The 72,089-nt window shown below is 44.1% G+C and overlaps 1 protein-coding gene across 1 annotated transcript; it reads right to left on the bottom strand.

Annotated features, from left to right (window-relative positions):
- Positions 1–21,285: 21,285 nt before the first annotated feature.
- On the bottom strand, positions 21,286–36,919 carry LOC149437868 (uncharacterized). Its single transcript, XM_089660551.1, has 4 exons — positions 36,513–36,919; positions 33,132–33,258; positions 30,982–31,055; positions 21,286–21,659 (listed from the first exon to the last, which is right to left on the bottom strand). Exons 1-4 carry the CDS (start codon positions 36,817–36,819, stop codon positions 21,286–21,288), a joined length of 882 nt encoding a protein of 293 aa, XP_089516677.1. The 5' UTR covers positions 36,820–36,919.
- Positions 36,920–72,089: the final 35,170 nt, after the last annotated feature.

The raw sequence follows: 72,089 nt of genomic DNA, 5'->3' as shown, positions 1-72,089 counted from the left end.
CTCATCCTTCTCCTTCTTCTCATCCTTCTTCTCATCCTTCTCCTTCTTCTCATCCTTCTCCTTCTCCTTCTTCTCATCCTTCTCCTTCTCCTTCTTCTCATCCTTCTCCTTCTCCATCTTTTCATCCTTCTCCTTCTCCATCTTCTCATCCTTCTCCTTTTCCTTCTTCTCATCCTTCTCCTTCTGCTTCTCCTTCTCCTTCTTCTCATCCTTCTCCTTCTCATCCTTCTCCTTCTTCTCATCCTTCTCCTTCTCCTTCTTCTCATCCTTCTCCTTCTTCTCATCCTTCTTCTCCTCATCCTTCTCCTTCTCCTTCTTCTCATCCTTCTCCTTCTCCTTCTTCTCATCCTTCTCCTTCTCATCCTTCTCTTTCTTCTCATCCTTCTCCTTCTTCTCATCCTTCTCCTTCTCCTTCTTCTCATCCTTCTTCTCCTCATCCTTCTCCTTCTTCTCATCCTTCTTCTCCTCATCCTTCTCCTTCTTCTCATCCTTCTCCTTCTCATCCTTCTCCTTCTCCTTCTTCTCATCCTTCTCCTTCTCATCCTTCTCCTTCTCCTTCTTCTCATCCTTCTCCTTCTTCTCATACTTCTCATCCTTCTCCTTCTTCTCATCCTTCTCCTTCTCCTTCTTCTCATCCTTCTCCTTCTTCTCATCCTTCTTCTCATCCTTCTCCTTCTCCTTCTTCTCATCCTTCTCCTTCTCCTTCTTCTCATCCTTCTCCTTCTTCTCATCCTTCTTCTCCTCATCCTTCTCCTTCTCCTTCTTCTCATCCTTCTCCTTCTCCTTCTTCTCATCCTTCTCCTTCTCATCCTTCTCTTTCTTCTCATCCTTCTCCTTCTTCTCATCCTTCTCCTTCTCCTTCTTCTCATCCTTCTCCTTCTCCTTCTTCTCATCCTTCTCCTTCTCATCCTTCTCTTTCTTCTCATCCTTCTCCTTCTTCTCATCCTTCTCCTTCTCCTTCTTCTCATCCTTCTTCTCCTCATCCTTCTCCTTCTTCTCATCCTTCTTCTCCTCATCCTTCTCCTTCTTCTCATCCTTCTCCTTCTCATCCTTCTCCTTCTCCTTCTTCTCATCCTTCTCCTTCTCATCCTTCTCCTTCTCCTTCTTCTCATCCTTCTCCTTCTTCTCATCCTTCTCCTTCTTCTCATCCTTCTCCTTCTCCTTCTCTTTCCTCATCTCCAAGGGCATTTAAATTAAAGGTACAGTGTTCTGCACTAATTTAAAGGCTCTCTGAAGCCTAGAAACCCTTTTTATAAGTCATCTTCGTAGCGAAGAAATTCGCATCGAATCGAATTTCACACTGGAATTCGCCGAATCAGCCGAATCGAATTTTTGAGAAATTCGCTCATCTCTAGCAGTCATCTCTGACTACCATATAGCTGCAATGTTGGCTCAGTTGTGGTATTGGTTCCCATACACACCTACCTCTCTATGGAAGGAGCTTGTACAAACACAAATTTCAGGTGGGAATTTATATGCGTACTTGTTAGCTTATCTCTACCTTAAAAATTAACCAAAAAATCTCTAACCAACAATCTTAGCGTTTAAGAGCTTGGAAAACACTGACCCTCTCTATTAACAATCCACTTTCATCTCCTAGAATACATTTGCCTGTTCCAGTATCCATATTCACTATTTTATTGAAGGACCTCGACTTAGCTCATTGGGTAAAACATGGTATAGAGCAGGTAACAGACTTAATGGTAGACTCTGCTCTGAAAACTTTCACTGCCTTACAGGTAGAATTCCAACTACCGGAATCAGAAAATTATACGTATCTCAGGCCTGCCTCTTTTATTCGGAAAAGCACCCCCATTGAATATGAACTCCCATGGATAATTGAACGCTTTGTTACGTCCAAATCTATAAACAAAGGTGGGATATCAATTTTTTAAAGCCATCTTAGAGATAAAATGGTATTTATTAAGACACCTTCCATATTAGCCTGGCAAAGAGACCTCAAAAGCATTTATTCAGCTGTACAATGGAAAAAGCTCTAAAGTACATTATCCACGACTATATGCGCTAATCTGTGGGAGAAAACTCATAAAATCATCTTAAGGTGGTATTTAATCTAAATTTCAATCTACACAATCTCCTTTATGCTGGAGAGGATGTCAACATTCTGGAACTTTATACCATACTCTTTGGTCATGTAGTAAATTGGATAGCTTCTGGCCTTCAGTGTTTGATATCCTCAAGCGAATTATTGGCTTGCCTATCCCACCCTCTCCATCATTAGCCATATTGAACCTAGGGATGGAGGATATTCCTCCTTCCTATAGACAATTCACAACACATTTATTCTTGGCTGCAAAACTGACACTCCTACGCATATGGAGATCCTCAATCTCCCCAAGTGTAAATGAAACTGTGCAGATACTTCATACCCACCTTACATATGAAAACATGCTTCCAGTTAATTCCGGCAAATATTCCATCTTTAATACATCTTGGCAGACTTGGAATCAGTGGTACTCCTCTTATAGGAAATCACAAATGTAAAATATATTCTAGAATATGGGGTAGCTGGGTGGGGGTCCAATCTCTTGGTCATTGTGTCACGGAACATTTCCATTATGTTATTTATATGTTTTATAATCTATCTTCGTTACAACTGTGACTTAAAGAAATAACTATATCTGAAAGTACAGGACAAAGCATGCTCATAACATGGCAATATATTTCTGAAAATGTTTCACGATCTCAAGATGATGTCTCAGTTGATTACTGTCACACCTTATTTGATTTTGATTTTGTTTCTGTTTATGTGAAATACACAATAAAGAAATATTGAAATGAAGAAATGAGTTGTAGTGTCCACTTGTCGGTGAGGAAAAAGTCTATCCTGGAGTATGAGAGTTGGGAGGGTGAGAAGTATGAGTAGTCCTTTTTGGAGCCATATTGGCATTTCCAGATATTTGTACGTTGTTTACTATGTTGAAGTCTCCCCCGATTAGTAGTTGACCTTGTTTCATTGATGATATTTTGGTAATGAGTTGTTTGTAGAATCGTAGTTGGTTTGAATTAGGGCCATATACATTTACCAGTGTGAAGAGGTTATTTTCTATCAGTCCCACTAGAATGTGGAAGCGGCCGGAAGGGTCAGCATATTCTGAATGGAGTTGAAAGTGGAGTGAGTCTTTGATTGCAGTCATGACTCCGTTTGTTTTTTTGTGGTGGGAATCTAAGAATCGTGTTGTGAAAGTTTTGAGGTGGAAGGACGGTGTCTTAGATAAGGCAAAGTGGGTCTCCTGTACAAAGATGACGTCAGTATGAAGGGCGGCTAGTTCCCCTGTTTAAGAAAGACCTTTTAAAAGGAGAGTTAAGTCCTCTGACATTCAGTGAGGCTATGTTAATCATCTTGTGACAGTGGTCTGGTTAGATGGGTCTGAGATGAATTATATCTGTGCAAAGTAGTTGAGCAGGTTGGTGAAAGATTTAGAGATGTTTGAACAGTGCTGTGTGAAATTTGCGGTGGTATTGTGAACCGGTGTTGAGATTCTATGTGAGTAAAGTTGGTACTCGAATGCTGGTCTTGTGAAGGTATTTGCCAAGGAAGTGTAGGGTGGTGACGGAGTATTGAAGACTGGATAAGGGTAGTAAGAAGAACAAGAAAAACTGCAGGTAAAAAAAAACTTGTTAACAATGCAAGAAACATGGGTGGTCTGGATGACTACTGACATAGTGGGGCATGAGGAAATATTTCAGAACAAGTAGTTGTCATTTAGAAATGTCCACAAAGAACTAAACAGAGCTGTAGTTAGAGATAGGCCTAATCCCTACAGCAGCGGATTGGGATGAATTGCTTGGGACTCCGACTTGCTTGAAGATAGCGTTCAGGTCCAGTCACCCTCCATTTGGTGGGGCTGCTTACGGTCAATTCTACGGTCTTCGACTGGGACTATATTCCATTCCTTGAGGAGATTTATGCTGTAATTTACATTTTTGATAGCGAATGATCGGCCTTGGTGTCTGACTATGAGTTTGGTTAGAAAGCCCCATTGGTAACTTATACCGTTGTTTCTGAGAGCTTTGGTGATCAAGATAAATTTTTTTCCTGTTAAGGAGGGTTTCTTTGGAGAGGTCCACATATAGTTTAATTTCTTTATGAGATGCAAGGAGGGCTGCGGGGTTTCTGGCAGACACCATTATTTTTTATTTAATTTGGTAATATGGTAGAAGTGAACCCTGATTAGTACGTCTCTTGGGGTGGATGCTGGTAAAAATGAGGGTTTTGGTATTCTATGTGCTCTGTCAACTGCGATTTCAATCATGTTGATTGAAGGGATTAGATGCTTGATCAATTGTTGGTAGATTGTTGGTCTGCTATTTTATTTTTCATTTGGAAGATTTCAGATTCATGATCTGTGTGTGTGTAAACTACTGTGTTATAGGCTGTGAACATTGCAGCCATTTTGTTTTCAATGTGGTGTATACGTTTGGAGTGATCCGTTATGGCGTTTGAGATAGGAGATATTACATTTGAAATGTCACTATGTAAGGTTTGCCTTAATGAGAACAACATATTTTTCATTGCCAGTTCTGACAAGGGTTGATCTGAAGGTGTAAATTCCTCAATTGCGGATTGTAATTGTAATGTAGGAATAGGAATGACATCTGAGGAATTTGGATCTGGAATTACAGGACCTTCTATTCTTGGTCTAGATTTGGCAGGACTTCTGTATGTGGGGGATAGAGGAGGAGAGGACTCAGCTGGATCTCCATCATACAGGGTGACCAGGAGCCTGGGGTCTGGAGTATAGCTGTGTGTGGCTGGATCAGTAATGGAGCCTCTGTGCTATGAGGTGCCGGCATCATTTTGGCTCCTTGTATACAGGGCCAGGTAAAAGTCTGTGAGCCGCTGAGGGTGAGCAGGGGACTTTCTTCTTCTGGGCATGATGTTGGAGGGTTTCGGGGACTTATCATTAGCCAAAGATAAATAACTCCTGCACCGCTAGGTATAAATGTCTGTTGAGCAGCCAGCACTAAAAGTACCACAACCACGGCACAAAACCAATGAGCCAAAATTAAATAGAATAGTGCAGCACTAAAATCACAGATATAGCAATATAGAAAAAATCTTCATGCAGATGTGAACTGCGTAGATACGCCAGTGGGAGGAGCTCGTACGATCCACATCTTGACGTCACTTCCGGCGTGGGCGCCATCTTGGTGCTCCGTTTTTTCCAGCATACAGTACACCCATTGAGTGGTGTGACAGCCGTAGCCGTTACTATCCGGAATCCTGTAAGTAAGGTTTCTTTTGTCTACTGCTTTTATTAAATGGATTCACACTATATGAGTCTCTCTTGCCTTACTGGGGACCCATTTGGAGATTCATTTATTCCGCTGTACCACCAACAATTGGACGGTTCACCGAGAAAAGGAGGGAGTCCCAGCATTATTGTTGAGGGGATCCACCAAATATCTGGAGGAATATTTATTGTATACAGAGGCTCATTGGTCCTCACAGGCCTGGGCAGGAAGTGGAGGGGGCACCCCAGCTAAAGAGGATTGGCACTTCACATCTGCATGAAGATTTTTTCTATATGCATGGACACTATTTACATCATTTACAATATTTTTCTCTTTAGTCACCTTAATGCATGTGCCCCCTCATGTGTGTGTACATACCCGTCACCCTACACCTATTTATGGTTTATTAAGGCCACTTAATATTGAGGGGTATATGTGATTATATGTGCATGATCACTTTGTTGCTTTATTGTATATACTCCTATATATTGCTATATCTGTGATTTTAGCGCTGCACTATTCTATTTCATGTCGGGGAGTTATACCTCTTAGAGATTTATGTCGGGGTCCCGCTCTTTGCTCTTAAAATTCGCTGCCGTAGCGGTGAGGCAACGGAGCTGTGCTAGCGAGCAGCCATTTTAGGGGCCAGATACCCATGAGCCCCATAACATGCTTTAACCATTTGCCGCTGGGCCTATGGCCGAATGGTGGCCAGCAAAATGCTTTAGACTTCCAGGTGGACGCCATTTGGCATCCTCCCGCACATGCGCAGTTTGCGCTCCTGCAGAGCCGCGCAGCGGCGCGATCTGTCACCGGCCGTGTACCTCGGACACGGCCGATGACAGATCTGAGTATCGGCCACCGTTGCCGGTACCATGTGACCTGCTGTGACCAATCACAGCAGGTCACATGACAGTTGTATACAATGGATGGCTTCATTCATGCCATCCATTGTATACTAGTGCCTAGCTGTGAATGGTCACAGCTAATCACATGCACATGTCATGTGATTAGCTGTGGCCAAATCACAGCTAAACACAAAAAAAAAAAAAACCCTGAATGAATCGATGTCATTCAGGTAAATGCTTGCTTATAGCAAAGTAATTCTTTGCTATAAGCAAATTGTGTAAAAAAAAAAATAAAATACTGATCACTTCCCCAAAGTAGTACAATGTTACTATGGTAACATTGTACTGCTTTGGTCAGTGAAATATGAAAAAAAATCTTAAGAAAAAGAAAAAAAAGTAATAAAAAAATTTAAAAATAATAAAAAAAAATATTTTTTTTTTTCATACTGTCACCAGTCACCAGTGTCCCTGATCACCACCATGCCAGTTATATGATGACGCTGTACTGCACTGGTGACAGTATGTAAAAACAAATAGTGAAAATATTTTTTTTAATTTTTTCATTTTCCGAAAAATTATGACAAAAAAAATACAACTTCAAAAAACTCGCCATTCCTCTTATGAGGTACGTCAGACTGTCTACTCTGCAAAAAGGGGTCGTTTGGGGGATATCTGTACTGTCCTGACATTTGGGGGATATCTGTACTGTCCTGACATTTGGGGGATATCTGTACTGTCCTGACATTTGGGGGATATCTGTACTGTCCTGACATTTGGGGGATATCTGTACTGTCCTGACATTCTTGGACCTCAAGAAATCAGATTGGCCGTCAGTACTTCAGAGTTATACCATAGTTTGTGAACTCTATAACTTTCCTACAAACTAAATAATACATCCTAATTTGGGTTATTTTCACCAAAGACATGTAGCAGAATACATCTCGGCCTAAATTTATGAAGAACAATTATTTATTTGTAAACTTTTATAACAGAAACAAATAAAAACGTGTTTTTTTTTCAAAATTTATGGTCTTTTTTTGTTAATTTAGCAAAAAATAAAAACCCCAGTGGTGATTAAATACCACCAAAAGAAAGCTCTAATTGTGTGAAGAAAATGATAAAATTTTAGTTTGGGTACAATGTTGTATGACCGCGCAATTGTCATTCAAAGTGTGAGAGCGCTGAGACCTGAAAACTGGCCTGGACAGGAAGGGGGTGAAAGTGCCCGGTATGGAAATGGTTAAAACTGAGCATGCCCCGTGCAATGGCGACAAACTGCACACATTTTTAATATCCATAGGCAACGCTTTAAAAGCCTTTACAAGCTACCATTTTAAATTTACAGAGGAGGTCTAGTGTTAGAATTACTGCCCTTGATCTGATATTCGCGGCAATACCTCACATGCATGGTGCAACCGCTGTTTACATACTGGCACAGGGTCAATGCGCACACACACAGGTGCAAGCGTGTGTGTGTGTGGGGGGGGGGGGGTGAGGGTGCTTTTTTTTAAGTTATTTTGATTTTTTTTTTACTATTTTTACACTGTCCCTTTCATTTTTTTTATCACTTTTAATGCTATCACAGGGAATGCAAGTATCCCTTATAACTTCAATGGGCATTGTCATATATTATTTTTTTAGGATTCTGGGGTCTTTCAGACTCTGGATATCTCCTCTGCCCTTACATTATCCAATCAAACCAAGATCGGTGTGCTTTCCCAATTTACAAATGGTGCTGTTTAAATTGCAAAATTGAAGTGATGAAATGCTGGTAGCTTCCGAATTCTTAGACTATAGAGATGATTGACACCATACTGGTCTCCAATCAGCTCTATGGTCAGCTGGCACAAACACCAGCTGCATTCTCAGGTTCCCCCGATGGCACGGGACTGCCCGAGAGGCTGTGGAAGGCAGCAGGGGAGGGGGGGCATCATCTCCCACTGCTTGTAAAAGCAATCCTGTAGCTAATTAGCCACTAGGATTGCTTTTACATGAAATCCGATCACTGGCTGAAAAAAACTATACCAGGATGATGCTTGCAGCTGTAGGCATCATCCTGGTATAAGCAAGTCCAGTGATGTACCAGTATGTCGCTGGTCCTTGTTGGGTATATATGTTATGTTCTTTTTTTTTGCATGCAGCCTGTGGACTGAATGAAAAAAGAGAAGAAATCTCTGCCAGAAAAAGTGTGTGGTATGCCCACCATTAGAATATACCGCCCTGCATCCACCCACTTCTAATGATGGGCATTAGGTCACATGGTGCCACATGTGCCAATTCCAAGATTGTAGAAATGTCTAAATAGTGGCACGCTTGAAAAAAAAATGTCCACATATAAGTGGTACCCTATATGGAAAAAGGATGACACCAAGTCCCAAACTATCTTGTCACTGCTCCCCATGTAGTCTGGGCATCCGGGGGCTCCACGTGATCTTTTCCCTCGTAAATCCGAAATTTATATGTATAGCCTGTTGCCCTCTCAAATATCTTCTACATCTTGACCCCATATCTGGCACGCTTGCTGGGGAGAAATTGTTTGAATGAAAGGCGACCAGAAAAATTAATGAGGGACTCCTCAACGCAGATTATTTGTGTGTAGTATAGACATCTGTACATTTTTGGTTAAGGTGATTTACGAGGGGCCGAACTTGTGGAGCCGATCAAATTCAGGGTCACCCCGAGGATGACAGAGTGTATTGTTGTTGAAATGCATAAAACACATTATATACTCTCATATCTATGCCTGGCCATGGCAGCAGAGCAGACGGGCATGTGATGAATCGGGTCTGTGGACCAATACAAATGCAATTCATTTTTTTATGCGAGGGTTAAGCCCCCAAAAATTTTAATTCGGAAACCGTAATGAGTTTCAATGTGAACGATCTGGCAAGGTTTGAATTTGGGTTGGCGGCGATAAATTGTTGTGCATATAAATTGCTTTGATCCATAATCAACGCATACAGATATTCCGTGAAAAGCAGCTCCAAAAAATCAAATGGAGTAGTTAAATTTGCTGTTTCCACCTGAATTCTAGGTTGGGCAGTGGATGGGGGAAGTACGGGTGCTGCAGAATTTGTGGGCTGCCAATTGGGATTTGCAAGCACATCCAGAAGGATAATAGGGGCTCTGCGGGCCTGTCTGCGAATTCTTGGTGGTTGCGGGACACTACTTGTGCTGACCACTGCACCAGATTGTACTGCGCTTATGGGAGTCACCAAGCCACCAAGTGATACTGCAGTTTTGGTATGTGAAAGACCAGGATGCACTAGACCGCTGGTGCTCGCCAGTTCACCAAAAGATAGCGTGGCACTAGTACTGGCACTCTGCTGCATATGAGAGTCATCAAAATATACCGGAAAGTGCTAACAGAGATCAGACTACATTCTGCCAACACTGTGGTTTTGTGTGCAATGTATCAAGTGACAGTGACCTACTGACACTGCACTTGCTGGGGGAGAAGGGGGGGTAAGCGTAGGGGCAAACTGCAGGTGCTGGCAGGTGTCGGGGCTGATCCCGCTAATGCTGCGTTTTTGGGGACGCTATACTAATGTGAACGCTGGTATAGTGCTGGTCTGACCAAAGATATTGACCCGTTCAGACACTATACTAGTAATGGAGGCTTATTGTGTATGAGCGTCTTCCTGGCAATCAAGGGGTTAATTGTGATGACTGGTGTACTGACGGGCAATCTGACGCCATCTGGGAGGGGCGTGAAAACCACGGGAGCACAAATTACATATATATATATATATATATATATATATGTGATTTTGAGCACCCATGCAGCCCTGTAGCAGTATTTCTGTTATAGGGCAGTTAGGAAGTGGTTACAGAAGCAGTTTGTGTTAAGGTGCTGCATTACTTTAACTGACAATTGCGCGGTCATGCAACGCTGCACCAAAATTAAATTTGCGTCCTTTTTTCCCCATGAATTGGCCTTTCTTTTGGCAGTATTTGATCGCCTGTGCATTTTTATTTTATGCGGTATAAAAAAAAAGCCCAACAATTTTGAGAAAAAAAAAAACAATATTTTGGACTTTTCGCTATAAAAAATGTCCAGTAAAAAAATGTAAAAAATCAAATTTCATCATAAATTTAGGTAAAAAGGTATTCTGCTCTGTGTCTTTAACCCCAATACGTATAAATTAGTTGGTTTACGTGAAGGTTAAAGCGTCTACAAATGGTGGTATAGATACTGGATTTGTTTTTTAAATACTAATAATAGCGGCAATCAGCGACTTATGGAGGGACTGCAGTGGACATTCTGACAATGGGGGGGGGGGGGGGGGGAACTGACTTGGGATCACTGACATCCCCAGTGACACCAATACAGTGATCAGTGCTAAAGAAAAGCACTGACACTGTACTAATGGTACTGGGGAGGAAGGGGTTAACAATGAGAAGTAATCAAAAGGTTAACTGTGTGATGGGAGTGTTGGAGTGTTTTACTAGGGGGGAGGGGGGTGCTTCACTGTAAGCACACTGATCGGAACAGCTGTGATCAGCCATCCCGAGCAGTGTGCCCAAACTGACAGGGAGGAGAGCTGCATTGTAAACAATGCAGCCATCCTCCCTGTCAGTGTTTGCCAGCAATCACTGGGCTCCGGCGGGTAATTACCCGCTGGGACCCGGTGATTGACTCCTGGGGCTGCAATCAGTCCGTGTGCACCCACTACACGGAAATGCAGGATCACGTTTCTATACGTGATCCTGCGCACAGGGGCCACCTTGACACAGTATATGTACTGGGGGCAGTCCCCTATTGGTTAAATAAAAATCAAAATGAAATGAAACTATTTTTTTCATTCTGCACCTGACTAGTCTTTTTATATACATGGAGAAATCTGTTGGGACATCCTGGACCATGTACACTTACCTGCGGGGAAGTCTCATAAAACTTGTATAATAAACCGATTTTTCTACATCTGCCAAGAGAATGGATTTGTTGAATTGAGAGTAGCGATGTGGGGAATCCTACCTAAAGAGTACCCAGATAAATCTTGGAGAAGAGGCCGACCTGAGTACCTGTTTAATCAAACCCTGTGAAGGGGATGACCTGAGTACCTGTTTAATCAAACCCTGTGAAGGGGATGACCTGAGTGCCTGTTTAATCAAACCCTGTGAAGGGGATGACCTGAGTACCTGTTTAATCAAACTCTATGGTGAAAAAGCATTGTTTGACCCACTTAATGCAATTATAGGGGTCAGTACATTCTGGGGAGCCTTTATTTTTTTCCCAAAGCCCACAGAGCACACTGGTGGAATATTTTCTGGGAGTTGAAGACTTTGGTGGATATAAAGGATAATTTTTTGATCACAGACTTCACTATTGAGATCTTTGAATGTCATCATATAATATATGTTATATTCATTTAAGTATTACACTACATTGTATGTGAAGGGAATTGGATATAATCACTTTAATATATGAGAGGTTTCAATAGCTAGTGCTGATATTTTTGTGTTCGCTTTGTGAATACCAGGGTGTGTATTCCTTTTGGCTTCTGGCTAATAGGTTAGAACTGGGAATGGATTTGTGCTTTGTATAGCACATTTTTCATGATTATGACAATTTATAAAAATGTATATCAAGTTACTGTAAACTTTCGTATTTATTCTAATGCAAAAAGTTCAGTTTTCTGTATTCAGTCCCTTTAGAGACCATTGTGCCTAAAGGGTTTTCTTTTCAAAAAATGGGTGCAGGTACCCCCCACTTTTGAGTCACTTCTTGTTTTCACCTCCCCTACCCACCTCCAAGCACCGTCCCATGGTTCTACCCCCTATCCACCTCCATGCACCGTCCCTTGGTTCTCCCCCCCCACCCACCTCCAAGCACTGTCCTTTGGTTCTACCCCCTATCCACCTCCCACTACAGCTCCGTTTAGAGAATACAGAACCAAGTATAATTTTGTGGTCCTAAGTATCTGTATGGAATTTGTCATTGATAACAAGAAAAGCAGTAAAATAGATGCCTTGCAGCCAACAGCAATAGACTCACCAGCAACAATAGATCCTTAATAGCAACAATAGACCCTCACAACAAAATATTCCCCCAGCAATAACAGACCTACCCCAGTAACAATAGACGCCAGCCAACGACAGTGGATCTCCTATCAGCCAGCATCAATAGACCCTCCAGCAGCCATCAACAATAGATTCCTCCCTCAACAACAGATCCCTCCCAACAGCAATTGATCCCACCAGCCACATAAGACCCCCCAGCAACAAAAGATACCCCACCAGCAAAATTAAACTAGAAACAATAGCCTCCCTCCCACAACAATAGATTCCCCCCAGCAACAATAGCCCCACCAGCACACCCCACCATCCCTTGTCATTACATATTTCAGTGTGGGAGGCACACTGAAAAAAGAGCTCTGGTGTCCAACTCATATAACCAGTTGGATTCTTGTTTTGACTTTTTATGCACATAATTACCGCCTCTCCAGCCTGGTCTTATTACCCTGATCCCTCAGAACTTGCCTACTGACCTTATGTTTGTAGCACCCTCCTAGAGAACTAGAGTTTAATTTCTTGTTAGAGGCTGAGTAGTGGCCTGGTGTGATAGTTAGCAGGATCAAATTCAGGTCAGGGCTGAGAGGCTCTGCAGAGCAGCTCCCTGATACCTCTGACTGACCTAGAAAGTTGGAGGAGTCTCTAGAGCTCAGTGGGCAGGGGTGAGGAGATGGTCTTCACTCTCAGGGTATCCTGGCCAATACTAAACAGGAGTCTTGGCATGGGGTCAGGACAGCCCTTAAGAGTGTCTGAGCCTGCTCAGCAGCAGGAAAGTTCGGGGGAAGATGGAGTGAGAAGGATGAGGTGCAGAAGCCTGGGAGGGAGCCCAGTTGGGAAGGAGCTCACCTCAAGGAAGTGGTGCTGGAGAGGAGGAAAGCTCAGACCTCATCGGCCCCAGACAGAAGACCACCTGTGCAGCAGGGAAGTAGCTGGCCCAGCGGAAGGCCTGGAAGCAGTTATCAACCCACCAGCTCATAGGCATATGGGCTGGGTGAGTAATCCTACACCCCATGGGCCAGTTGAGGGGAAAAGAAGCACTCTGGTGAGAAACTGGATTATCTCCTTGCCCAGGACTGTTTCACATCAAAGTGGCAGGCACAGGATCCCATGTCCAGGGATTCCTTCAGACAGCTGGATGGAGGAGGTTTATGTGGGGTCTGGGGTGGTACACCAGGAGAGACTGTTAAGCTCTCCAAGAAGAGGATTGTTTGTCTAAAAGACTTGTACATAGTTCCAGGAAGTTGTCCTCAATTGCAGTTCCATTCGGCATCCCATACACCCCTTATCTCATCCACGTTAAATTCCCTTCACTAGAATCTAAAAAAAAAACAAGCTCAAGGACTGTTTACTGTCTCTGGAATTCAAGTCTGTGGAAGATGCATGTTGTGTTAGCAACAAACAATCAGATTTCAGTCTGTTAAATCCTATATACTGTTGTTTCGGCAGATACCATTGCTTTTGGTAGTCACATGACAAACTAAACAGACAGAATATACAAATAGACAGTGCTTTCTTTATTTAGTACAGACTTAGACATGAAAGAACCTCCTTGGACCAGTTGGATAGGGCTTTCAACAACGTAGTCTGGAAGAAGTGCCGCTTCTTTCCTCCATGTAGATCTCTCCAGAGGGATATGACTTCTCAGTTGCAGGACTGTTAGGCTTGTACCTGAAAGACTAAACAGTCTACCCTCTGGACACACGTTAGGAGGTCGCCTCTTAGGGGCAGGTTAGGTATCCATGAACCATATTAATATAGCACTCCACACCATTGCATTTTCTGAGAAGAAAGCTCTTTATGCAGCAAACCCAGGGACACATTCTTCTTGATGCTTACAGTACTACATAGCATTTCAAGGCAAGAAAGCAGAACTTGTCCCATTTTCATCAGCTTACTGCGTCTCTCCTTTGACAGCACACAATGTGCACATATGTAAAGGCCCACTCCCGAGACCCACAGCCTAGGTTCCCAGGCCAACCTGAACTTCAGTGGGCTCCAGGATGTGTGGTGGAGGGCAATAAACACATAAGTCCCCAAGTACCATCCGGGATGCCAAAACCTGCCCCAGTCATCCAGCTCCTCTCTGTCTGGCTGCTATATTTTACCATTGTTTCCGACTCAGAAGGATGTATGTGTTGTATCAGACACACTTAGTATGCTCTAACCCAGAGGGCTAAATGACATTGACTCTGAGTACAGGTAGTCCAGGAGTTACGAACATTCAACTTATGTACAACTCATACTTACGAACGGAGGCAGCGTGACATCACTTACAACTGATTGCACTCCACATTGGTCCCAGAAACTGCTAGGCGACCATCTTGCTGCTCCCCACATGCTGCCACCTACTGTCCGGTGAACCTGTCAGCAATCCCACATCACTGCATGGCCAGAAGCATCCGGAACTCGTGTAACTGGTGAGATACGGTTTATTATAACAATCCCGACTACGTCTGTTCTCCCTCGGGCTGGAAGAACTTGTGCATTGTAGGCACTGTGTGTGGCCATTACTCTGTGCCCGCTACTATTGGGAGTATGCCCTAGTTTCCACCTGTAATTTACTGTATATAGTTGGTTAGTAAAACATTTTATGTACTTTATGTTGCTTGTTCCTGAATGTAAAAACACTCACACTTGGGATGCCATCACCAGGAAGCGAGGACAGCCAGTAAAACCGGCTCAAGTGAAGACACTGCTGGATCGAGGGACAGATGAGTGGCTGTTTTTTACAGTTTTTAGTTTGACTGGAGCTCCGCCTTAAGCTTTGACATTAAAACCTGGAAGCTGATTGGTTTCTATGCAGAGCTGCACCAGATCTCCCACTCTCCAGTTTTAGTAAATCACCCCCAATGTTCACTTTGAGAGGATTTTTTTACTAAGCTTAGTGAGTGAGGTGACGTTATACTAACTTCAATCATTCAGGTATTTATAAATGTTACATCTCACACCAATGGCTTGCAATTTCTCTGGGACTCCAAAAGATGTGGTCCAAATCTCCATGCAATGTACAATAGTGTATTGACTAATTCTGTGAACGTGGAAAAAGAAAAAAAGTGGTTTATTGGCACACAGTAAGGTAAAAATCAAAACCTATGATTAAAAAAATAATAAAAATAAAAAATGGAGAGTTCTTTGTAAAAAAAAAATCATTCTCCTTTCTGGAGTGTTTTTTCATTGCCTGTGACAAGAGAAATAGCTAAAGATGTTTAAACTGGCTAGGAGTTTGCTGGACAGCAAGTCTGATAGAACAAAGTCCTTGGCTTGCATTATTATTATTGTTGTTGTTTCTGTTGTGATATTATTTTTACTAATATTAATTTTGTTGGTAAAATATTGTTGTTAAATATATTTTGAATAATAATAATAATAATTTTATTATTATTATTTTTGTTGTTGTTGATGTTGTTACTATTATTATTAGTATTTTCATGGTGGATTCTGGTAGTCAGCTTACTGTGTGTCAATTATGTGCACGGTGACGGATTATTATTTGTAATAGTACGCACGGATTTGGGTAGACAAAGGAAAATGTGAACTTCCCATAAAAGTAATGACTAATTTCATCTATACCCCTAACAGCAGACAGCATACATTTGGATACCCGCCCTATATTATGGGATTCAATACCTTACATTATACGTTTTTAACAAAAGGAAATAGCTGTAGGCAGCGGTTAGGATGAGAGGTCATTTAATGAACAGTTATTTATAATTACAGAGATTCTACAACCTTTCACATATCACAGGAAGTGAGTTTGGCTCATGGCTGATAAAAAGGTGGATCAACCTAACAAGAGCAGACAGTAAGATATTGTAGTAGCACCATAAACCATGGCCAGGTCTAGGGGGGTGCTGGGGTGGGCGATGCCCCCCTCAGGTATCAGTTGTGCCCACCCAAGCAACCTGTGGATGATGTCCATCAGATGAAGCTGTGTGCAGCGGTTGGCTTCATCTATCAAGTCCAGTGTCTGTGACAGAGCCCAACCAGCACACTCCCCTCCCCTTCTCTGCATGCATGGGAGAGGAGAGATCAATGTGCACTTCCTCCTCCTCCCACCCCTCTCCTTGTGTCTGCCCTGCCCCTTTCCTCATGGATGCCCCACCCACACTGCAATTCTCAACCAGTGCTGTACTTGAGAAGATGTGTGGGCGGGAAACTTGAAGCTCTACAACTGACAACTACATGGTGGCTGCAAGACTGAAGACTGCCTGAGTCACCAGACCAGCCTGGGGTGACTGAGCTGAGATCTGCCCATCTCCCTCCCTTCTCTCCCCAATCTTTCTCCCTCCCCCTCCCCCTCATTCTCTCCCAAATCTTTCTCCCTCCATCCTTTCCTTCTCTTCCCCATCTTTCCCCCTCCCCCTCCCCCTCCTTCTCTCCCCCATCTTTCTCCCTCCCTCTCTCCCCCATCTTTCTCCCTTCTCCCTCCTTCTCTCTCCCATCTTTCTCCCTCCTCCCTCCTTCTCTCCCCCATATTTCTCCCTCCCCCACCTTCTCTCCCCCATCTTTCTCCCTCCCTCTCTCTCCCATCTTTCTCCCTCCTTCTCTCCCCCATCTTTCTCCCTCCTCCCACCTTCTCTCCCCCATCTTTCTCCCTCCTCCCTCCTTCTCTCCCCCATCTTTCTCCCTCCTCCCACCTTCTCTCCCCCATCTTTCTCCCTCCGCCCTCCTTCTCTCTCAAATCTTTCTCCCTCCCCCCGCCTTCTCTCCCTCATCTTTCTCCCTCCCCCCTCCCCCCTCCCCCATCTTTCTCCCTCCCTCTCTCCCCCATCTTTCTCCCTCCTCCCTCCATCTGTCCCCCATTTTTCTCCCTCCTCCCTCCTTCTCTCCCCAATATTTCTCCCTCCCCCACCTCTTCTCCCCCATCTTTCTCCCTCCCTCTCTCCCCCATCTTTCTCCCTCCCTCTCTCCCCCATCTTTCTCCCTCCTCCCTCCATCTCTCCCCCATCTTTCTCCATCCCCCTCCTTCTCTCCCCCCTCTTTCTCCCTCCTCCATCCATCTCTCCCCCATCTTTCTCCCAACTCCCTCATTCTCTCCCGAATCTTTCTCCCTCCATCGATTCCTTCTCTTCCCCATCTTTCTCCCTCCCCCTTGCTTCTCTCCCCCATCTTTCTCCCTCCCCCCTGTCTTCTCTTCCCCATCTTTCTCCCTCCCCCACTCCCTGTTCATGTCCAGTTGGCACTCAGGAACAACTTTAGTATTATTGGGTATGGCTGGCAATCTCCTAGTTGGCTAAACTGCTGGGGTTTTCACTCACAGATTTGTGATGCTTTTCTCTTGTCCATAAATGTTCACAGACAGGAGAAAAGTGCCCATAAAAATCCCCGTGCCATGGACTCTGAGCGGTCCATGAACAGTACCACAGCCAGCCAATTACAGAACTGCTGGGCTCAGCCTCAGATCAGCATGGGGCGGGGCTGGGTGTGGGTGTGCACCTGTGCAGTGACATCATGGCAGTTTTTAGGCATGGCTTATATCCACACACCCCACCACACAAGTGGAGGCTGAGCCCAGCAGGTCATTGATTGGCTCGCTCTGGAACTGTGCGTTAACACTTCAGAGCCGACAACGACGGCATTTTTTTTTGGAAGCCTTTTCCTGGCCCCTGCCCACCAATGGTTAAAGTATGTTTAACCTCCTTGGCGGTATTCCCGAGTGTAGCTCGGGGTAACATTTCAGTACCACAAACGGTAACCCCGAGCTACACTCGGGCTTACCCTGCAGCACTGCTCCGGCATGTGTTCTTCACTTACCTTACCCTGCGCTCCCACGATGTGTCCCCTGCAGCGTCCCCGTCCATCTCCTCCGGCCGACGCCGGCATCCGGCTTCTGTGTCCTGTCCCTGTGACGTCGGGACGTACGGGCGCCGCCGCCGGCGGCGGCGGGAAATTTAAAAATTTTAAAAAATGTCATTTTTTTTTTTTTACATTTTATATAGTAAAACATTGCTCTCTCAACCAATTTCACATACATTGTGTCCCGAGTGCTTTGTCCGGCGCCCTGCCTGCATTTTGTCTGTTCTTTCTGCCTGGAAACTGAGAAATGTCCATGGCGTCCAAAAAGTGTCCCTTTAGGTCAAAACCGGTTTAGATCAGCTAGAGAACAGCGATAGTAAATCAGAACCATTTGCAGAATTGAGTGATAATGATTTGTGGGGAAATTCGTCATCAGACACTTTTTGCGACTGAGCTCAGCAATGTGCGAACTTGGCGCTCTATTTCACATTTCAGTGTTTTTGGTTTGATTATATTATTGAATTAAATTTTTTATTATTTTTATATTATTTTTATGATTATTTATTAAATTATAATTTATGATTTTGTGTTTCAAATTTTATCATACTCGGGATGTTTACTAGACTCTTGTTCGGACAGATTTCAGTGAGTTTTTCCTAAAAATTACAGCCTACAATAAAAAAAATACATATTTCCATGCAAAATAATGGTACCGCTTTCAGCACCAAAAATCTGAAATAATCATACCGCCAGGGAGGTTAAAGGGATCATTCTTCCAAACTCTGATGTAAGAAGGGGACTCTGCCAGAATCTGATGTAAGAAGGGGACTCTGCCAGATTCTGATGTAAGGGGACACTCTGCCAGACTCTGATGTAAGAAGGGGACTCTGCCAGAATCTGATGTAAAGGCAATTCTGCAGATTCTGATGTAAGGGAACACTGCCAGACTATGATTTAAGAAGGGGAGTATACCAGAATCTGATGTAAGGGGACACTCTGCCAGACTCTGATGTAAGAAGGGGACCATACCAGAATCTGATATAAGGGGACACTCTGCCAGACTCTGATGTAAGAAGGTGACTATACCAGAATCTGATGTAAGGGGACACTCTGCCAGACTCTGATGTAAGAAGGGGACTACACCAGAATCTGATGTAAGGGGACACTCTGCTATACTCTGACCGACTCTGGTGTAAAGTGGTAGCACTCTGGGGACACTGATGTGAATGTGGCACTCATCCTAACTGTTGCACTCCATATGTTGTTTTGTATATTACGTACACCTTACCCCTGCACTCTGTACATTATACATTGGTGTACAGTATACAGACCTGACCAAGGTGCTCATTGTCTCAATGGTTGCTGGTTGTAATGAAATTCTTCCTTATGGTAGGTTGTGTTCTGACATCGGAGATACTTATCACTTAGTACTGATCAGTGCTGCCGGCTATAACTGGCGGTGCTGATCGGGTGGAAATGTTCCAGAAGCTGGTTGTACAGAAGTCCATCGGTACCCTGCCCTCCAAACTGCTGATTCCTGACCTCTGCTCTGCTAACCCCGTCCTCTGACCTGTACACTCCGCTATTCATTCCTGTTTGTGTACACTGCCCTGCAGACCTCATACCCTCTGCCCCCCTGACATTTATTACTGCACCCCCATATCATACTGGCTAGATCTGGCCCTGCCATAAACAGAATGTTTAGGGGAGATGAGGAAAGGCTCCCATATTTTTAGGGAAGAAATGGAAGCGTTATGGCAGCATTACTGAAGATTACTTCAACTGGAAACCCCTTAAAGTCCTTCCCTCTGACCATTACCCAATCCACCTCAGTACCCTCCCCCCATTAAAACTGTTTTTTTTTTCTTTTAAGGCTTTCAAATCAGATCACTTACTTGAGTCTCCCACCCACCGCTGGGCTTTGCCAGCAATCCAGCATTTCCATCCACGCCGGCCGCAGCCCGGCTCAGCCTTTTGAGCCCCCCTTGCTGGACAGCCAATAGGAAGCATCATCATCACCCAGTGAGAGACCACCTGAATTAGGACCCTCCCACTATTTTGTAATCTTGATGACAACAGACTCAGTGCTCAGTACATCACATGACCATGGATTTAGGTGAATAAAAGGGATATTTAGATTAGCTGTTTTTTTTTTTCTGTAGCAATTATTCAGAGGAGGATGGGGATGTATTTGTGATATCAGTGGTCATATGATGGAATACCTAGGCTTTTTGCTATGGAAGTGTAGCGCCCCCTTATGTAGGTTTCCAGGATGTATATAGTCTAGTTTAGTATAGCGTGGTCTCCTTCTAAACCCCTCCCCCTCCAGAGGATTCCCCCCCCACCCCCTTCCTGACCAATCCATTTTTTGTGTTACGGCACTGCATTACTTTAACTGACAATTGCGCGGTCATGCAATGCTGCACCCAAATTAAATTTACGTTCTTTTTTTCCTACAAATTGAGCTTTCTTTCGGTGGTATTTGATCACCTGTGCGGTTTTTTTTTTCGCTATAAATTTTGAGAAACTTTTTTTTAACTTTTTGCTATTAAACATGTTCAGTAAAAAAATTTTAAAAAATCAAATTCTGTCATACATTTATGCTAAAATGTATTCTGCGACATGTCTTTGCTAAAAAAAAAACAATACGTGGAAATGAATTGATTTATGTGAATGTTATAGCATTTTCAGATAGCGGTAAAGATACTGGGATTTTTTTCTTATTAGTAATGGTGGCAATCAGTGACTTATAGCGGGACTGCGGTGAACATTCTGACACTGGAGGGAACTAACTGCCACTGACATCCCCAGTGACACCAACACAGGGATCAGTACTAAAAAAAAGCACTGACACTGTACTAATGGCACTGGGCAGGAAGGGGTTAACATGAGGGGTGATCAAAGGGTTAACTGTGTGTAGGGAGTGTTTTACTATGGGGGCGGGGTGCTTTGCTCCATGTTTGTACAGTCGGCTACACAGATTCACTAAGGAAAGCCCACAGATAAGTGTCCTCAATTGTGCATAGTTAGATTCGGAGTATCCTATTATATCCCTTCCCTTTCCCAGTTCCATAAATGAAATACAGACAACAGAGAAGCTAGAACCCCCAGACTGATGATTGGAGTAATAAGTGAACGTTGTGTGCACCTGGTATAAGAAATGTGGTGTGCTTGGCTGTGGGAGAAGATCTAGGGGAAAGGCTGGGCAAGATACAAGCAGCCCCTGCGGGGGTAGCTCTACATAAGAAGCACTGGTGGGAACTAGTAGTAACTTTTATTATGTATTTAGCTGTTTCTGGAAGACAGTTAGCAAAGCTTTATGTCAGCATTGGGGAAGCTCCAATTTGATAACTTTGATCACCACCTACTTTTCCTTTTTTTATTTTTTTATGCAGTGGTCTTCATACACGAGAACCATAAAAGTGTTTTAGTTATCATACGGAAACCTTTTAAACAATCTTTTATCTGCCAGAGCTTTCAGCCTGTCATACTCCTGTTTTTTAGCTTTTGCTTTTGTCTCGGCAACCATAAATTCATATACAAATTTCAGAAGGACCTTCTTGCGCTGTATACGTTCTTTCATTGGATCCCTTGGCTGTGTCAGGCGGAATCTTACTTCTTGCAAAGCTTCCACGATCACTTTCTGTATATCATTGCACCACCCCCGAAACTTCCTGTGGTCCGTGGGGGTGTAATTCTCAATGGCCAGCACCATTTCTGCTCCCACACGTCTAAACTTTTCTTCTAAATCTTTGTAGTCGTTCTTAACCTTGTGTGTAATGACAACAATAGGAGGAATCCCTGTCATTATAATAAAAAAATAGGAAAGTTCAGTTGAAAATGTAAACTTCCAAGAGTTCACTACCTTTAACAAGTTTATTTTTCTGGTCATATTAAGAATGGCCTTTCCTTTTCAGTGTGCAGCAAGAAATGTTCTTCTTTACATCCATATCAATGGGAACCTGCATATGGCTCCTGACAACTCTCATAATTCAGCGCAGACCCTGAGATCACATTACAGGAGCTGTGTCACATTCGAAATGGCATCTCTATGGAATAATTGTATCTTTAGATTTATTAAATATTGTTTATCAAGGTTCAGTTGTGAACTTTCTTTGTTTTTCTGTATGACGCTTTGTTCTCTCTTTTTTTTTTTTTTAAATGAAAAAAATTATAAAAATGGCAACCCTGGCACTGATCGTAGATTTACTGCATTCAAGGGCAGGTGCATTACTACTGGCCATTTGTGTATTTATACAAAATATATGTAGAGGGAGAAAATGCTGTACAATATGATCACAAATCGAATTAATGAAAGTGTATGTGAACCCAAGAACACAAATGTAATATATTGCAGCTTTCCAGTCCTCAGATGGTGAGGAGTGTCAAGGTGTTGTGTCAATTGCAATTTAAATTGCAAAGCTTTTCTTGGCCCTATTTCTCCTATGGATCACAGGAGTGCAGTTCATTCTGCATGACTGTGGCCCACTTTCAGCCAACAGATGTCACTCAGCTAGTCCAGGCGCTGGATCGATCCCAACTCTACTGTCGGGATTTACCCAGCAGCCCGGACTGGCAGCAAGTTGCTGAGAGCCTGAGGCAGCCCTTCTTGCCCCCTCCACAGCTCAGCGTTCCAGTGAGTGCTGAGGGGCAGAGCAAAGAGCTGGTGACTGTCAGTCACTGCTATTTTTTTGAACCGTCTAATATTCACTTTTCTTCAAATTTTTTGGATTAACAACACAAATTTGATATATTTTTCTTCATGTTTTGATTTGGAATAGAATGTGTCGTTTTCCCAATGCATTTGTGTGGATGGAAATAAAAACTATTAGAAGGATTTTCAGCTTTATTCACTTTTTTCAACACACTGCTATTATTTTGAACACAACTGTATGTACTGTAATATATTTTTTTTTTTGGGGGGGAGATATTTCTCCTTTAAATAAAGAAGAGTTACATAAAGAAGAGTGACATGAGTGAGTGCCCCGGATTTAGTTTTTTTTTTATTGCTACTTAAAAATGTGCTGTTTTGGTTCATAGCAAGTGGAACCCTTAACCACTTGTGCCCTCTCCATTCTGACAGAGAGCTTGAAAACTGGGTGGTGGGGTGGAGCCTGACTATGACGGCATGGGAGAGCGCGCAGTAAGCACTCTCCGTTAGCCTTCCCTGGTTTATCCTCCCCAGGAGTCTCCGATAGAGAGACCAGCTGCATCGAGGGTGAGCGATGACTCACCCGACTGGAGACGGTGCGTGGTGTCCGTGTCCCTGGAGACGGTCGGCTTCCTAGACCTGAGAGAGAGAGATCTGGCAGAGAGTTGGGAGAGGAACGCCTCGGGGCTCTCCTCTGACGTCCGGTGGAGGAGGAGTGGAGTTGCCGGGGAGACGGTCGGGCTGTCAGTCAGATAGCCTAGGAGCCAGGAGCCAGGAGAAATCCGGCTTCGGAGGGGGAGTGAGGTTGCCAGGGAGACAATACTGAGACGGACGAGGCAGTGGTGCGGCACCGACACGTGGGCAGCCGCAGAGAAGCCTTGGGAGATCCGGGTGTGGGAGAGCTTGCCTGATATACAAACAAGTAGGAGAAGTGGCGGAGGTAAACCAACACACTCCTTTCACATTACATCATCTCCACCCTATCTTCCTAAGACCTCAAAATCTCCCTGCTGCCATACCACTCCTGCATCATACTATTCCTATTGCCTGACACCACTGCTACAATAAGGCTAACCCTCTAAACTTCTATATCTTTCCCAATCTATAACCTAATATATACCAGCACATCACCTCCAAAATAAGGACATATCGGATGGGAAAGATAAGTGATTTGAGCTATATTAGACCCACAGGAATCCCCTTAAGAACCTATAATGAGAAAAGAGGACTGCTTCTGGAGTGATATCCCAACGTGAAGGGTGAGTGAGGACCGTGGGCCTTCCTGCAGGTCTTATTCTATATTATATATTGGACCTATACAGTGGAGCCTTATATACATTGATTCCTCGTATTAGACTTTCAGATGACTATGGTAAGACGTTGCATTAATTATACAATCTGAAAATAAAAGAGATAGGGGATTCCTAGGGCGGGTCTGAAGATCGGGAGGAGTAGGTGTCCAGGAGAGCAAGAAACAAGAGTAAAGGCTTTAAAAATAAAATGAAAGATAAAAACATCAAAGGGAGTGGGCCTAAGAACTCACAAACTGGTACGATCAAGAAGTATGTGTCACAAGGAAATGTTACCCCAGAAAGATCTCAGGCAATAAATGAAAAAAGTGAATTGGAAATAAGTCTGGATAATAGCCCGAGACTCTCCCTGGGCCCGGTATATAATAGCCAACAATTAATGGAAAGCCATGATCTGAGAGATTGTGAAAGAGATATGCAAATACCTAATAAAAAAGAAATGGCGGAGATGTTTAAAGGCTTGGAAAAATCAATGAAGCATGAAATGGGGATGATTCGGGAAGAAATGGGACAATTGTTAACTAGGGTGGAAGAAATGGAGGAAAAAGTGCAAAATTATACCCAAACCATCCCAAAATTAGAAAAAAGGATATTAGAAGATAGAAAAGAACAAAGGAGATTGCTCTATAAGATGGAAGAACAAGAAAATAGAGAAAGGAGAAATAATCTCAGAGTAAGAGGAGTCCCAGAACTATCACAGAGGGAAGATTTAAAAGACTTAAAAGAGCTAATTGGCAAAATTTTGAACTCCATAATGGATAAAGTGGATGAGGAGATGTTTAAATTGGACGGAGTATACAGGATTGGAAAGTATCAACAAGACAAAGGGATAGAAAAACCAAGAGATATAATTGTTAAATTCCATAACTACGGAGATAGAGAAGAGATATGGAAAAAGATTAAAGGAAAAACAAATATTATATACGGAGAGAAAATTATTCAAATTTTTGCAGATTTAACACCAGAGACTCTGAGAAGGAAGAGATCACTGAAACCCCTATTAGAAGTGATGAAAAAACATAATGTGAAATACAGATGGGGCCGTGATACAAGTTTAATTGGGTGGAGGGATGGAATTACAGCTATCTTAAAATTTCCGGAAGATTTAGAAGACTTCTGTGATAAACTTGGACTGCAGAGACAAGTGATACCGGGTTGGGAAGTGGAAGAGGGAGAGTTGGACACTGGTAGATGGCAGTTGGTTAAAAGAGGAAATAGAGAGACAATAGATAAGGAGACATTGGGGAGGAGGGGGGGAAGGTGAGCGGTCATAGTTGGAGTCGAACCCTTATAGAGGGATCAAAGGTGGAACATGATCCATAGGCAAAGGAGGCCTAGGAGGGGGAGGAGGTTGGGGAGGGGGGAGGGGAAAGGGGAGGGATATGGTGAGGGAGGGGGAGAAGGATGGTATAGGGGGAAATTTTTAAAAATACTCTGCATAGTGAGGAGATGTATACAAGACATATGGAAGATATAAAGTTTATAACCTACAATGTAAAGGGGTTGAACAGTCCTGGGAAGAGATTTAAGCTATTTAAGGAGTTGCAACATAGAGAAGCTTCGGTAGTTTTTTTACAGGAGACGCATTTTGAGATTAAGTCAAATATTAAATTAATCACTAGAAACTATCCAACATGGTTTTATGCAGACTCCCCAATTAAGAGAGCTAAGGGGGTGGCAATTGGGTTTGCTAAAAATGTAAGGTGGGAGGTAGAGGATAGAGTGACGGATCCTGAGGGGAGATTTTTGTTTTTGAAAGGTAGATTGCAGGAAATAGAGTGTACAATAGCGAATATATACTGCCCAAATAAGAGACCTGAAGTATACCTGAAAGGGATACTAAGAAAGCTGATGGATTTTAAAAAGGGAAGATTGATAGTGGCGGGAGATCTGAACTTATGTTTAGACCCACAGATGGATACAACTTCTCGTGTGCAACGAGAGGGAGGTAGGTCTATGAAGACCTTAAAGAAGGAGATACATGAGGGCCAACTAGTGGACATATGGAGAATAACGCATGGAAAGGAAAGAGACTATACCTTCTTCTCTAATGCACACGAGACTTACTCGAGATTGGATTATATAATGGTAGACCATCAACTTATTGAGAGGGTGGTTAAAGAAGAAATAGAGACAATGACTATCTCAGACCATGCCCCAGTTATAATGAAGGTAAGATGGGGGAGGCAGTTGACAAGGGGGGTAGGATGGAGGTTAAATGAGGTCCTTTTATTAGATCAAGAGATCGATCAGCAGATCAGAAAAGAGATGGAAAGATACTTTCAAGAGAATGAAACAGGGGATGTATCAGTGGCCACTGTCTGGGAATCCCATAAGGTATATATTAGGGGTATATTGATCGCGCTAGGGGCAAAAAAGAAAAAGGAAAGGAGTAAGAAACTGACAGGGCTCTTAAAATAAATATACGACCTGGAACAGATCCATAAAAATAGAATAACAAGTGAGATAAGGCAGAAGGTATTAGGAAAGAAGAAGGAGTTGGAGATATTAATGGAAGAAGAAAGGAGGAGAGTACTCAATAAAGTAGCAGTGGAGAGGTATAGATGGGGAGATCGACCAGGAAAACACTTAATGAGAACCCTGAGAAAAAAGAAAAATAGAAATTATATAGAAAAAATAAGAAATCCCAAGGGAGAAATGGCTCACTCTACTAAAGAGATTGGGAAGGTATTCAAGGAATATTATAGCAAGCTGTATAATATTAATTCCCAGAATTTAGCAAATAATAGTGAAAATGAAAACAGAGAAAAAAGAAGGGCATATTTAAAAAATGCAGGACTACCAAAGATAGATGAAGATCTATTGAAATCCCTGGAGTTGGAAATTACACAGGAGGAAATAAAGATAGCGTTGAAAGATACTAAGGTGGGGAAATGCCCTGGCCCAGATGGATATACCGTGAGGTATTATAAAAAAATATAGTGAACTGTTAATACCTAAATTGAAGGAGTATATGAATGCCCTGGGTGGAGAAATGGAGATTAGACAGGAATCCCTACAAGCCCATATAACACTTATACATAAGGAAGGGAAGGACGCTACTCAATGCTCTAGTTATAGGCCAATTGCACTCCTAAATATAGATACAAAGTTATATGCAAGGGTCTTAGCAAATAGGATGAAAGACTTGATGCAGGAATGGATCCAGGGAGATCAGGTTGGTTTTGTATCAGGGAGAGAGGGTAGAGACAACGGAATCAGAACTTTGTTGCTGATCCAGAAAGCTAAAAAAGGGAAAACCCCGGCAGTGGTGCTCTCGATCGATGCCGAAAAAGCTTTTGATAGAGTAAACTGGAGCTTTATGATGAATACCCTAGAGATCATGGGAGTAGGTGGTAGAATGAGGGAGTGGATAGGAAAGTTGTATAAAATGCCATCCGCGGTTATTTTGGTAAATGGTGAAAAGTCTGAGCCCATTGGGATGTCAAACAGGACAAGACAGGGATGCCCACTGTCCCCATTGTTGTATGTATTATCATTGGAACCCTTGTTGGAAACAATTAGGAAGAATGTAGATATAAAGGGAATACAAATAGGGGAAACTGAACATAAAGTGGCAGCTTTTGCAGACGACCTGTTGTTTTATGTGGGAAATCCTAGGATAACACTCCCGAATTTAATAAGAAGTTTAAAAGAGTATGGGGAAATATCAAACTTAAAAATCAACCCGACAAAAACTGAGATCTTAAAAGTAAATCTTCCAAATGGTGAGAAAGAAAAGATACAAAGAGAATTCCCTTTTATATGGAGAGATACAGAGATAAAATATTTAGGGGTTAAACTTACTGCTTCATATACAAAATTGTATAAATTAAATTATATTGCTCTTCTAAATGAGATCAAAGAGGAACTGAAGATAATGGGAAGAGAAATTCCCTCTTGGTTAGGACGAATAAATCTGATAAAAATGATAATTGTACCCAAAGTCTTGTATAAATTTCAGATGATCCCAATAAGTCTCTCAGAGGTCTTTTTTAAAGAAATTAAAAAGATGATAACAAAATTTATATGGAAAAATAAAAAACCTAGAATATCCTATGACCTGATGAGTAGAGGTAAAGAGAGAGGGGGATTGGGAGTGCCAGATTTTAGGAGATACTATAATGCTGTAGTTTTAACAAGAATTTATGACTGGACACACAATATAAGGGGGAAAAGGTGGGTTAACCACTTCCTGTCCGGACACTTTTACCTCCTTCCTGACCAGGGCAATTTTCAGCTTTCAGCGCTATCACACTTTGAATGACAATTGCGCAGTCATGCAACACTGTACCCAAATTAATTTTTTACCATTTTTTTGAGACAGATAAAGCCTTATTTTGGTGGTATTTATTCACCGCTGGGATTTTTTATTTTTTTTTGCTATGTAATGAAAAAGTCCAAATATTTTGAACAAAAGTGTTTTTTTTTTATAAAATTTTGCAAATAAATAATATTTCATCATACATCTTTGCCAAAATGTATTCCGTTATCTTTTTAGCAAAAAAACAAAAAAAAACAAATTAGTTTATAACCAAAAATTATAATTTTTACATTTTTATTTTATTTTTTTATATTATTATTTTTTATTTATTTTTTATTTTTTTACATACTGTCACCCTAGCAGTACAGTGTCACCATGGTGACACTGTACTACTTGTGGGGGGTGATGAAGATTTTTTTTTTTTTTTTTACTGATTGCTTTTATACCCATATAGGATGTAAAAGCAATCATTTCTCTTTCTCTCTGTGTGCATTCCTGCACTCATTGAGAAATACTGAGTGAGCTGTGATTGGTCACAGCTTGTCACATGTTACAAGGCTGTTGTGAATAGCCTTGTACCATGTGACCTCTGTGATCATTCACAGATTTCACACATAGTAAGCAATGATGTCACAAGTGACATCTTGCTTACTACTTTGCATGTGATCACTGATTGGCCAATCAGTGATCACATGATCGGGACCTCGTACAGAGGTCCCGTCCGACGATCGGTGATTCACTGTGTCCGGAGGACACAGCGGGCACCGGATCGTGGTGCTGCGCGCTCCCGGGGAGCGCGCACAAGCAGGGTGCGGGGAGGCCGTTCATAAACGGCCACCCGACCCTGTACTGCCACCGTCCGGCCGTTTATATACAACGGCCGGTCGGGAAGTGGTTAAGATAGAGAACGAACTGAGTGGAGTTGACCTGAGTAGAAGCATATGGGCACCAATACAATATAGAGGTTTAAAAAATACCACGAGTGTGTATACACTGAATGTTTTAAAGGTTTGGGATAATTTACATAAACGTATGAAGTGGGATTTTAATTCACAATTAATGTCACTAAGAAATATGGAATATTTTCCACCAGGTATAGAGGGGATTATGGGAAAATGGATTAAAAAGGAAGACATTCAATTAAGGGATATTATGGATGGACAGAAATTGAAAACATTAAAAGATTTAAAGAAAGGTGGAGGGGAACTTTTTATTAAGATTGATGAGTGGAAATATCACCAATTAAAACACTTTGTTGAGAGTCTTCCGAAACCTATGAGAGGGAGAATGGATTGGAACTTATTTGAGAAGTTGTTGGAATCATGGGGAGAGGGGAAACGGGGCACGGCAAAAATATATAAAATTCTCACTGAATTAGTCACGGAGGTAAAACCAATGTATATAGAAAAATGGGAAAAGGACTTGGGGACAGAGATAGATGAGGATAAACAGAGGAAAATATATAGACTCACACATGAAAATATCAGCATGAGAGAAGTGGAGGTAAATTATAAAAGTTTGGTAAGATGGCACATCACACCAAAGGTAGAACATAAAATGGGTATAGAGAGAACACAAGAGTGCTGGCGTGGGTGTGGAGGGATTGGTACGTGGTTTCATATTTGGTGGGAGTGCCCAAGGATTCAAAGTTTTTGGGAGAAAATGGTCAACTTAATAGAGAAAATCTCAGGGATAAAGATAGGATTAGATCCAGAAGTGTGTTTGTTACATAAGACAGATATACCAGTGAATAAATACAAGGATTCGGGTATATGGTACTATGTGAATGCAGCAAAGGGGTTGATACCTAGATTCTGGCATAGTTTAGAGGTTCCGAGAGAAAAGGATTGGGTAGAGAGAGTAAATCAGATTAGTAAGATGGAGAAATTATACTATATCCAAGAAGGTAAGATGGAGATATATAATAGGAGATGGGAGAAATGGGAAGATTTTGTACTTCAAACGATTATATATGAAGCAATAGAAATGAGAAGAGAAGAGGGGTAGGATACGCTTGCTTTAGACAGAAAGCAGGGAAGAACGAAGAGTGGGGGGGTTTTTGGGGGGGAGGGGGAAGGGGGTAATGTTTTAAGAAGGGAAAAATAAAGGATAAGAAGGAATTGTGTATTTATTATGAAAAAGATGAAAGTGTATTGTTATCTCTATGAAAAATTAATAAATATTTAAATAAAAAAAACAAAAACTGTATGTACTGTAATATATTTTTTTTTTGGGGGGGGAGATATTTCTCCTTTAAATAAAGAAGAGTTACATAAAGAAGAGTGACATGAGTGAGTGCCCCGGATTTAGTTTTTTTTTATTGCTACTTAAAAATGTGCTGTTTTGGTTCATAGCAAGTGGAACCCTTAACCACTTGTGCCCTCTCCATTCTGACAGAGAGCTTGCATGGGTTCCAAACAAATTCACACCTTGTTGTTCAATGACCTTGAATAATGGTCATAGCGTCCTAGGACTCTTCCTCCATCATAGGTACCACCACAATGTGATTCAAGAACTTATGGAAGGGGAGGTGAAGGTGTGAGGGATACATTTCTTTAGGACAACCTTGAGGAACACCCCCTTGACAAGACCTGTGTATATACTTTCAGTCATGGTAAGTGAGCTATTAATTAATTTTTTTTTTCTTTTACAATCATCTTGGCTGATAGAAGAGTCACCTCACTCTATTCTTTTTTGAATCCCTTAAGTCAACAAAGATGTTCTTCAGGTAGTCTTAGCAGTAAAATGTGTATTCATCAAGTGTTCAGAGGTCCACATTGACTGGTGGATGGAAACTGCCCAACAGTTCACTGAGGCTGCCTCTGTTTTCCCTGATACAAGACTATCCTGCCACTGGTCAATTTGTACACAGCTGTAACATCTGAGAAGTGAAGTTACCTGTCATATCTCTGCAGTTCATGAAAAAACTGTGCAGTTCACCAAGTTGCTCCTGTGGAAGTTTGTGCCTCGCACTAGAAGAAAAACAAAGTTTAGTGTCCTTATATATCAACTTTCTTCAAAGATATTTAATTTTTTTTTAGATAGGAAAGTTGATTCACCTCCTGACATCTTGTATGTCTATAAATGATTGGGAAGACTAGCTGAGAAAGACAGACCTCTGAATATGGACTTGTGGGTAGAGGATGGGACACAAACTGCTGCAGGACAGTCCCACATGAAATGGCTACAGTTCTGAGTCTGCTTCCCAGCTCCACACCCAGATCTCCAGCCCCCTCTGCTCTTCTTCCTGGCTGCAGAACAAGGTAGGGAGTGCACTGTGATATAAGGAAGGGTGGGAAATATGACCAGGACTAGGGGGGTTCTGGAGTGTGCTTTGCCCCCCCCCCCAAGTTTTTAGTTGGGTCCAACAAAGCCAAAGCTATCTGTGGGGAGGAGGAATTCTGCTGACTGTGCTCAGGCTGTGTGCAGTGCAGGGATGGAAGAAGTAGCTCTGCTGAGTGCCCTGTCAGCAGTGACCCCTGTCCTCTGCCCTGTCAGCAGTGACCCCCTGTCCTCTGCCCCGCCAGCAGTGACCCCCTGTCCTCTGCCCCGCCAGCAGTGACCCCCTGTCCTCTGCCCCGCCAGCAGTGAGCCCCTGTCCTCAGCTCTGCCAGCAGTGACCCCTGTCCTCTGCCCTGCTAGTTATGACCCCTGTCCTCTGCTTGTCAAGTTGTGACCCCTGTCCTCCACCCTGCCAGTTGTGACCCCTGTCCTCTGCCCTGTCAGCAGTGGCCCCTGTCCTCCACCCTGCCAGTTGGGACCCCTGTCCTCCACCCTGCCAGTTGGGACTCCTGCTCTCTGCCCTCTGCCCTGCTAGTTGTGTCCCCCTGTCCTCTGCCCTGCCAGTTGTGATCCCTGTCCTCCGCCCTGCCAGTTGTAACTCCTGTCCTCCGCCCTGCCTGCAGTGACCCCAGTCATCTGCCCTGCCAGTTGTGACCCCCTGCCCTCCATTCTGCTGACCCCCTGCCCTCAACTCTGCTGTAATCTATCCTCAGCTCTGCTGACCCCTGTGCTCTGCCCTGCTGACCTCCCAGTTTCTGCCCTCCTGACATTTGTATTACACTCCCAGATCGGACAGGCTGGATCCATCCCTGGTGGGGAACACTTGACTTCTGATGGTGAGGAGGGTTTTGACATCTGATGTACAGGATGGGGGGGGGAGGTGTGCACTGGACTTCTAGTCTTATAGATACAACTGGCCTTTTGAGGGCAATCATAATATTGATGCAACCTGCAATGAACCTGAATGTGACACCCCTGGGCTAACATAACCCCCCACCTCAAATTGTGTGAGTCAGAGGTGTCCTGTAGAACACGTCTCTTAAAAGTGTGTAATATTTCATTAGGCATGTATAAATTATGACTGCAATCTGAATTCTGTAATATTTCTTGATTAAGACATTCAACCAATTTATGTGTCCAATGTTTTGGTTTCTATGCAGAAATGATCCTGATTTTGAACTCTCCAGTTTTAGTAAATAAACCCCTAATTGACACTGGGGTGAGAACTGACTGACACTGACATCGCCAGTGATACTGATACAGTTTTCAGTGATAATGCTGTATACTGTCATTGTACTAAAGACACTGGCTGAGAAGGGGTTAACATCTAGGGGCAATCAAAGGGTTAATTGTGTGCCTACCAATGTGTAATGTGCGTGATGTGTGAAACAGGCACATTGGTGCTCTATGTACGGAGCTCTTTGTTTTTAGTAAACACAGGGCTCTGTACTGTGATTCGCTAAGCTGATCAGCAGGTCCCGGTCATAAATCATTGGCTGGAACCTGCTGACCAACTTGTTCTATACCGAATGACAGCACAGATGGGCATTGCGCCCGCATGCTCTCCCCATACACGGAAATGTTGGCTCTCATACATGTATGTTCCCAGCGCAGAGCGGCTGGCCTGCCGCAGTAACAGTACATGGGACGGCCCACAAGTGGTTATACTTTATAGCCAATTACAGTCATGCAAAGTAGAACAAAACATACATCAAATATTATTTTTTGTCATAACAATGTATGCAAAGCTTTCTATAGATCCATACCTGTAAATAAATATGGGGACAATAAAATCGGTGTAGTTTGGTGTTAGGTCAGAATCCTCCACCTGGGACATTATTTGATCAAAGTCCTTAGTCAGCACCACTTCCTCATCCAAGGGGAGAAAATGACCTGCGAGTGACAACAGACAGACATAAAAAGATACCAGAGTTATAGGAGCTACATGACTGGTGTCCACCATAACGTCACACATCGGGGCCAATTTACTAAAGATTAGAGCATGACCACTTTGCAGAGTCAGTTTTCTCACTTACAGTACTTGTCATTTTAAGGACATGAAGTATGGAGAAAGGAGAAGGTGGTAATAACTTAGAGCAGGGGTCTCCAAATTGCGGCCTGTGGGCCAGATGTGGCCTTTTTCTTGCCTTTATCTGGCCCTTAGGGGACTATTACTCCCACTGACATCAGAAATGGGAAATTCACAATTATAGTGAAAAAATCAAGACCCAAAGAGATTACCCAAAAATATCAAATATATATAAAAGAACAACAATAATAAAATAAAGTCCCAATATGCAAAGTGTCCAAATAATGTGTCCAAACAAAGATCAATTTCTTGATAGGAAGACGCTTCCTACTCCACTGAAGAAGATGCAAATCAATCACAGGTGCTCTTCAAATACCTCAAAAAACAAAATCTCAACATAGTATATTACCTTTTAAATCCCAGAACTAAAGTGCCACACGTGTATCATGCAAAAAAAAAACACTCCAGTGTCACAGCACTCATGTGAAAAAGAGAAAAAAAAAAAAAAATTATAAATATCACTGCAAACTATATATAAAGTGCATAATTACCCTAAAACAAACAGATTCCAGCTTGTAATCAACCACATATGTACAGAGTGTCCTTAGATTAGTATCCTCTTGTTCCTCAGGATCTCACAAACAGACCAGGAATCAGTATGTGAATTATAATCCTATATAAAATTTATTGTAGCCACTTACATATAAAAACGATAAGATCAGCAAGACAGCATCCAACTCCTCATGCCCAGTATACGATCCCCTTTCCGTGTGTAGAGGGTCTCCCGATCACCAGGTAATTCCCCCTTGCTACTCCTATCCAGCACTATCACTTTGTAGCTCTGGGGGACACCTGAAGTGCACCGTTACTCTCCAGACCTCCAACACACAGGGATTCCAGAATCCAAAATGGCTTTGTCCGGAAGAGACGAAACGCGTCCAGGGCACGTGACGTTCCCGGAAGTGCTGCGGCAGCCATTTTGGATTCTGGAATCCCTGTGTGTTGGAAGTCTGGAGAGTAACGGTGCACTTCAGGTGTCCCCCAGAGCTACAAAGTGATAGTGCTGGATAGGAGTAGCAAGGGGGAATTACCTGGTGATCGGGAGACCCTCTACACACGGAAAGGGGATCGTATACTGGGCATGAGGAGTTGGATGCTGTTTTGCTAATCTTATCGTTTTTATATGTAAGTGGCTACAATAAATTTTATATATGATTATAATTCACATACTGATTCCTGGTCTGTTTGTGAGGTCCTGAGGAACAAGAGGACACCAATCTAAGGACACTCTGTACATATGTGGTTGATTACAAGCTGGAATCTGTTTGTTTTAGGGTAATTATGCACTTTATATATAGTTTGCAGTGATATTTATTAATTTTTTTTTTTTTCTTTTTCACATGAGTGCTGTGACACTGGAGTGTTTTTTTTTTTGCATGATACACGTGTGGCACTTTAGTTCTGGGATTTAAAAGGTAATATACTATGTTGAGATTTTGCTTTTTGAGGTATTTGAAGAGCACCTGTGATTGATTTGCATCTTCTTCAGTGGAGTAGGAAGCGTCTTCCTATCAAGAAATTGATCTTTGTTTGGACACATTATTTGGACACTTTGCATATTGGGACTTTATTTTATTATTGTTGTTCTTTTATATATATTTGATATTTTTGGGTAATCTCTTTGGGTCTTGATTTTTTCACTATAATTGTGGGTTTTTGGGTTTAAGTCAATGAATATATGTTTTATTAGTACTTCAGGAGAAGGATATTGATATGACTTTAAGGGATTTCTGAGGATTTTATATATATATATGTGTGCTGATTTATACTTATTCAGAAATGGGGAATTAATTCTCCCACTGACACCAATCATGGGGTACTATTCCTTCCACTGACACTAATTATAGGGTACTATTCTTCCCACTGAAAGTAATGATGCGGCACAATTCCTCCCACTGACCACCAAGCAGGGCTTTTTTTGGTGGGAATGTAGGGGAATGCAGTTCCAGCACCTCAATCACTAAATGTATGTTATGGCTACGGCTACTGGGGTGTGTTGGAGTATCTATTGATGCTGGCTTGTAGAGGATCAATTGTCACTTGGAGGATCTATTGTTGATGGGGGTCTATGGTTGTTGACGGGGGCTCTATTGTGGCTTGTGGGAGAACTATTGCTGCTGGAGGGGGTGTTATGTTGCTGGGAGGGATCTACTGATGCTGGCTGCTAGGAGATCTATTGTCTCTGGCAAGGGTCTATTATTGCTGGGGGAGGTATATTGTTGTGAGGGGGTCTATTTTTTCTTGGAGGTGATCTATTGTTGCTGACTGCAGGGGGTCTATTCTACTGCTTTTTTTGTTATCATTAACACGTTCCATACAACTTACCCAGCACCACAAAATTATATTTGGTTCTGTATTCTCTAAAAGGACTGTACTGAGAGGTGGGACCAAGGGACAGTGCTCAAAGGTGGGTAGGGGATGGAGACAAGGGCTGCCACAAAGCCTATGACATTGTGATGGCGGAGCATTTTCTACTCCCACTGGCCACAGTCCGAACCCCCATAAAGTAAACTGAATATTTGTTTTGAAAGTTTGGAGACTTCTGATGTAGAGAAACCTCGAGAAGGAAGAGGCAGCAAGATGAGCAATTTGGCCTATGAGGCGCCTTCTAGGAGGACGTCTATAGACACCGTCCCAGACTCAGAACTGTAGTCATCTTTCGGCTATAGCATGGCAATGTGGTGGTTAATAATTGATAATTGAACATTTGCTTTAGTGAATCTCCCTCACCATGACACCATCTGTTGCTGTTTTCTTTATAGGATTATAGTCTATGTTATAGTCCATCGGTCTTTTTTTTTTTTTCTCTTACACACCATGCTACCAACCAAAAATGCTGACATATGACATAAAGGACCTCCTTCATTGTCAGAGGTTTGTGGCAACATTTTTCCAGTCTTTGCAACTTTCTATTCAAAAGTGAAAAATGGCAACAAATTCATTAGATTTGGGGCAGCTGAATTCAATATAAAAATATTTTATGAGACATTTCATTGCCATTGTATGAACTTTCCTCCCAAGCATAATAGGTTGACAAAGAAAATATTTTATAGATTACCTAGTTGTGCATAAGCCACCGCTTCCTGAAATCCGTCCTTTGTTCTGAATCCTCTGTTGTCCACGATTGCGATGGTATCAGTAAGTTCATACATGTTTCTGATAACGGTTTCAGTTGATCCAGTTGTGGCATGGGTCCAGAATTCTTCTTCTCCAAGGGTATAGATGCAGGAGTTGACAAAAGCCGATTTGCCATGACCGGTATAACCAAACAGCTGCAGGAGCACCCTGGTGTATGTCTGGTGCTCTGAGAAACCTCCTGGAAGATGAAAATCACGGATGAATTCCTTGTTGTCTGCGGCGCACATTGCTGGAGAGATTGCCCAGTGTCTTGTTTCTGCGATATTCTGTTTCTGGTAAATGTAAAAATATGCTTCCACTTTTGCTGTGTACAAAGGTGATGGGAGTGTGCTGAAATGTTTCTGATACAGATTACATTCCTTGCACACAGGTATAACAACATGCCACAAACTGAAACCGGGTCCTGCCCTTGTATCTTACACACAACTATAGGAAAAACTTGTATTTATTATTTTCATTTTTGGAAAGCGTTAGGGAGGGTTTTATGTTTGTTTGTTTCTGTCTGTTTGTTTTTTTCTATCTGTGTCCTATTGGGGAGATTTCTCTTCACTTCCTGTCCCATAGCCACAACAGGAAGTGGGAGGAAATCACTCCAAATTGAAAGAAGTAACAGGTATCACCAGAACCAGGGCTCTTTTTCTCAGAAAATAGGTGCAGGAACTCTCCCTTTCCAAGTCCCCCTTGTCCCCACCCCTCACCCACCTCCAAGCACTGTTCCTTGGTTCCACCCCTAACCCCCTCCCCCCCCAGTACCACTTTTTTTAGAGAATACAGAAGTATCATTTTGTATGTAATTTACTAAGAAACACAGTAAAATAGATCCCCTGCAGTCAGCAACAAAATACCCAGAAACAGAAGACTCCAAGCAGAAACAACTGATCTCCCCTTATCCCTTATGTTGCGGGGGGGGGGGGGGGGGTCAGTTGTTGATTAGTGGGATCTACAACAGGGAGGGGTCTATTGTTACTGACCCTCCAGCAGTCAGGAACAATAGACCCTTTCATCAACAGTAGATCCCGCCTATCAACAAATGAACCCCCCAGCAACATAAGACCCATTCCCAGCAACAATAGAAATCCCCAGCACAAGAGACCCCCCCCGCAAAAATAGATCCCCTCCAGCAACAATAGATCCTCAGCAGCCAGCATCAATAGACCCTCCAGGACACCCCAGCGCCCCTTTGCCTATACATACAATTAGTGCTGGAGGTGCTGGAATGTGTTCCCCCGCGTTCCTGCTGAAAGAAGCCCTGACCAGAACTAGTGCCCCTAATGGGAGATTTCCCTTTCTATTCCTGTGCTGGTAACAATAAGGTTTTTTCCTCTTTTTCAATTTCACTCTTGGCAGTAATGGTAAATAGGATGAATAGAGAGGATGAATCTCCTTGACGGGGCACAGCCGGCAATAGACACCTGGAAGGGGTTCTAATCCATCTCCACTCTATCCAAAAATGGTAGAATTACAGGCTAAATAAAACTTAAAAATGCCCCCCCCCCCCCGGGGCACATGCACGACCGGGGATGAGGAAGGTCGCACTCCTCTGAAGCTCCGTACATCTCCGGCCTTAGCGACTTATTGGCGGCATGTCCACAGCCTCCGGACGTCCCTGGGTGAGTCTCAGCAATCCCGCACCCAGCTCAACATATAAGGGAGGAATAATGGGGAAGATCGGGTGCTGGAAGCCCCCTTCCCCACCTCCACATGACCCGCAGCCCTCCCCGCTGCAGCGATTCCTAGCTAGGCTGCAATCCCCGGCCTCGAGTACAGCCGCAGGCTCGAGGACCAGCTCCAGACCCCCAGCAGCAGCGAGAGGTACTGCAGCTTCATCTGCAATTGAGCAGCCAGCATTCCCAACCTCTTTACACCCCCAGATGGAGGATCCTAAGCCCCTGACATTGGTAGGGGGGGCTCCAGAACACCCTTCTTTGAGTCACCATCCCTCTGCTCCTGCCACTCCACATGTGTCTCCTTCTCTCACGGTATCTGCGTTGGATGAAAAACTCCAAGTATTTCTAAGCAACATTGCCGCCTCTATTTCCGCTGAAGTGGGCAAACTGGCTTAGGATCTTAGAGGGGAAATAGCTCAGATCGGTGAACGTGTGAATCATATATAAACAACAGCAGTAAAAACAATTCTAAATGCCGTAATGGAATATCAGGAATTAATGGTGTATTATACAAATATCATAGTCTCTGGGGTGGAGCCCCGTATGATGTATTAAGTATACCGTATAAATAAGTCTATGATAATTAGAGATGAGCGAATCGAACCAGGCGAACCGGAATTCGATACGAATTTCAGGAAAAATTTGATTTGCGTCGAATCCGAAAATTTGCCTACTTCGGGTGCGCGAATCAAATTTTTCCCGATCAGCCGGCAAAAGTGTCCCTGCAGAGAGCTCCGCTATTTCTGACATTTCTCTGACAGTTCCTTCACATGTACAGCGGTTGAAACATTGTATCTATTAGTTTCCATTTAGGATACAGATGTTTCAACCGCTGTACATGTGAAGGAGCTGTCAGAGAACTGTCAGAAATAGAGGAACTCTGCACATACACTTTTTGCCGGTTTGGAATTCTTATTTTCATCCTACTTCTTCTTCTTCTTCTTCATCCTCATCCTCATCCTCAGAAGAAGAAGAAGAAGAGGATGAGGATGAAGAAGAAGTAGGATGAAAATAAGAATAATTCCAAGCCGGCAAAAAGTGTATGTGCAGAGCTCCTCTAAGTGTATCTGCAGAGCTCCTCTAAGTGTATCTGCAGAATAGAGGAGCTCTGCAGATACACTTTTTGCCGGCTTGGAATTAATCTTATTTTCATCCTACTTCTTCTTCTTCTTCTTCTTCTTCTTCTTCTTCATCCTCATCCTCATCCTCATCCTCAGAAGAAGAAGAAGAGGATGAGGATGAAGAAGAAGAAGAAGAAGAAGTAGGATGAAAATAAGAATAATTCCAAGCCGGCAAAAAGTGTATCTGCAGAGCTCCTCTAAGTGTATCTGCAGAATGTCATTTATGGAAACAAATAGATACAATGTTTCAACCGCTGTATGGAGTGAATGTCCCAGAACTGTCAGAAATAGGCTATTTCTGACAGTTCTGTGACATTCCCTCCATACAGCGGTTGAAACCGCTGTATGGAGTGAATGTCACAGAACTGTCAGAAATAGACAGAAACTGTCACAGAACTGTCCTTCTTCTCATCCTTCTCCTTCTTCTCATCCTTCTTCTCATCCTTCTTCTCATCCTTCTCCTTCTTCTCATCCTTCTCCTTCTTCTCATCCTTCTCCTTCTCCTTCTTCTCATCCTTCTCCTTCTTCTCATCCTTCTTCTCATCCTTCTCCTTCTTCTCATCCTTCTCCTTCTTCTCATCCTTCTCCTTCTCCTTCTTCTCATCCTTCTCCTTCTTCTGATCCTTCTCCTTCTTCTCATCCTTCTCCTTCTCCTTCTTCTCATCCTTCTCCTTCTTCTTCTTCTCATCCTTCTCCTTCTCCATCTTCTCATCCTTCTCCTTCTCCTTCTTCTCATCCTTCTCCTTCTCCTTCTCCTTCTTCTCATCCTTCTCCTTCTTCTCATCCTTCTCCTTCTTCTCATCCTTCTCCTTCTCCTTCTTCTCATCCTTCTCCTTCTTCTCATCCTTCTTCCCATCCTTCTCCTTCTTCTCATCCTTCTTCTCATCCTTCTCCTTCTTCTCATCCTTCTCCTTCTTCTCATCCTTCTTCTCATCCTTCTCCTTCTTCTCATCCTTCTTCTCATCCTTCTCCTTCTTCTCATCCTTCTTCTCATCCTTCTTCTCATCCTTCTCCTTCTTCTCATCCTTCTCCTTCTTCTCATCCTTCTCCTTCTTCTCATCCTTCTTCTCATCCTTCTCCTTCTTCTCATCCTTCTCCTCTTCTCATCCTTCTCCTTCTTCTCATCCTTCTTCTCATCCTTCTCCTTCTTCTCATCCTTCTCCTTCTCCTTCTTCTCATCCTTCTCCTTCTTCTCATCCTTCTCCTTCTTCTCATCCTTCTTCTCATCCTTCTCCTTCTTCTCATCCTTCTTCTCATCCTTTTTCTCATCCTTCTCCTTCTTCTCATCCTTCTCCTTCTTCTCATCCTTCTCCTTCTCCTTCTTCTCATCCTTCTCCTTCTTCTCATCCTTCTCCTTCTTCTCATCCTTCTCCTTCTCCTTCTTCTCATCCTTCTCCTTCTTCTCATCCTTCTCCTTCTCCATCTTCTCATCCTTCTCCTTCTCCTTCTTCTCATCCTTCTCCTTCTCCTTCTCCTTCTCCTTCTTCTCATCCTTCTCCTTCTTCTCATCCTTCTCCTTCTCCTTCTTCTCATCCTTCTCCTTCTCCTTCCTCATCTCCAAGGGCATTTAAATTAAAGGTACAGTGTTCTGCACTAATTTAAAGGCTCTCTGAAGCCTAGAAACCCTTTTTATAAGTTATCTTCGTAGCGAATAAATTCGCATCGAATCGAATTTCTTCCTGAAATTCGCCGAATCAAATTTTTGAATACTTCGCTCATCTCTAATGATAATGAATGGTTCAGAAAACAAAATAAAATCATATAAGTGTATATCATGGGATGACAGTCTATAGTAAACCTATGTTGGCAACGGTGACTTCAGTGATGTAATAAATAAGTGTGGGTTGCAGTAACCAGATAGCACATATAAAAGCGCATTTGAGTGTTTGGACCAACTCCTGGTCATCTACGTCTGGGTGTCTGGAGCTCAGGAACAACTGGTGGGTATCAAACGGGAGTTACAGCGCACCATATGGACTTCCAGGTAACCGCAGTGCCGTCAATAAACACCAGGGGGAGCCAACGTTTAGAGCGGTCATCAATGGTATCCTTGAAAGGGAGGGCTCATAACGAAATGAGCCCAAGCACAAAAATTTCCATAGTGCAAAATTGCTTTAATAGGTAATGAAGTATAACAGGATGCAAAAGGAATACACTCACATGTATAATGATCAATTGATAAAGATGGCCGCTGGCCAAGTAGATAGACCAAGTGGATATGTCACTGGGGGCCGCTTCCTGACATGTTTCGTGCGAAAGCACGTTCTCAAAGGAAGCGTGCCTCCCCCAGTGACAGTTCTATAGTGAACTCTGCACATGCGCATTAGCCGACAATGATGTCGATGCCGTCTGTTCGCGCATGCTCAGATCGCGCAACGGTGGCCATTATCTAGAAGCCCGTATATTAGATAGACCTAAATTAGGGACATCTTGGCTCTATAGGGAGGGAGGGAGAAACCCCCTCTGTAATACAACTCTGCCAAACTCGGGATATATACTCCAATGCAGGGGCGGACTGACAACTCATGGGGCCCCTGGGCAATAGGGGATCATGGGGCCCCTGTGTCCTTGCCCAAACTAAAAAAAACCTATTAAAAAGGTACCAGGGGCATCTCATAGGGCCCCCTACTGGCCCCAGGCCCTTGGGCAGGGCCGAGTTTCCAAATGGTCAGTCCGCCCCTGCTCCAATGTATACAGGCAAAGACATGCGATCTCTTAACACCAAAAAGGGTTGCTCCTGATATGGTAGTGGATCGTGTAGCCCCAGAAGGAGAGCCATATTCTGCTGAGGCAATATATATGCAAGATACAGTACAGAAGCCAGGGGTGTTGGTTATGTGTTAGAGAAGACACTAGTAGCTTGTGATGAGGCAGAACTTGGTTTACTTGTGTGGCTTAAGTTGCAAACATACAAAACGTTTCAGCAGACTATAACAGCAGACATCTTGGTTTATGAAGAGAGAGAACCAACAAGTTTACAGATATGCACAACTGGTAACCTTAGTGTACAGTGCCATCTACTGGTCAAGTGATATTAACACACAATACTGTATATAGTACATGCTGTTGCATCCCCAACAAGGGGAACAGCAGGCTTATTGAGTATGCTGTAAAACTGGAGAAACACATCAGTATTAGTAACATCTGGTGTGTATAAATCCTCATGATTCTGAGTTCACCATTAAGAGTATGATTGAAAATAAAAAATATATATATTGATCCGTTTAAAAATTAAAATTAACCCTATAATAATCATATATAGGAGTAAAATTAATACAAAAATTATGACCAGCAAAAAATATAAAATATACTACACAATCACATGAACAATAAAAAATAATAAATAAAAATAAAATTAGATTAATACCATTAATAATTGCTAAAAATAAAAAAAATATAGAAAAAAAAAATCCAAATTATAAAATGTATATATGTGTGAGATCAGAGAACCATATGGAAGGGGAGAAACATATGTTCTTTCAGTAAAAATTGTAATAAAATTATCAAAAAACATACAAAATTATTAAGACACATATGCTATCCAGTAGAAGAACACAAGTAAAATAAAATAAAAATAAATATATCACTAGCACATGACGTATAAATCGGTTTAAAATTATGATATAAATAGTTGACTCAGATATAATATAATTAAAATGTGAAGAGACCCAATGTAGTCCTATCGTAATGATAATTTAAATTTGGGGTTGTTATAAAGAATAATGAGTCAGAGAAAAAAAACCCAGTATAAAACATGGGTCATAAAAAATTTGTATAAAAAGGGGGGGGGGGGGTAGCTGATATCAATAAAAAAAGGGGGAATTAGCTGGTATGCGCTATCTGGTTAGTGCAACCCACATTTATTTATTTATTTATTTATTTTTATTTAAATATTTATTCATTTTCCATATAAAACACACATTTCATCATTATTCTCATACACAAAAAAAAACATTTCCAAATCATTGATTACATTTCTTACTATCTTTATTCCCATTACCTCCCCTCCCCTATCTAATTTCCCCTCCTTCCCAAGTAAACCTCCCTCCCCCCATGTAAACCCACCCACTCGGCATTGTTCTATTACCTCTTTTCCCAGCTAGAATATAGGATATATAAATGTGTGAAAAAGAGTATAGCGAGCGCTACAGGTACAAGAGCACAAGCAGCTGGAACACCAAAAAGGCAACCAATCCTCCTTGCAATAGTCAATAATAAAAGAAAAATAGGTGCAGCGCTAAAAACAAAATAAAATATTCTCTAAAAGATAAATATATAAATATCAGTGGTCAAACAGATATACCACAAGGTAAATAGTGCATTGAGTCTATAAAGGGTGGTGAGAGCACGTACAAAGTTCTCATCCCAGGGTGATAGTAGTGAAGGTAGAGGAGATCCTGGAAAAAACAGGTAGAGTGCGCACTCACCAGAAGTGCGTTAAAATAACGCATGTAAGGAAGTAACTGTGCAAGATCTCTCCGGCATCAGGGTTCTGGTCAGGTCGCACTGCGTCCTATCCTCTGTCTCACCGCAAGAAGAGGTGGCCAAGTAGCATCCGAACGTGTGAGCGTCAGGGAACTCCTTGGTCCAAAGAAGTGCTGTGGGAGATGGTGCTCTCATAGAGAACCCAATAAAGGACGCCACATAGTGTAGTATTGTTTGACTGGAGTTTAATAGTCAAAAACAGGGGGTAAACAAAAAAGTACTGACCATAAGTAGTTGGCCACATACAGTGGCTAGATGTCCATAGGCTGTAGCCCCCCCTGAAATATAGGATATATAAATACTTCCATCTTTCTCATAATTGCTACTTCATGTATTTCACCATAAATTCTTCCCATTTTCTCCACTTCTTAGAGAATAACCCTATCTTGTCTTCTTGTATATAATACAATCTCTCCATCCTACATATTTGATTCGTTCTTTCCACCCAATCCTCTATCTTCGGCACCTCTGATCCATGCCAGAACTTAGGTATCAGACCCTTTGCCGCATTCAGATAGCACCATATACCCGAGTCCTTATATTTATTTACTGATAACTCTGTACTATGTAGTAGACATACTTCTGGGTCCCATCCTATCTTTATCCCAGAGATATTCTCAATTAGTTGGACAATTATCTCCCAGAAACCTTGGATCTTCGGGCACTCCCACCATATATGATATAACGTGCCTATTTTTCCACATCCCCTCCAGCACTCTTGTGTATTTTCCCCACATATCTTATACTCAACCTTCGGTGTAATGTGCCATCTCGCTAAACACTTATAATTTACCTCTCTCATACTTATATTCTCGTGTATTAGTCTATATATTTTCCTTTGTTTATCTTCATCTATCTCTATTCCCAAATCTCTTTACCATTTTACTATATACATTGGCTTTGTGTAAGTGTCTAACTCAGTAAGGGAATTATAAATTTTTGCCGTGCCCCGCCTCCCGTCACCTCGTGTTTCTAACAACCTCTCAAACAGATTCCAATCCTTTCTCGATCTCAACGGTTTTGGAAGGTTTCTGACAAAGTGTTTTAACCTCCCTGGCGGTCTGATTATTTCAGATTTTTGGTGCTGAAAGCGGTACCATTTTTTTGCATGGAAATATGTATTTTTCTTATTGTAGGCTGTAATTTTTAGGAATAACTCACTGAAATCTGTCCGAACAAGAGTCTAGTAAACATCCCGGGTATGATAAAATTTGAAACACAAAATCATAAATTATAATTTAATAAATAATCATAAAAATAATATAAAAATAATAAAAAATTTAATTCAATAATATAATCAAACCAAAAACACTGAAATGTGAAATAGAGCGCCAAGTTCGCACATTGCTGAGCTCAGTCGCAAAATCGTTTTCAGTTTCTGATGACGAATTTCCCCCACGAATCATTATCACTCAATTCTGCAAGTGGTTCTGATTTACTATCGCTGTTCTCTAGCTGATCTAAACCGCTTTTGACCTAAAGGGACACTTTTTGGACGCCATGGACATTTCTCAGTTTCCAGGCAGAAAGAACAGACAAAATGCAGGCAGGGCGCCGGACAAAGCACTCGGGACAATATGTATGTGAAATAGGTTGAAACAGCAATGTTTTACTGTGTAAAATGTAAAAAAAAAAAAATGACATTTTTTAAAATTTTTAAATTTCCCGCCGCCGGCGGCGCCCGTACGTCCCGACGTCACAGGGACAGGACACAGAAGCCGGATGCCGGCATCGGCCGGAGGAGATGGCCGGGGACGCTGCAGGGGACACATCATGGGAGCGCAGGGTAAGGTAAGTGAAGAACACATGCCGGAGCAGCGCCGCATGGTAAGCCCGAGTGTAGCTCGGGGTTACCGCTTTTGGTACTGAAATGTTACCCCGAGCTACACTCGGGAATACCGCCAAGGAGGTTAATTGGTGATATCTCCACTCGTCTATTTTAATGAAGAGTTCCCTTTTATCTTTTTTCAAATCCTTAAGTGTTCTCAATTCCTGTCCTTCCATTATATCTCTCAATTGGATATTTTCTTTTTTAAACCATTTTCCTGTGCTCTCCTCCTTACCTGGAGGAAAATAATCCGTGTTCCTCAGTGATATTAATTGTGAATTAAAATCTCATTTCATAAGTTTATGCAATTTATCCCAAACCTTTAAAACATTTAATGTAAAAACACTTGTGGTATCTTTTAACCCTCTATATTGTGCTGGTGCCCATATAATTCTACTCAAGGTAACTCCACTTAATTCATTCTCAATCTGAATCCACCTTTTCCCCTCTGAATTATGTGTCCAATCATAAATTCTCGCTAGAATTACTGCTCTATAATACCTCTTAATATCTGGCACTCCCAATCCTCCCTTCTCCTTTTTTCTACTTAATAAGTCATATGATATTCTAGGTTTTTTATTTTTCCATATGTATTTTGTTAACATCCTTTTTATTACTTTAAAAAAAACCTCCGGGATTTTGACTGGAATTTATAGAGGATTTTTGGTACAATTATCATTTTTATCAAGTTTATACGGCCTATCCAAGATGGATTACCTCCTCCCAATCTCCTTAGTTCTTCCTTGATCTCATTTAAGAGTGGGATATAGTTTAATTTATACAGGTTCGTATATGAAGCAGAAAGTTTAACCCCCAAATACTTTATCTCTCTATTTTTCCATATAAAAGGGAATTCTTTTTGTATTTTTTCTTTTTCACTAATTGGAAGGTTTACATTTAAGATCTCAGTTTTTGTTGGGTTGATTTTCAAATTTGATAACTCCCCATAGTCCTTTAAGCTCTTCATTAGATTTGGGAGTGTCATCCTAGGATTTCCCACATAGAACAACATATCATCCACAAAGCCAGCTAGTTTATGTTCAACTTCTCCTATCTGCACTCCTTTTATATCTATATTCTCCCTAATAGTTGCCAATAAAGGTTCCAATGCCAATACATACAGCAATGGGAACAGTGGACATCCCTGTCTAGTTCCATTTGACATCCCAATAGGTTCCGACCTCTCTCCATTGACCATGACAACCGCTGAGGGCTCCCTATACAACTTTCCTATCCACTCTCTCATTCTTACTCCCATTCCTACAATCTCCAGGGTATCCATCATAAAGCCCCAATCTACTCTATCAAATGCCTTTTCAGCATCGATCGAAAGCACTACTACCGGGGTTTTCCCCTTCCTATCTTTCTGGATAAGCAACAGAGTTCTCAACCCATTATCTCTACCCTCCCTACCTGGAACGAATCCTACCTGGTCCCCCTGGATCCATTCTGGCATAAAATCTTTTAGCCTATTTGCTAGAACCTTTGCGTATAGCTTAGTGTCTATGTTCAAAAGTGATATCGGCCTATAGCTAGAGCACTGAGAGACATCCTTCCCTTCCTTTTGTATCAGCACCACATGGGCCTGTAAAGATTCCCATCTCATCTCCATCTCTCCTCCCAGGGCATTCATATATTTCTTCAATTTGGGTATTAACAGGTCACTGTATTTTTTATAGTACCTCACTGTATAACCATCTGGGCCTGGGCTTTTCCCCGTCATAGTACTTTTTAATGCTCTTATTATTTCTTCCTGTGTAATTTCCAAATCAAGGGAATTCAGTTGGTCTTCACTTAGCTTCGGTAGTCCTGCGTTTTTTAGATATTCCCATCTTTTCTCTCTTCTCTTATTTCCATTTATATTTACTGGATCTTGAGAGGCAATATTATACAGCTTACTATAGTATTCTTTAAACACCTCAATGATCTCTTTAGTAGAATAAACCATTTCCCCCTTGGGGTTTTTTATTTTCTCTATATAATTCCTATTTTTTTTTCCCTCAAGGCTCTCATTAAATATTTTCCTGGTTTATCTCCCCATCTATACCTCTCACTTGCAACTTTGTTAAAAACTCTTCTCTTCTCCTCCTCCATCAGTAGCTCTAGCTCTTGTTTCTTTTTTTTTACCTTCTGTCTTATCTCTTCTGATCTTTTACTTTTATGTATCTGCTCCAGGTCAAATATTTCTTTTAGCAGCCCAGTAAGTTTTTCTCTTCTTTGCCTTTTCTTTTTTGCCCCGAACGCAATCAATATACCTCTTATATAGGCCTTATGGGACTCCCACACTGTAGCCACCGACACCTCCCCTGTCTCATTCTCTTGAAAAAATCTTTAAATCTCTTCACTGATTTTCTGATCCACTTCTTGATCCAAGAGAAGAGCCTCGTTCAACTTCCAACCTATCCCACCTATCGATCGTCTTCTCCACCTCGCTTTCAGTGTAACAGGGGCATGATCTGAAAGGGACATCGCCTCTATTTCTACTTTATCCACCAATTCTATAAGTTGATGATCTACCAATATATAATCCAATCTGGAGTACATCTCATGTGCTTTGGAGAAGAAGGTATAATCTCTCTCTTTTCCATGAATCACTCTCCAAATATCCACCAGTTGACACTCATGTATCACCCTCTTCAGGATTCTCAGAGCTCTACCTCCCTCTCATTGCACAGAAGAGGTTGTATCCATTTGTGGGTCCATACAAAAATTCAAATCCCCTGCCACTATCAAGCGTCTCTTTTTAAAGGCCATCAGTTTTCTCAGGACTCCCTTCAGATAGGCTTCTGGTCTTTTATTTGGGCAATAGATATTCACAATTGTACATTCCTGCTCTTGTAGTCTACCCTTCAAGAATAAAAATCTCCCATCAGGACCTACCTCTCTCTCTTCTATATCCAACATTACATTTTTTGTAAACTCTATTGCTACTCCCTTAGCTCTCTTGATTGGGGAATCCGCATAAAACCATGTTGGGTAATTTCTAGAGTACAACTTTATATTTGACTTAATCTCAAGGTGTGTCTCCTGCAAAAATACCACCGAAGCCTCTCTATGCTGTAGATCCTTGAATAGTTTAAACCTCTTCCCAGGACAGTTCAATCCCTTTACGTTATATGTTATAAATCGGAGATCTTCCATATGTTTTATATCTCTGTTTTTTTGCTTTTTTTTTCCCTTCCATCATGCAGAGTGTTGTCCCTAAAACCCCTCCCACCCTCCCCTCCATCCCCACCTCCCTGGAACTCAGATTTCAATCCTCTCTGTTCTTGTTATTACATTTAGATCACTTGAAAACTCCCCCAGGGAATCCCCCCTTTTACTAGTCCTCTTTATCTTTCCAGCAGAAGTAAACTTTTATGCAAGTTTAACCATCCCAAACTGTCCACACTCACCCTCTCCTTACGATTCCCTCCGGTGGGTTTGTTAGGACAGCGTGGGCCTCCGACAAAGAGCTTTAATCCTCTCCCTTTTTTTTTTCTTCAGGGGGATTCCTCTGGGCTTCTCCTCCAGAAGTTCACTTCCCGGTCTTCTCTGGTTAAACACTCTTCAGCCGGGGGTGCTAGGGGCTCACTAAATGTAATGTGTCACTATGCTGGGGGGGAGAAGCATCAGCGTCTCTCTCTTTCCTCAGACGCCGGCCGGCTTTCTCCCCTTCCCAGAGCTCCTCTGCGGCTGATCGTGAGATCCCGCCCCGTCTCTTCGTCCTCCCAGCAGCCCCCCTCATTGGGTCGTGCTTCCTCCAGCTTTCCTCGTCTCTGCACTCTCTCTCCACCACAGCCAGGATCGGCGACCGAAGACCCGGTCACAAGTGAATAGGTCCCTGGCTCAGTGTCCTCACCCCAACAGGTATCCGGGGCGAAGCGGAGGCATCAGGGAGCACTCACTCCGTGCTCATCCACGCCGCCATAGCCAGGCTCCGCCCCCCCATCTGATTGTGCATCCGGTGACCCACACTTATTTAATACATCACCGAAGTCATCGTTGCCAACATAGTTTACTATAGACTGTCATCCCATGATATACACTTATATGATTTTATTTTGTTTTCTGAACCATTCATTATCATAGACTTATTTATACAATATACTTAATACATCATACGGGGCTCCACCCCAGAGACTATGATATTTGTATAATAAACCATTAAGGTAACCCTGATATTCCATTTCGGCATTTAGAATTGTTTTTAGCGCTGGATGTTGTTTATATATGTGTTCTAGAAGGTTTAGGGGTTCCACCTTTCATGCTAGCTGCTCCCTGCATACAATTCCAGCGTTCGTTTTCATATTTTCATAATTTTAACGTGTGGATCAATTGGAGAGTAAATTTGACGAATTGTTGCAATACGTTCATGTCTTAGAAGAAGATAATGCGTATCTGAAACACACCATGTCCCAAATTCAGCTCCAACAAGAAGATTTGGAAAATGAGGAATGCCGGCAGAACATCCGTATTCATAGTATATCTGAATCTATTACCAATTCTCAACTTCACCGCCACCTTTTTTTCTTTCTTCACTGCAACCCCCCACATGGTTCCAGAAGCATATTGGCGCCTAGACAGGGCACACCGATCACTACGCCCTAGACCTGCTGACAGCACCAGACCACATGATGTCATCGTCCGCTTTCATTTTTTTTAAAGCAAAGAAGCCTTGTTAGCCTCCATATGCAACAAGCCTTCCTTGGAATTTAAAGGGGACAGGCTCCAGCTCTTTTGTGATCTCTCTCCGATTACCCTGGCCAAACGGTGGGCACTGAAACCAATCACCACACACCTTCAACATCACTGTGTTCCTTATTGCTGGGGTTTCCCTTAAAGCTGGTCGTCTCCAAAGATAATTTCCAAGTTAGCCTACGTGATCTTTTAGCGGCAGACTCCTTTCTGAAGCAATTGGGATTACCTCCTTTATCGGAAGACCCCTTCTCATTACCACCTACCCCATCTAGCCCTTTTGTTACCCCCAACAAGATCTGGACACCTGTTCGTGGGGGCCGGAAGTGAATTTCATGTACTCCACAACGTCCTCGTCCTCCTCATTCCAGCGATGAGCCTACCTGATGCTCTTCTAGGGTGTTCCCCTGTGGATACTTCGGATTATCCCTTTCCCCCTCCCTCCCTCTCCTCTTCCCTCCTTCCGCCCCCGCCGTCCTCTCCTCCTCCCCCCTTCCTCTTTCCCCCCCTTCCTCTCCTCCTCCCCCTCTCCCCTTTCTCTCTTCCCCCCCCTCTCCCCTTTCTCTCCTCCTTCCCCCTCTCCCCTTTCTCTCCTCCTCCCCCCTCTCCCCTTTCTCTCCTCCTCCCTCCTCTCCCCCTTCTCCCCTTCCTCTCCTCCTCCCCCCTCCCCCTTCATTTTTTTTTTGTTATGCTGGCTGAGCCCTTGCTGGGTGCTTTCATTTATCTTGTTTTTTCTGGCCGGGTTTTATGTTTTGGTTGTTGTGTTGCCCCTGATCCTGTCCAGAAACTGGCCTGGACGATTTGGGTATAGATGTTTTTCCCAAGTGTACATCCCTATGGATAGCTATGTTTTTTGCTGTAATGTTTCCTGTTTACATCTTATGTGATCTATTAATGTTACTTGTTTTCTGTTTTGTCTCATCGATGGTATCCCATTTACCTTTTCTGCTGGTACACATGCTATATCCATTGTCATTTTGTGATGGCCTTACGACTTCTGTCATATAATGTTAAAGGCCTTAACTCCGTTCAGAAACGGTGGGTGACTTTGAAGGAATTCCGATACTCAGGAGCAGACATTATTTTTGTCCAGGAGACCCATTTTAAATCAACTGCCTCCTTTTGTTTTGCCTCAAGGTTTTTTTCCAAATCCTTCTTGGCCTTTGATCCATCTAGGAAGGCTGGAGTGGCAATTCTGATTCGGACACATTGCTCCCTTCGGGTCGTTTCCTCCATGGTCGATCATCACGGTTGCTTTATTGTTCTAGAATGCATGCTTGGTGACACCCCCCTTATTTTGTTGAATCTATATGCCCCAAACTCAGGTCAGTTTCTTACACAAACGCTCACCAAATTAGGTTTCTTCTCTACTCCACACATGATTATAGGGGCTGACTTTAATTTAATCCTCTCACCACACAAAGGCAGGAAGTGTCAGGAATGGACTTGCCAATAACGGTGGGACTCACCTGCCTTGTGGGCTGCAGTACCAGGGCTGGCCAGCGGGTGCTCTCAGCAATCAGAGACTCACCCCTGCAGTCAGCCAAAACACCTGAAGCTGATTGCAGGGGTTGTATTTAAGGAATGGCCAGACTCACAGTCAGGGCCTTGGTGTGTGTTTTTCCATGGGCCCCTGTACCTTGTATCCTGTGTTCCTGTTCCTGCCTGACTTGTTGCTGACCCTGCCTGATCCTGACCTCTGCTGACTTCTGTTTGATCCCTGGCTTGTGACCCTGACCATTCTCTGCCTGACCCCCTGTACCTACCTGCCCATTAGTTGCTGTACCCGGCTCGTGACCTGACTACTCCCCGCCTGCTCCTCCTGTACCTACCTGCCCGATAGTTATCGACCCGGCCTGCCTGACTACGTTGTGCTCTATATGTGTATGTACCTGTGTATCTTTATCAGTTTAGGTTTGGGTTTGTTTCACCTTGTTGTATGTATTTGTGTTAGCTTGGGGTTTGGTGCACTGCGTTTATATTTGTATTGTTAGTCTTAATAAATTGTCTTATTTATACCATATCTGAAGCCTGCGTTTCCCTGTGTCAGTCCACACACTTCTGGTCATACCCAGAACCCTGACATTACAACAAGGCCAATCCTGACCAGAAGTGGCTGCACAGGGAAGCCATCTTGGCTTATTGTTGCTGGGAAGGATGGATCTTGATGAGGTGGTGTATTTATCTCTGCTAGTGTTTGATGACAAAGACTATGCTTATCAGACTCTGAAGGAGTGCAGTCTTTGATCAGACAGGCTATGTGTAAGCTGAGTTTTGTTAAACCAGTACTGCAGACATGGACAGATTTGTTACACCCAGCCGCAGTCGGCTTGCAACATCATTCCTCTGCTCAAGGCACTCTTCCTGCATCCCCGACAGCACCCCCAGTGACGGCCCAGTATACTCTGCTAACTACCACATACCAGTCCCCTGCTCCCACTCGCTGCACCTATCCTTTCTTTAACCCTGTAAAGAAGTCCTCTGTAGCAACTGCTCCCTTCTCTGTTCCATCCTCCAGCTCTTCTCTGTCTTCAGCTGCTCCATTCGTTTACAGACATGGGTTTACTTACAGTGCTCCAGTAACTAAAACCAGAAAAAAGCAAAAATTCTTTCCAACCAGTACCATCCTGCCAGTATCCAAACCGGTCAGCCTGCCGTCTGAGAACCTGCCTCCCGTGGTTCAGCCTGGTGCCTCGGCACCCGCAATTCAGCCTGATGTCTCTACCCAGCCTGATGTCTGTACCCAGCCTGATGAACTGATCCAGCCTGATGATCCTATCATGCCAGATGACTCGGTGCCTGCTGTTTTGCCAAATGACTCGGTGCCCGCTGTTTTGCCAGATGACTCGGTGCCCGCTGTTTTGCCAGATGACTCGGTGCCCGCAGTCTTGCCAGATGACCTGGTGCTCGCAGTCTTGCCAGATGACTCGGTGCCCGCAGTCTTGCCAGATAACTCGGTGCCCACAGTCTTGCCAGATGACTCGGTGCCTGCTGTCGAGCCAGATGACCTGATGCCTGGTGACCCGATGCCCGCTGTCGAGCTAGATGATCCAATGCCTGATGACCCAGTGCCCGCTGTCATGCCTGGTGACCCGATGCCCGCTGTCGAGCCAGATGATCCAACGCCTGATGACCCAGTGCCCGCTGTCATGCCTGGTGACCCGATGCCCGCTGTCGTGCCTGATGACCCGATGCCCGCTGTCAAGCCAGACGATCCAATGCCTGATGACCCAGTGCCCGCTGTCATACCTGGTGACCCAATGCCCGCTGTCGTGCCAGTTGACTCAGAACCAGCTGTCATGCCTGGTGACTCGGTGCCCACTGCCTTGCCAGATGACTCGGTGCCCGCTGTCAAGCCAGATGACCTGATGCCTGGTGACCCGATGCCCGCTGTCATGCCTGGTGACCCAAAGCCCGCTGTTGAGCCAGATGACCTGGTGCCCGCTGTCGAGCAAGACGATCCAATGTCTGATGACCCGATGCCCGCTGTCGAGCCAGACGATCCGGTACCTGATGACCCAGTGCCCGCTGTCATGCCTGGTGACACGATGCCCGCTGTCGTACTTGTTGACTCGATGCCCGCTGTCGAGCCAGACGATCCAATGCCTGATGACCCGGTGCCCGCTGTCGTGCCAGTTGACTCGGAGCCCGCTGTCGTGCCGGTTGACTCAGAGCTCGCTGTCGTGCCTGATGATTCTAGGCCCGCGGTCTTGCCAGATGACCCGGTGCCCACCGCTCTGCCTGGGGGCCCAGGGCCCGCCACCCCACCTGGGGGCTTGGGTGCCCGCCGCTCCGCCTGGGTGCCCGCCGCTCCACCTGGGGGCCCGGTGCCCGCTGCTCCGCCTGGGGGCCCGGTGCCCGCCGCCCTGCCTGGTGGCCCGGTGCCTGCCGCTCTGCCTGGTGGCCCGGTGCCTGCCGCTCTGCCTGGTGGCCCGGTGCCTGCTGCTCTGCCTGGTGGCCCAGTGCCCGCTGCTCCGCCTGGTGATCCGGGGTCCAGCCCGATGTGCCTCTGTCCGGTGTCCAGCCCGATGGGCCTCTGTCCGGTGTCCAGCCCGATGGGCCTCTGTCCGGTGCCCAGCCCGATGGGCCTCTGTCCGGTGCCCAGCCCGCTGTGCCAGTCTTTGATATCCCACCAGTTACCGGACCCGGGCGGTGGAACATTTTACCCAGCTAGGACTGTTTGGAGCGTCCTGAGGCCGCTCCTTGAGGGGGGGGGTACTGTCAGGAATGGACTTGCCAATAACGGTGGGACTCACCTGCCTTGTGGGCTGCAGTACCAGGGCTGGCCAGCGGGTGCTCTCAGCAGTCAGAGACTCACCCCTGCAGTCAGCCAAAACACCTGAAGCTGATTGCAGGGGTTGTATTTAAGGAATGGCCAGACTCACAGTCAGGGCCTTGGTGTGTGTTTTTCCATGGGCCCCTGTATCTTGTAATCTGCATTCCTGTTCCTGCCTGACTTGTTGCCGACCCTGCCTGATCCTGACCTCTGCTGACTTCTCCTGTTTGATCCCTGGCTTGTGACCCTGACCATTCTCTGCCTGACCCCCTGTACCTACCTGCCCGTTAGTGGCTGTACCCGGCTCGTGACCTGACCACTCTCCGCCTGCTCCTCCTGTACCTACCTGCCCAATAGTTATCGACCCGGCCTGCCTGACTACGTTGTGCTCTCTATATGTATCTACCTGTGTATCTATATCAGTTTAGGTTTGGGTTTGTTTCACCTTGTTGTATGTATTTGTGTTAGCTTGGGGTTTGGTGCACTGCGTTTATATTTGTATTGTTAGTCTTAATAAATTGTCTTATTTATACCATATCTGAAGCCTGCGTTTCCCAGTGTCAGTCCACACACCTCTGGTCATACCCAGAGCCCTGACAGGAAGGTTCTCTTCATGTCCACCCCTTTGAAGCGGCAATGCTCCTCTGTGAAATCCTTTTTGCAAATTGATCAGGGAACATCGTCTCTTTGACGCCTGGCGGATTCGGCAACCTCTCCACAAACAATTCACCTTCTATTCCACCCCTCATCGTAGTTATTCCCGTCTGGATCATTTTTTTAATCTCAGCTCCTCTGCTCCCTCTCCTAATTTCCTCTGACATCAACCCTATCACATGGTCTGACCATGCCTTTTTGACCTTAAACCTGTTATTCCCTAATGTTAAGCAAAAGGCAGGCCATTGGCTCCTCAATGAGACCTTTTTAACCACGGAACATCTCCGTGCTGAGCTCTCACAGGGACTTGACATGTACTTCCACCACAATGTAGGCTCTGTACCATCTACCTCGACCGTATGGGAAGCCCCCAAGGTGGTATTTCAAGGTCTTTGTATCTCTATGGGTTCTTGTTTGAAGAAATCCTCGGAGAGTACCAGGATTACCCTAGTCTGCCAGTTAACCCTGGCTGAACGTAGACATCTCGCAAAGCCATCTATTTCTGGGCTGCATAAAGTGACCTCTCTTCGTGACCAAATCAAGGCTCTTGATGCTTGTAAATCCACAAAATCTCCTCTCTGGGTCAAACATAAATTCTACGAATTCTCTAACAAACTTCACCATATGCTTGTCCATAGACTCAAAGCTCAATCTCCCTCTACAATGTCAGACCATCTTATCCAGCCGAATGGGAACCCTACTTGTGACCCCCATGTAATGGTCTCCCTTTTTGGCTCATATTATGAGTCCCTTTACAACTGTTTGACCCCAAATCTCCTCTGGTCGTCCTTGACGGTGGACCTTGCCTCTATCTGTCGTCTCTTTATTGGCCCCATGCAATTCTCTACGAGTGTCTGATATCTGGCAGAAATGTAAGGCTAGGTTTGCATTGACCTCAGATTGCTCCCCACTGACTAATATCCTCTTTAACCCCAACCTTCCAGATAGTCTGGCCATGCCCCGGGTGCTCCCTTGGGTCACAGCCAATCTCTTCCAACTGCGCCATTTAGTACATCCTGTGATTCGGAAGCTGCAACCATTCTCATACCTCCAGAAAAAAGGTCTACCTTCCCAACATTTATATATCTACCTCCAGATATGCCACTTTTTCTCTACCATGTCCCCCACTTTGACTCTTGGGAAACCCACTTCCTTTGAGTGTCTATGCATACAAGGTCCCCATCAAAAGGACATCATTTCCGATATATACAAACTTCTTATGGATGCTTCCCCCCTCTCTTTGACATTGATCTGATGCAGTGGAAGAAAATTTGGGAAAACACATCTAAGTCTTCCGTCTGTGTGGTTTTCACATTTTTTGGACCTGTGGATCCATTGTTCCTTTTTGAAAAGAGGTTTTGTCCTTTTTACAATTGCTATTGCATACTTCTCTTCCCTTTGAGCCCCTATACTTTCTATTGAGCCTGCCATTCCCAGGTCTTCCCAAAATGGCCAGGAAACTCACTACACATTTTGACTGAGGCTAGAAGAAGCATTCCTATGTGTTGGCTATCCTCTATACCTCCTTCGATGCCAACTCTGTTTAAAATTATTGCTGATGTGAGACAGATGGAATACTTGACTGCTCTGCATGCCTGTTAGATTGCTGTGTAGTGTGGCACCCATGGAATAATTTTACCTCTTCCCACCTTTCTCCAAATGTACTGTTCTGATGGCCTCCCCACCGTTGCTATGTGACATTATTATGTTTTTAACCGTGCAGATTTCACCATCGATGTGCTCCCTCTTTCTCTTTTGTTCCTCTTTCATTTACTGTTTGTGTATATGTGTGTGTGAACCAATAAAAATTAACCAAAAAAAAAATGCCCCCCCCCCCTCCTTCTAACACCTATGTTGATTAACCTGTATAAGAAAGACGTATATACAGTACTAACCCTTCTTCATCTCGTTCCAGTTGGGTCATGTGATCCGGCTCCCTTGTGTCAGCCAGCAGTGGCTGCTAGGTAAAGGAAGAGGCAACAACAATGGCTGTGACATGGGGGCCTGTAAGGGACATCACCGCTCTAGGCTTTTCCAGTCATTGTTCAGCACTCCCTCCTCTCCCCTGCAGCTGCCACTGGCTGACACAAGGGAGATCATGTAACCAGACCAGAGAGGGCTGAAAATAGGTAATAAGCATAAGTGTATAAGTACACTGCGCAAAATAATGAAAGAAAGACTTTAATCAGAGTCTAGCATCAAGTCAATGAAACTCCTGGAATATTGATCTGGTCAGATAAGTCGCAGAGGGGGTTGTTCATTCGTTTCAGCTGCTTTGGTCTTCATGAAATTAACAACCGGTGCGCTAGATGGGCAACAATGAGATGACCCCCAAAACAGAAATGGTTTTACAGGAGGAGGCCTCTGACATTTTTTTCCCTACTCATCTTTTCTGACTGTTTTTCTTTAGTTTTGCATTTGGCCAGGGTCAGTGTCACTACTGGTAGCATGAGGCCATACCTGGACCCTACAGAGGTTGCACAGGCAGTCCAACTCCTCCAGGATGTCACATCAATACGTACCATTGCCAGAAGGTTTGCTGTGTCTCCCAGCACAGTCTCAAGAGAATGGAGGATATTCCAGGAGACAGGCAGTGACTCTAGGAGATCTGGACAGGGCCGTAGAAGGTCCTTAACCCATCAGCAGGACCGGTATCTGCTCCTTTGTGCAAAGAGGAACAGGATGAACCCTGCCAGAGCCCTACAAAATGATCTCCAGCAGGCATTACAGTTAAAAAAAAACACTGATAAGGAAGCACTGATGAGCTTGCACTGATATATGCCATTGATAGGTGGCACTGATAGGTGGCACTGATAAGCGGCACTAATGGGTACTGATTGACAGCACTGGTGGGCACTTATAAGTGGCCCTGATGGGCATTGATAGACTGCACTGATGAGGAGGTACTGATAGGCGGCATTGATGGACACTGAAGAGGTGACACTGATGAGGCATTACTAATGAGCACTGATGAGGCTGCACTATGTGCCACTGATAGGCAGCACTGATGGGAATTACTGATGGGCATTGATATGTAGCGCTGATGGGTACTGCTAGACAGCACTAATGTGCACTGATGGGCATTATTGATGGGCACTGATAGGTAGCGCTGATGAGTACTAATAGGCAGCACTGATGGGCATTACTGATGGACACTGATGGGTACTGATAGGCAGCAATGATGGGCACTGATTGGCACTGATGGGGCTACACTGATTATCAGGGCACTGATGATAAATGCCCTGATTATCTGTGTACATGTCCTCTGTCACACTTGGCGGTCACCGGCTCTGCTTTCCTCACTCTGTGAGGGCACTTGAGGAAAGTATTTCCGATAACCGGCAAGTGTGTTTACATTGTGATCAGCTGTAATTGGCCCTTTACCACGATCTGTGATCAGCTGTGTCCTAAGGACACAGCAATCACAGAGCACACCATGTGCATGCCCCAGGGGGAGCACGGGGGGCATAGTTCCAGGGGGACACACATGGATGCCCTCCCGATACAGCAGAGCCAGGCTGTAGCCATCTTTCGGGTATAGCACACTAATGAAGAGGTTAATGAAGAGCTTTCATCTGCAATCTGCAAGAAAAATACATCTGGGGAAAAAAGATGGAAATCATTTGCTCACCACAGTGCTGGCCGCATGCAAAAATAGTTTTTTTGTTCACAGAGACATCACATAAAATTGAAACCAATGTCACACCTATTCTGGGAACTCCCGTGATCTTTAGTGAAGCAATAATTTCAGGTAAAAGATTCTCACAAATGTCATGGTTAAGGGTACAGTCTGTGCATACTTCAATACTTCATCACAGGAATTTGTTTTTTAATTTTGTGATAAAGGTCAGATATTTTTTTTGTCCCAAAACGCCCTTTATGCTTTAGGCAATGAATGTCTCTGCAGCGAGATATTGAGGTGTAGAATGACAGGAGAGATGGGGGAGGGGAAGGGACAGTTGGAGAAACGTTGGAGTGCTGTGTGCGCTCTATTCCTCGTGTGTTTATGAAATATCACTACAATTATAAATGATAGTTTATCACCAAATTCATATTTAGGGGTTTTCCATGGAAAGGCTATTTTACTAATTTATGAATTAACTTTTTGGTAACTGACCTCCAAAATTTCAACACAATCTCAGGGTCCCACGAGTATGGCCACGTCCCACTGCCAGGGACTGGGACACTTCTTGCAGTCTCCTGCCCAACAGTAGCATTATAGATCCAGCAGACAAGCATAGAAACCAGAAAAGTGATGGCAGAAAAAGACCTAGTGGTCCATCAAGTCTGCCCAGTTTTTGTGTGTGTGTTTTTTTGGGTGGGGGTTGTTGGTTTTTTTTTTTTGTTAACATTTTTGTCTGATTATAGATCTATGCTTGTCCCAAACATGTTTAAAGCTATTTACTGTTGACTGGCTCCCTACCTCTGCTGGAAGTTTATTCCGAGCATCAACTACAATAGGACTTTCTGAGATTCGTTTTGAACTTTCCTCCAGTTAGGTCATATCCTCGTGTTCTTGATTTTGGTTTAGTATTGAAAATACTGCCCTCCTGAACCTTATTCACTCCCTTGATGTATTTAAAGGTGTAGTGTTCATTGGAAGTCCATGTGACAGGGTGACAGTGTAGGAGCAAAACTGGGGGACATGGAAAGAGGGTGATCACCCTATAACAGGCACCTTCATGGCAGGATCATCAGGGGTTATTTTTCAAGCTTAAATGAGACTTTAGTTCACATACGGCCATCTAGGAGCACTGTGTCCCTCCTTGGGTTTGTTTATTTTTTTGTAATTGTATTTTTATTAATGTTTTAACATGTACAACAACATGTATTGAACTTATTGACATACATGTGCTGAAACTGTACAAATAAAGTACAACATGAGGCTATCTATGATATACGTAAGGGTATAATGTCTGCCTGTATCTAGTATAGACAAGTTTAATCCAAATGTCAATATGGAAACCAACATTAAAATATACAGGACTTAATCCAACATAACATTTTGAGACACAATATACATGAAAATCGGTCTCAAAATTGGAAAACAACATGTAACATAAAACCAGAAAAGAAGAAAAAAAAAGTTAAGCATGCACATAGGAACCTATCAGTTGCAGTCTATGTGGAGCTTACACAGTATGATATAAAATGACCTACTGAGTGTATAATTAAAGTAGATATGGTGGGGGGCATGGCCGGTGAGCACAGCGGATGAACATCTGACACCGGAGCTCTGGAGCAGTAAGGGAGACTGCAACGCGCGAGGGACCGATTGAGTGTGCAAACTACTCTGAACGATTGGGCACATCACCCTCCAACAGCTGGAGATGTCACAGAAACGCAAGGAAGAGCAGAAACCACAAAAACTAATGGAGTTCTTCCTCCGGCCCACACGTGGAGGCGGCCAAGATGGCGCTGGTTCCCCGGACCCCGCCTCCACTCCCACCTACAGCGGTCACTATACAAACCTTCCAGACGAAGCTACACAGTCCGAGGACGAATGTGGGGATTCACCACCCCACTCTCCTTCTACCACAAGCCCTCCATGCATCAGCCCTTCTAAAACCAGGATGAGGTTGCACACTGAAACGCCAGACATAGCGGTGAGTCTTTGGGATTCCCCATACATCACAAATACCTCTATGTATCTATTGCCTTCTTTACTACCTCCAATCAACCTGTCATGGATACTCTGTTAAAAGATATGCTTATATCTCTTCAACAATCACTCCATGCGGACTTTACCTCTCTTACAAGTAAATTAACAGCAGAAATCTCAATTCGGGGAGACAGAGTCCATATAGTTGAAAATGCAATTTCTGATATCACTATTACAGTTATTGACATAGTTGAGGCCAATGAGGCCGGTGAGGAAGAGAGAAAGTGGTTAAGAGTAAAAATAGCAGATCTCGAAGACGCAACAATTTAAAACTAAGAGGGGTACCACAATCCATCCAACCACCTCAGCTCTTGCAATATACCAAAGAAATGTTTCTTAAAATGCTTCCTGAGCTATCACCTATGGATCTCATCGTATACCGAAATCATCATTTTTGCCTAACTTGGTCCCCAGTGATATCCTCATGCAAATCCATTTTTTCTCTACGAAAGAACAAATTTTGAAGAAAGCGAGATCTCTAGGTAAACTTCCTGACCCATATGATAATGTACAAATTTTCTCTGATCTTTCTAAACTCACCATGGATCTCAGGAGGAAACTCAATACTATAACTCAATACTATAACCAAAGGACTTTGTAACAATAATATCAGTTACAAATGGGGCCACCCCACCAAACTCACCTTAAACCGCAATGGAAATATATTCACCATGACATCCTTAGAAACAGCATTATCCCTACAGAGACTGTGATATAATTCCCAATAAATCCTCTCTTAGAGGATCTCACAAAACACCTGAGAAATACCTCCCATCTGGAATAAAGCCAACCAGCTGCCCAGATCCAAGAATAACTGATCCCCGTATACAGCAGTGCATCAGTGATAACTAATTACACCCTTTCTCCCTTGCATATCCAATATAGTGCCTTGGAACTCTTTCCCTCACTCCACGAGTTGCAAGGTCATACTCAACTTTTTTTTGGCTGCCTGTTACTTCATGTTTACTTGACAGTTCTACTATGTTCCTCTTCCTTCCTGATTTCTCATGCACCGTAACATTTGTCTTCAACTGGACTTCCACCATTTGTCCTTAAGAATGCCTGAAATCTCATTGGGAATCCTCATCTTCATGCCCTCTTCATTTACAAGATGGGAAAGTGTTATAATTCATCTAAACGTACGTGATACCAATAGTCAGTATTTTAATATGATATCATGGCTTTCAAAATATTATCTCTGAATGCCAAATACTTGAATCACCCAGCGAATCGTGCTTCTATGTGGTTATCCGCACAGCAATCAAAATACGACATTCTTTGTATCCAAGAGACAGACTTCAAGGAATCTGCTACTCCCACCCAGTGGTATATTTAGATTTTGTGCTGCCTAAGGCAACACAAAAATCGTCCACCCCCAATCCCTCCCACCTGAGAGAGCTTTCCACTACCACCCCCCTCCTTACACCGGCCACCCCCCTCCTCAGCGAGAGAGAGAAAGACACTCACCTTCACAGTTCCAGACATCCCCTGGAATGAGAGTTAGGTCCTGCATACACCGTCAAGCAGCCTGCAGCCTCTCTTGGATCCCACCTGGTCCCTATGCTGTGTGTGTCCCTTCTTCTGTCCCTTCTTCTGGGGAGCAGTGCTGCCCCCCTGAAAAATGCCACCCTAGGCAAATTTTGTTTTACTTGTGGTAAATGCACCCCTGATCCCACCTGTAACCATAAAGACTTTCTATATGTACAGTTGTGTCCAAAATTATTCAACCCCCACTGAAATTGAGTGTTTTGGCCAGTTTGACATTGCTTTTGATCATTCAGTCATCTTGCTTACATTTACATTAAAGAGGCACTTGTAGGTCAGACAAATATAACATAACAGTTATAATGAAATAACCACAAATGTCTTTTCTGTGCTCACAGCATTATCAGTTTTATTCAACCCCCAAGTGACATTCAATCTTAGTACTTAGTACAGCATCCTTTTACAGTTATAACAGCTTTTAAACGTGAAGCATAGCTTGACACAAGTGTCTTGCAGCGATCTACGGGTATCTTCGCCCATTCTTCATGGGCAAAGGCCTCCAGTTCAGTCACATTCTTAGGCTTGCGCACTGCAACTGCTTTCTTTAAGTCCCACCAGAGGTTCTCAATCGGATTTAAGTCTGGTGACTGCGATGGCCACTCCAAAATGTTCCAGCCTTTCCTCTGCAACCATGCTCTAGTGGACTTGGAGGTATGCTTGGGATCATTGTCCTGTTGAAAGGTCCAACGTCTCCCAAGCCTCAGGTGTGTGACGGACTGCATCACGTTTCCATCCAATATCTCCTGGTACTGAAGAGAATTCATGGTACCTTGCACACGCTGAAGCTTCCCTGTACCTGCAGAAGCAAAACAGCCCCAAAGCATGATTGACCCTCCACCATGCTTCACAGTAGGCAAGGTGTTCTTTTCATCATAGGCCTTGTTCTTCCTCCTCCAAACATAGCGTTGATCCATGGGCCCAAACAGTTCTAATTTTGTTTCATCAGTCCACAGAACACTATCCCACAACTTTTGTGGTTTGTCCACATGGCTTTTGGCATACTGCAGTCGACTCTTCTTATTCTTTGGAGACAGCAAGGGGGTACGCCTGGGAGTTCTGGCACGGAGGCCTTCATTACGCAGTGTGCGTCTTATTGTCTGGGCTGAAACTTCTGTACCCACATCTGACAAATCTTTTCTCAGTTCCTCAGCAGTCACACGGGGACTTCTCTCCACTCTACGCTTCAGGTAGCGCACAGCAGTCGAAGTCAGCATCTTCTTTCTGCCACGACCAGGTAGCGTTTCAACAGTGCCCTTTGCCTTGAATTTGCGAATGATGCTTCCTAAGGTGTCTCTTGGTATGTTTAACATCTTTGCAATCTTCTTATAGCCATTGCCCTTCCTGTGAAGAGAAATCACCTCTTCTCTTGTCTTCCTGGACCATTCTCTTGCCTTCACCATGTTTGTAACCACACCAGTAAATGTCTAGAAGGAGCTGAGTATCACAGTCATTTTAAAGCTGCCTAATTGGTGCTTATTATGCTTGATTGCTGCTCGGTGACATCCACAGGTGTTTTCAATACCTGATGGAAAGCACCTGTATGAACCTCTGTTCTTCAGAGTGGTAGTCTTTAAGGGGTTGAATAATTGTGGCAATGAAGAAACCACATAAGAACCATTTACTACTGTATTACATAAACAATTGATGTCATTTTAGTTGCATTTGGGTAGTTACAACGTCCTTGTAGGATTTGATTCTGAATACAATTCCAAATGTACACTATAGTCCCTAAACCCCTTTACAGCATTGGGGGTTGAATAATTTTGGACACAACTGTATATCTGGCAAGCGGCCCCGAGAAAAAAGAGGAGTGCTAGTGGTGATTAGGCATACCATTACGTTTCAACTCCATGAAAAAATCTCAGACCCTAATGGTCGATACATTCTCTTAATATGCACCCTAAATGGTATTTTGTGTACTTTATTCTACATCTATGCTCCAAACACTCAACAAATTCACTTCCTTAACAAGATTATATGAAAGATCCAAAAGATACGTAAGGGGTCATTGATTATTTGTGGTGACTTTGCCCCCAATCACAATATGGACACATCCAATTCTACAGCCAAACACTTTACTTTGATACAAAAGTTCTATTGGCCAATGATCTCTATGACGTGCAGATGTCGCAATCCAAGCACAAGGGACTACACCTTTTTTTCTTTGTCCCACAATTCGTATTCTAGAATTGACTATTTCTTGGTGGACAAATGCCTTCAGTTTGTATTATGAATCCCTATATAATCTCCAATATGCTAAATCTGCAATTCAACCTAATCATGAACATATTAAAAAATTCCTAGCCAACATCCACCTTCCCTCCCTTTCTGATGATCAACTAAAAAGGCTTGACTTACCTTTCACCACCCAAGAAATCATTTGAGCATTAGAAACCCTACCACAGCGTAAGGCCTCAGGTCCTGATGGGATCCCAGGGGAATACTACAGTCAATTTAAATCTCTATTGGCCCCCAACCTTTGCGACCTCTTCAATGCAGCTTCTTCCTCCTCTTCCTTTCCTAAAGAAATGTTGTCTGCTTTAGTGATTGCCCTGCCTAAGCCAGAGAAAGAACCAAACACTCCACAAAACTTCAGGCCCATCTTGTTTCTCAACACAGACATAAAATATATGCTAAGCTATGGGCTACTAGACTGACACACATAATGCCTTCCTTGATCAATATCGACCAAAACGGGTTTCATCACAGGGAGCCAATCCTCAGATGCCACTAGGAGGTTAATCAATGTAATCCACAATGCTGAGGGCTCGGGAACGCCTTCTCTGCTTCTATCTGTAGACGCGGAGAAGGAGTTCAATAGGGTTCAGTGGACCTACCTGAGAGAAGTACTTATTAAATTTGGGTTTAATCATAGAATAATAGCAGTCATAATGGCATTATACTCCAACCGGTTGACACAAGTGTATGTGGCTGAAATGATCTCAACACCGTTTTGGATTACTAATGGAACGCGTCAGCGATGCCCTCTGTCACCACTCATTTTCAACCTGGTGATGGAACCCCTGGCTGAACATATTGGATCATCTCCCTTAATTACCGGATTCCGCATAGCTTCTACAGAACACAAAATCAGCTTATTTGCGGACGATGTAATTGTATTGCTCCCTAACCCTCACTCGTCTTTGGCAGAGGTACACTCTATTTTGCAGAGATTCAGTGCTGTTTCATATTACAAAGTAAATGAGGCTAAGTCCCAAATTCTAGACTCAGGAGTTGATGGTACCACACGTAATCTTTTGTCGCAACAATTTCCATTTCAATGGGCGCAATCTGGTATTTCATATCTAGGCATCACTTCAACGAGATTCACCAAAAACTTATTTAAAGCAAACTACTGTCCTTATAAGCAAACATTTATACAATCCCTACGCTTATTAGCTGAATATGAATTTTCATGGGCAGGCAGATTAGCAAAATGATAACTTTACCCCAATTGATGTACATCTTCCGTACTCTACCCATAACAGTACCACTCTATTATCTTAACTCTCTTCAAACACTACTAAGCAACTATCTAAGGGCTGGAAAAAACCTAGAATCTCGCGTAGTAGACTGATTAAACATAGAACCAGGGGCAGACTGACCATTTGGAAACTCGGGCACTGCCCGAGGGCCCGGGGTCAGTAGGGGGCCCCATGAGATGCTCCTGGTACCTTTTTCATAGGCTTTTTTGAGTTTGGGCAAGGACACAGGGGCCCCATGATCCCCTATTGCCCGGGGGGTCAGTAGGGGGCCCCATGAAATGCCCCTGGTACCTTTTTCATAGGCTTTTTTGAGTTTGCGCAAGGACACAGGGGCCCCATGATCCCCTATTGCCCGGGGGCCCCATGAGTTGTCAGTCCGCCCCTGCATAGAACAGTGGGAGGTTCAGGCCTAGTAGACATAAAAGATTACCTTTTTGACACTATTTTAGCCCAATTAAATGAATGGCTCAGGGGGCGCTTGCGCGGTCAGCTCCTGGATGGACGTGTGACACACACCGCTCCGTTCACCCGCTAGAGCTAAATCACCACACACCAGCACCGAGGGACACCGCGACTACGAGGAGGGAGATAAAAGGTGTGAGCACCTCAGCATCCAAGCCACGGCGACGAAAAACCCCTAGACCACCAGGGAAACTTACCCAGTTCTTCTCTCCTGTTGACCGGAATCCAAGATGGCGCCGGCGGCAGCACAGGAGAATACTGCAGCCAGGAGGGAGATTACATAGCACGGCCCACAGATGTCAGACTGCGGTACTCCTTATACCCTGGGGACCCTGGTGAGTCTTTTCCTCCTCTGTCCCCTACAACACGCAGCCCTGCCAAATCAAAGCCACGACTGGATACAGACCCCACAGATGGCGATATACCCCTTAACCAGACAGCCCCTTATTGCAACGTTGATTTGCCTGTGATCGAGTCATTCCCTGCGGCAGACCAGCCCCTCACAGAATTATGCATGAAAAACATGCTATTACCACTTAGACAATCCTTACACAGAGATATGAAATCGTCATTAGTTCAGATTATGTCCATGGTCAAAAAACAAGAGCGCAGACTGCACCATATTGAATCTAGAATGGAAGAAGTTATCATAGCGCACAACGATCTGATTGATGCACATACTGACCATACGACAGACATTGAACAAATAAATCTGAAACTAGCGAATCTAGAAGATAGATTGCGGCGCAATAACATCAAATTCAGAGGTATACTCAAATCTGTGTAAGCCGTGTACCGGGGTGGGCTCCCCAGGATACAGTGAAGTCACGAACGAGGAAAGCAACCCCAACACAAGCTTTTGTCACAACAGAATTTTACTTAGATGTGGCAAATAAACACAACCACAAATGCTGGGAACATACAATAAATTTACATACCCCCATCCCAAAGGCTGAGACCCTTGTGCTGCACAGCACGGCGCCTTCTGATGGATGAAGGTAGAAAGTGTAGTAATTTACCTACTGGGGGCACAACTAAGCTGCCACACCTTACCTGTTATTACCCTACAGAGCAGGAATCAGTGTATGGGTGTACGGTATGGGCTAGCCTGCGGTGCAGCACAACAGCTTACAATCTTACACAAATCTACAGTATTCCCCCTCCCATAACTGGTCCTGTAGCACGTGCCTGAGTATTCCTTCTGAGCAAAACGCCAGTCTGTCTTGAGTTTGTAGGATTTTATCAGTTCTCCAATGTGAAATGTCACTTTACGTTGTGGAGTCCTTCCAATAATCAGTAACAACACTTGTGGCCTGACACAAACAGAGACCCTAGCTAACTAACTATAGGCCTGTCTCAGTCCTATGGGCGCCAACACTGAACTGAGGTGCGTGCACGATCTTACCGACCCTTGTCTGCTTTGTATCCGCTGGTGACTCTGAACAGAACAATGTCTCTCCACTGAGCATGCAATATTATCAGCAATGCATGTTGCTTTGCTCCTCTGTCCTCATCAGCTTCCTGGCAGCAAATCTTCCCCTCTTTGAACAGGATTAGCGTCTTGAACACCATCAGCTTCACTCAATGGGATTTCTGATTATGGAGGGCAGTCTCCACAGCTGGATGGCAACGGATTATCAAATCACTCAGCCTTCTTCTCTCTCTCTCCAGTATAGCTTCTCTTTTTCTCTTCCTGTTTACTCTCCTTTAGAAAACCCCACCCCTTATTGAATATAGAAATAGCTATGCAGTTTGAAGCTGTGTTAGAAACAGTGACATCTTGTGGCCAAACTGCATAACGTCAGTCAGGACATTCTTTAATTTACTTCACACAGTATTCAAACAATGAGAGCTGTTTCCCATCTTACATGCCACTCCACTAGAGGTTGTCGTCCTCGGCAACCCTCCCCATACAAACTCATTCTGGGCATAACGCTGTGGGGGCACACCAGCATTGGGCCTTTTGACCTTCGTAGAGTTACAGGCTCAGAAGCACTGGGGACGTCAGGCACATTTAATGGGAGAGGAGCTGCTGACTGCTCAACACTTTCTCTTGGTGGCAAACTTACTATGGTTGGAGCCTCTGAGGAAACCGGGGCAGGGACAACCCACCATTCCTCCCCCTCCTCTAAGGGGATTTCCCCTGTACTCTGAGCAGGAGGAGCCATCCCCTCCACGCACACTGGTTCATCAAAATTACGCCTCAACATATTATGGTGCAAGTTTCGTGAGGGCCCCCGAGTCCCTATTGGCTCTACCTCATAGACCGGGATGTCAGGGTCTACCCTCCTCTTCACCGTGTATGGGACCACCTCCCACCGCCCATCCAACTTTCCAGACAGCCGCTTGGCTTTGACTATCACTCGATCACCCGGGGCATACCCTTCCTTCTGCACTGGTCTTGGATTGGGGTGTACCACTTGTCTAAGGCGCTCCCCCACAACCTTGTGGATCGCTCTCATCCGGCAGCGGTGCTCTTGCACCCATGCGGTAGTATTTCTTGGTGGTGGCTCCATCGGATCGGGCATGTGGAGATCTTCACTCTCCCGTCCGGCCCTCCCAAACATGAGCATATGTGAGGAGTATCCGGTGGTACTGTGTACCCTGTTATTACAGGCCCACATCAGTTCAGGTAGGTATTTGGGCCACCAAGCCTTTCGGCAGTCCTCCAGAGTCCGCAGCATCTGGAGCAAGGTGCGGTTGAACCGCTCGCACGCCCCGTTTCCCTGGGGGTGATACGGGGTGGTGCGGGAACGTTCGATCCCATACAGTTGGTACAACTCATTTATTAGAGTACCCTGAAAACATGCCCTCTGGTCCAAATGTATTCTCTGTGGGCACCCGAACACCTGTATAAAGTGTTTGCAGAACGCTTCAGAGGCCAAATCTGCTGTCTGGTCTCTGGTGGGTACAGCCACCGTGTACTTTGTGAAATGATCTGTCATGACTAGACAGTATGAGTGTCCCGAGGTAGAGTACCCAATCTGTACATAATCGATCATAAGGAGCTCTAGGGATGCTGATGTTCGGATGGCCTGGACAGGAGCCCGCTGTTCAGTACTCTTACTCGGCCCGCAGGGCCGACACTTAAGACATGCTTCGGCCACCATGTCTGCCAAATTGGGACAGTACATGAGTCGTTGGAGCCACTTGAACGTTTTATCGCTCCCAAAATGGACACCCCTCTCATGGGCCTCCCGGGCAGCCTCCAGTCCCAGTGACATGTGGATGACAATTTGTCGCCGGTACTGCAACTCTGACTGCAAGTATATGGTCCGACACAGGAGGCCCTGGGTAACAGTTAGCTTATCCCATTGCCTCAACAACTTTTGGGCCTCGGGAGTCAGACGAGCCCGCTCTTCTGACCGAGGCCAGACCTTGGTCCGGACCCATTCTTTCACTTTCCACAGGTCCGGGCAGCTATCCTGGACCCTCTCCCAATCAGCCAATGTCTTTCCCAGCACCAATGGCATCCCGGACGCCACCCCACTTTAATGTGCCACGTCCTGGAACATGGGTAATTGACCAAGGTCAGGAGTTTCAGTGTCCTCTAGCTCCTCATCGGCACTCTGAGCCGACAACCCTACAGGGACTCGGGAGAGTGCGTCAGCGTTACCGTTCTCCCTACCTGACCGGAACATGATGCGGTATTGGTGCTTAGAAAGACAAGCCAACCACCTCTGCTCAAGCGCACCGAGTTTGGCATTTTCCAGATATGCTAACGGGTTGTTGTCAGTCATCATGGTCACCTCTGCACCGATCATGTACTCCGCAAACTTTTCAGTCATGGCCCACACCAATGCAAGTAGTTCCAATTTAAAGGAGCTGTAGTTGTCAGGGTTGCACTCTGACTCCCTCAGAGCCCGGCTGCCATAGGCAATGACTCTCTCACGTCCATCCTGGACTTAGGATAACACAGCCCCCAGACCATGTAGACTTCCGTCAGTGTACAACAGGAATGGGGTGTCGAACCACACATAAGCCAGAATCAAGGCACTGAACAGCGCCCCCTTCACTGCTTCAAAGGCCCCTTGTTGCCGGGGTCCCCACTCGATGGGACGATTCTTCGGGCCCCCTGCAGTGCCCCTTAACAACTCGTTTAACGGGCCCACCAAATGAGCAAACTTGGGTATAAACCTCCTGTAGTAGCCGGCCAGTCCAATGAACGCCCGCACCTCTCGTAGTGTACTCGGCTGGGGCCACTTCTGGACGGTCTCCACCTTGTCAGGGGTTGGCTTTACCCCCTCTCGGGTGACCAAATGTCCTAAATACTCTATCTGCTGTCGAAACAGTTGGCACTTCTTGGGATTGATTTTGAGGCCATGGTCTTGCAGCCGTCCTAAGACCCGTCGCAGTTTCTGGAAGTGGTCCTCAAAAGAGGCCCCAAACACTACTACGTCGTTCAGGTATATCAATACCGACTCGAAGTTGAGATTTCCCAGACAGTGCTCCATCAACCGCTGGAATGTTCCCGGGGCATTGGACAGGCCGAATGGCATCCGGTTGAACTCGTAGAGACCCATAGGTAGGATGAAGGCCGTCTTCGCTTTCTCCTTCTTGGCCACCGGTACCTGCCAATACCCACTGGCCAGGTCAAGAGTCGAGAAGAACTTTGCATGATTCAGAGCGGACAACGACTCCTCAATCCGCGGAAGGGGGTAGGCATCCCGGAAGGTCTGGGAATTCAGCTTCCGATAATCCACACAGAAACGGAGACTCCCATCTTTCTTCCGCACCAAGACTACTGGAGCAGCCCAAGGACTTTGACTCTCCTGGATCACCTGGTTTTCCAACATACTGGCCACCATATCCTTCACCTCCTGGTTCATTTTAGGCGGGATTTGCCGGTAACGTTCCCTGATCGGTGCAGCATTGCCGGTGGGGATTTTGTGTTCGATGGTGGAGGCACACCCGAAGTCCTCATCATGTCTCGAGAAGGCCTCCTGAAACTCCCAAAGGGTGTCTTCCAGCAACTTCTGTTGTCCAGGAGTCAGGATCTTGCAGTCCACCCCCATCCGGGCCATGATCACTAGACCGTTCCACTCCGCTGTCGGGGTCTCCCTTTGATGGACCTCTACAGCATAGGTCCAGGCGATCTCCTATCTGCCCGTAGCATGAAGCTCCTCCGTCGAGGAATATCCCCTTCGGACACATAAACTTCAGCCAGCAAGGTATTCCCAGGGACGGTTAACTCACAGTCTTACAAGTTGAGGCAGCGTACAGGCACACATCCATCCTTCACAATAGCGAGGGCTCGGGCTACCAGAGGATGAGTCTGCGTTTCTTCTTGGTAACGGGCTCAATCAGGACCTCCAGTCCATTCAGTCGTCGTCCAGCCTCATCGGCAGCATCAATATTCACTCATGTCGAGGCGGGATCTTCACTGGGGTCCTCCCGCACCCTCACGTGTCCAATGGGCCGACCGGACATGTCCCCTTTTCGCAGACTACAGCTCCTCACCATCTGCTGTAGAACCTTCTGGGTTGGCCGGTGTGTGGTGACCCGTTGCCAATACCTCGGCCCTTCTTTGGCATAGAGTTGGTGGTCTAGGTCTCTCAGCACGTTCATACCTAGTGTCACGTCTATCCCTCTCCTGGACGAATGATCCACCAGCACGACCCCCTTCTTGCCGACG

The sequence above is a fragment of the Staurois parvus genome, unplaced genomic scaffold, assembly GCF_062004578.1.
Source record: "Staurois parvus isolate SC_StPar_1 unplaced genomic scaffold, SC_StPar_1.0 ptg001252l, whole genome shotgun sequence".
NCBI classification, from domain to species: domain Eukaryota; kingdom Metazoa; phylum Chordata; class Amphibia; order Anura; family Ranidae; genus Staurois; species Staurois parvus.
This window is presented reverse-complemented; position numbering and strand designations above follow the sequence as displayed.

Excerpts from the sequence above, each read along its gene's own strand:
- LOC149437868 (XM_089660551.1), bottom strand. The coding sequence starts at position 36,819 with ATGTGCGCCGCAGACAACAAGGAATTCATCCGTGATTTTCATCTTCCA. Across the intron at positions 33,259-36,512 it reads GGTGGCTTATGCACAACTAG|GTCATTTTCTCCCCTTGGAT; the intron begins GTAATCTATAAA and ends TGTCACTCGCAG. Across the intron at positions 31,056-33,131 it reads GTCCCCATATTTATTTACAG|TGCGAGGCACAAACTTCCAC; the intron begins GTATGGATCTAT and ends TTTTTCTTCTAG.